The 70343-nt window shown below is 47.4% G+C and overlaps 4 protein-coding genes and 6 non-coding genes across 11 annotated transcripts in view; 5 read left to right on the plus strand and 5 right to left on the minus strand.

Moving 5' to 3' along the window:
* LOC141741423 (gallinacin-9-like) overlaps positions 1-49 on the minus strand; it is a 4104-nt gene extending 4055 nt beyond the window's left edge. For both annotated transcript variants that reach the window (XM_074582087.1, XM_074582088.1), the window contains exon 1: positions 1-49. This exon is cut by the window's left edge and continues 111 nt beyond it. The gene's annotated coding sequence lies outside the window, so the exon portion shown is untranslated.
* An 8277-nt stretch (positions 50-8326) lies between these two features.
* On the minus strand, positions 8327-8865 carry LOC141741424 (gallinacin-10-like). Its single transcript, XM_074582090.1, has 2 exons — positions 8711-8865; positions 8327-8463 (listed from the first exon to the last, which is right to left on the minus strand). Exons 1-2 carry the CDS (start codon positions 8766-8768, stop codon positions 8327-8329), a joined length of 195 nt encoding a protein of 64 aa, XP_074438191.1. The 5' UTR covers positions 8769-8865.
* A 13713-nt stretch (positions 8866-22578) lies between these two features.
* TRNAW-CCA (transfer RNA tryptophan (anticodon CCA)) lies at positions 22579-22650 on the minus strand. Its single transcript has one exon. It is a non-coding gene; the product is annotated as a tRNA-Trp (tRNA).
* A 3264-nt stretch (positions 22651-25914) lies between these two features.
* TRNAW-CCA (transfer RNA tryptophan (anticodon CCA)) lies at positions 25915-25986 on the plus strand. The gene has a single exon. It is a non-coding gene; the product is annotated as a tRNA-Trp (tRNA).
* Positions 25987-26953: 967 nt separating this feature from the next.
* Positions 26954-27026, plus strand: TRNAR-ACG (transfer RNA arginine (anticodon ACG)). Its single transcript has one exon. It is a non-coding gene; the product is annotated as a tRNA-Arg (tRNA).
* A 2448-nt stretch (positions 27027-29474) lies between these two features.
* TRNAH-GUG (transfer RNA histidin (anticodon GUG)) lies at positions 29475-29547 on the plus strand. The gene has a single exon. It is a non-coding gene; the product is annotated as a tRNA-His (tRNA).
* Positions 29548-31325: 1778 nt separating this feature from the next.
* On the minus strand, positions 31326-31398 carry TRNAR-ACG (transfer RNA arginine (anticodon ACG)). Its single transcript has one exon. It is a non-coding gene; the product is annotated as a tRNA-Arg (tRNA).
* Positions 31399-32366: 968 nt separating this feature from the next.
* TRNAW-CCA (transfer RNA tryptophan (anticodon CCA)) lies at positions 32367-32438 on the minus strand. The gene has a single exon. It is a non-coding gene; the product is annotated as a tRNA-Trp (tRNA).
* A 19108-nt stretch (positions 32439-51546) lies between these two features.
* LOC141740158 (gallinacin-12-like) lies at positions 51547-53614 on the plus strand. Its single transcript, XM_074578387.1, is given in 2 exon segments — positions 51547-51964; positions 53186-53614. Coding segments are annotated over 2 exon segments (282 nt in total). The 5' UTR covers positions 51547-51831; the 3' UTR covers positions 53335-53614.
* A 7323-nt stretch (positions 53615-60937) lies between these two features.
* On the plus strand, positions 60938-62659 carry LOC141741425 (gallinacin-13-like). The gene is made up of 2 exons (XM_074582091.1): positions 60938-61233; positions 62384-62659. Exons 1-2 carry the CDS (start codon positions 61173-61175, stop codon positions 62503-62505), a joined length of 183 nt encoding a protein of 60 aa, XP_074438192.1. The 5' UTR covers positions 60938-61172; the 3' UTR covers positions 62506-62659.
* Positions 62660-70343: the final 7684 nt, after the last annotated feature.

The following is a 70343-nucleotide window of genomic DNA, read 5'->3' on the forward strand; positions in this document are numbered from 1 at the left end:
GGACAGAAGCTGGTGTTCGAGACAGAAGACGGCTAGTCCCTGTGCTTATAAAGGCTCTGGGATGGAGCAGTGCAGATAGCTAAGGGGGCGGAGAAGCGGTTGTCTGAAGAACAGCGAGTTCATTGCCCTGTTACTGTGGAGACTGGTGATGTATGAAGATGTTGCAACCTAGCACATTAGAAGATGCTTGACCTGAGCAATGGCCAAACCAAGCTAGCTGACCTGAGCAGCCAAATCACTCTGCTCACATGCCCCATGTCAGCTGGTGGGTTGCACCCGGGGAGGAGACATAGGATTGGAGGAGAAGGGAGGTGGGTTCCTGTCATCTGCAATACTGCAAACCACGCAGAACTGCTAATGCCCCATGGCTTTTGGCCACGGTCTTGTGACAGGCTATCCTCCCTCAGCCACCGGGCACAATGAGCGTAGGAAAGTCAGGGAAGCTGGCTTCAAAGCTGTGTGAAACAAGGAGGCAAGAGACCGTCCTCCTTGTGTGCAGGAATGGATCAGACCTTCAGTCCTTGCTTGGATCAGAGCTGTAGGGCTGCAGCTGAGGGAGGCAGAGTAGGGGTGAAAGGGTTGTGGACATTCTCCTTCCTGGCTATGAAATCTGCAGACATGGGAGTAGCTCCTTCTCCCAGACTTTTTTCTAACATGGTTCAGAACTCAATTTCCCTCTGGGTCTTGTACTTGGAACTTGAGCCATGGATGTGTAGCAAATCTTGAAGAAAGTCATTAGATAGAAAGGACTGGACACCACTGTGCGTTGTGCCGCGCTGTCACAGGAGACTGCATCCCAATTCCCATTCAGCAATGAGCTAAGCTCTCTCCTGGAAACAGTGGGGTCATGTGTCTCACTGCTGCTACAGGCACTGCATTCCCTTACTCTGCTCTGACGGTGTGAACTGTCTTCCAACCTCTAGCCTTTGTGGAGAGTCTAAACCTACTCATTCTCTACCCAAAATGACCTCAGTTTAAGAACATTTTCCCTTGCTGCTAGACACCTCCCTGACATGATTATGAAGACAATCACATCTCTCTTTCTGATTTCTTAGATTCAACGTGCTAAATCTGCTTGTGTGTGATGTCTCCACATCTCTTAACACCTTGTAACCTGTCTTGTATCTCAAAAAAAAAAAATATTAAATTTTTACTTCATGCATGTGAAGGACCAGCCATATATAACATCTTGCAGAGCTTTGTAGAGCTTTGAGCAGCACTCTTAATACTTGTACTTGTCTCCAAGAAATGCCACTCCTGAGACACATAAACACTGCAAGTGTGGGGGTTTTTGCAAACGGTATAAACCAAGAATCATTAAAGAAATCAAGTCATAAGGGTGCTTAATTTTTTACTGCTTCAGTGAGAGCAGTAAACTGAAGCGACGGAGCGTAACAGCAGGAGGTGAGCCATGTCTGGATGCAGGGAACAGGGAGGTCTGTGTCTGATAAACTGGCTGCTACAAATTGAGTGTGAGGAATGAAGTCTGGGCTTCAGTTTGTGAAAAAACACATTATCTCACTCTGTCAGGACTAGTATTTCAGAAACAAGCAAAAATCTTCTTTACGGTGGAGGACAGATAAGGAGGTTGAGCAGGGACAAGAGGAGGCAGGTGGCAAAGAAGCCAAATTCTCTTCCTTGCTTCATGAATTGTTGTCTCTAATCAACAGGTTGGGAAACTATGCAATGCTGGCAGGACAGATAGACCTGGTAGCACTGCCATGGCCCCCTGAGGTCCAAGGGAAGGAGGAGCAGCCTCATATCTGTCTGCCTTATGTGATGGGCACAAGATCCAGGAGATGCTTGGGGGTATCAAGCCCACATCTCCCTCCCTTTGCACCTCCCTGACTGCCAGTGGTGGGTTGACCCAATAAGTGATTAAGTTCTTAGGAACGTGATGAGAAAACAGAGCTACAGACCTCTGCCAGGGAGCTGTGAGGACTGGGTTGGGCAGTGGCGGTCTAGGGAAAGGCCATGTATTTTCACACACGTTTTCCAGAGCAGTGGCTGAGGCAGAGACACAGGTTCTTAAGCAGGCTGGTGTCTCCACTGACCCCATCCATGGAGATGAGGGGTACACGAGGTGAAATCATTTACACCTCATTGTGTTCTGTACTGTGTTGCCTCTTTCTTTTGCTTCAGGCAGGGGATGAGGAAGGAATCTTCTGTCCTCTCTCCTGTTTTCCTTCTGAATGAGAGAAAAGAGGCTTTGAGGAGTCTGTCTTTTATGATAAAACGCCATCTGTGTGTGTGCTGGATTTTTTTTTTAAGCAAGCCACCGAGAACATTCACCAGCTCTCTGATTTCTGATCTTTGCACAAGGACAGAGACGCAACCCCACAACCCAAAACACCAGCTCCATTTCTGAAAACAGAGTGTGGCCAAAAAGAGAGTAAGAAAGGGGCAGTCTGTGATCATAAAACATGGCCAGCATTAGGCAAGCCATTAAGGGTGAAGCTGCTTGCAAAAATAACAGGATTTAATGGAGAAGGAAAATGTGCTTGTCTGCTCCTTGCATAATTCTCCCTCTGCCTGTCCCAGGAAGCACAAGGGGCAGGGGTGTTTGTTTTGGGGAGTGAAGCTGCTGAGCAAACCCTGCTGGGGTCGGCCCATGGCGTCACACGTTGTTCAATGTTCTTTGGAACCAAACAACGATGGGGAGAGGAAGGGGGAACAGCCCCATCCTCCTCACCTCCCTCCCCCAGCTCCGGCTGGAGAGCAGCAGCAATGTTTGTGTCAGGTCCAGGCTCCCTCCATGGAAAGAGAAAGACACCTGGGATGATAACAACCCCCTTGAAGGCTTCTTGGCACTGGGGAAAGGGAGCCTGGGCAAGGTGCCCCACTTCTTCCTTCTCCCTGAGCACCAGGAGAAGATGCGAACGGTCACCAGCATGCAGAGAAAGCAGTAGGGCTGTTACTGATGGGAAGCTGTTGATCTTGAGGTGTCTGTTAGAGTTAATACTTGACCTGGCAGCAAAGGAGTGGGTGGGGGATTTTGTATGGGACCTGTCCTTGCGAAGACACAGAAAGAGTAAATGCGACTCTTTGGCTCACTGTTCCTTCAGGGGGCTTGTTGGTTCGTTATTTGCCTTTTCAGCTCGGGAAATTGCCACTTGTTTTCTGGGCTGCTAGGCAAGGAAAGTCTTTGGACCTGAAGGAGAATCCCTGCTTTTAATTACAACTGATGGGCAGCTAATCTGGCAGAACAGAAGGGGAGAATTAATTTAGTGAAAATTTCCTATGGTCTAGGAGTAAACAAACAGGTGTCAGCAAGAAGTGGTGTTGAGTTCCCCTGTCCCAAAGTTAAACACAAGGAAAAAATGACGGTGAGAGGCACAGACCTTCACAGACACATGAAGATGACAGCGGGTGGAAGGTACCCAATGTTCGTTCCCCTTGATGGAACACTTGATAGCGGCTGCTCATGCATGAAACTAGGGAGGGAACTCCAGTCCCAGCAACTGAAGTGCCTGTCCAAGTGCAGCCATGGGACCATCTCCAATCTGTCTCCCTGCCATGGAAGAGAGCTGTGAGGGGAAGAAGTCACTGATCAGCAAATTTTTGGAAAGTCCATACCCCAATCACCATTTTGAAAATTGATCCATTCTTGAGCCGAGCAAGGAGGAGGTTTTCTGAGGTCCCGCATTAGCTTTGAAAGGTGTACATCAGTCAAGAGATTTCTTTTCTCCCATAGCTTGAGTTGCACCATCAAAGAGTTTGGTTCCAGCTGCCTTCCTGCCAGCCCTCCAAGGGGAAAAAAAACAATGGTAGGAGTGAAGTTCTCAATAGACATGACATGAGGAACTTCTTGGGAAGAACTCTTAGTGGTAAGCATGTGAGAGAAGCCAGGAAACTGTCATGAAAGAAGCAGGCCCATATAATGGCATCAACACAGGAGAGCTGTGTGAGCCATCCTGCACGAGGCCAACTCCAGGCTCCACTCAGGGAACATGGGGAGTGCAGAGGTGATATAGACTCAAGGGGCTCCACAGAAATTGGGCAAAAATAGGAGAATGAGCCCGAAGTTACCCATATGTGGCAGTGAGGGTGGCTGCTGGGGTGAAACAAAAGACCTTGATGGACATGAGGTGCAGCATTTAGACGGAAGTGGAAAAAATCCTCTTTGGAGTAATCCCTGTATGGCTTATATATTAGAGATGTGTTTTCTTGGGACAGGAGGGAAATCTGAGGCTCAGTCTGTCCTAAATTTATCCAGACAATGTCAGAGATGTTTTTCAGGAGAAACTTGAGGGATGGAGAACAGATCATCCATGCAGTAGGAAGCAGAACAGGACTAGGCTGTGGGCCGTGAGACGTGTTTGCTAAATGATTAGCGTGCTGTTTAAATGTTATCAAGATCTTTGGGATAGCTTAGGAGTGGGTCAGCTAGATGTTTCCTGAACAAATCCTGGGCATGGTTCAGGGGTTAGCATAGACCAGGAACAATTCTTGTACACATCTTCAATGCAACCATCTTATTTTGGACTCCAAGAGATCTGGTGAGTAGTCTTTCTTTTCACCAGAATACTGTCCCTAGACATTTTAGTTGCTGATATAAATGCAAGATTACTCCAGTCAGGCAGATTACTCGAGGGAGCTTCAAACATGGGTTAATGCTATATCCTCAGGCCTTTTCTGCCCAAGAAACCACAGAAGTAGGTGGAATATGTGGCCCTTGTGTGTCATTTAACACTTACAGAGTATGGTGCTGTTGTAGATGTCAATTCAGAAGAAAGTGATCTAACCTCATTTGACAGAACCAAAAACTGCAGAAGTCAAGAGATTTATTTTTTTCCTTGCTTTTAGTGGGGCAGTTAAGACAAGAAGAAAGAAATAAAATGCTGCACAACCTCTGGGTTAATTTGCCCTTTTTGATTTCTGCATTTCCTTTGTGGTTTTGATTTGGGTTCTTTTCAGACTCTAGATTGAAAAAAAAAAAGGAAAAAAGAATGGCTACAGTTGTGAGGAAGGAGCATCTCTTTTTCTTGCCTTGATACAGCTCCAAACTCAGATACATGGGGATCAATTAAATTACTTAAATACAGGCTCCAGTTGCCATGGGGAAAATAATATATTTTTTTTTCTAATGCATCTGGATGAAATCAGCCCTGTGTTGCCCAAACATCTTTTGAAATAGGTGTAGGAAATTGACTCCAAAAAACGGACTTCTTGCTTCCATGACTAGTCGTGATGGGACAAAAGAAATTGATTGTGCATCTGTAGCTATTGGAGGAAACAATGAAAAACACCTCGGTTTTGCATTATTAGTACTATCGAGCTCGTGGCTACACCAGTCCTGCTGGATGAAACAGGACATTTAATTGACTTTCATGACTGCTATTGAACACAGGTCTTATGTTTTCAAAAACAGTCTATATATCACCCCAAATCTTGTTTCTGAGTAGAGATAGTTCAGACACCATCAGACCCCCCCAGATAGTTCAGATTGTGTTTATGAAGTCAAATGAATATAAATATTTACATACATACATATGTATGTATGTAAATATATATATATAAAAAAAATTATATATGTATATAAAGGTTGCAATACTGGAGGTGTTTATTGATTGCCATTTTTTCATCCAATCACTCGCTATCAAGAGTTGCTTGTATTGTTCTTCACACTCAACTTTCAGTCTCGGCATCCTGAATACTTTAGTATCATCATCAAAACTGGTTGCTGTTTTAGCCATTCCCTTTTCCAAGTCACTTGGGAATATGTGAGACTGCACAGATTTACTAGTGTAAAAAGGTTGCATGACTCAATGAGCCTTGAGTCAAAGGCACAGAGAAAATTACTGTTAGTAAGAATAAAAGACCACAGTTCTTGGTTTGAGAAGACATTTATTTTTGTGTGTGAGTAAAATAATAATATATATATTGCTTCACATCCTCCAAGAGCTGCATGAACCAGAACTGATTGAACATCCAAACTTCCCTGTGAGGTAGGCTGGAATAGGTGGCCAAGGTGCCAAAGTGGCTTGTGTATTAAAAGCAAAAAAGGGAGTGACTTCAGCGAGGAAAAACCTGGATCTCCAGAAGCGGTGTGCTAACAGGACGTGCCTTCTGGAAGCTTCTTTCAATGCTCATTTGCAGGAGGGTTTAGATAGAGGAGGAATCCATCAAAATCACCTCCTCAAGGCAGTGGAAATGTTGCTGGTACAAGGACACTGATCCAGGAAAGCCTTATCTTCTTACTTCGCTGAAATCCTGTAAGGTTAAAAAGGGTCTTGTTATTTTGCTGAAGCGTAATCTAAACTCAGTCTCTAAAAACCTCAATACCTGCTAACTACTTTCAGAATAAATGTACAGGGTGGGTTCTGCCTGCAGGTTTAAAAAACTGTGTTTAGATGCCTCCGTGGAAGGGTTCCCATGTGTGCTGGGTGTCTGGGTCTGCAGACATCCAGTCTGCAAGAACTGTGGTCACTGGAAAACTCATTATATTACCAATAGTAATAACATTTTGATTCAGCTCACCCCAAAATAAAGACTGGGGATTTGATTTAGTTACTGAATCACACACGTCTCGTGCCATTTGAAGAGCTCTGGGGTATCTGCTTGGTCACCAGTCATCTTTTTTGAAAAGCAATGTTTTCCCATAGGTCATGAGCTATCTCAGACAGATATGTATATGTGGTTTAAATATTCCAAGGCATTTCAAATGCCTCTAAACATCTCATTTTAACTTGCTGAATTAAACCCTTTGTGTCTAATTTCAAAGATTTCTTTTCAAGCACCTCACAGGTTGAATCCCCAGCTGGAAGTACCTCAGAATACCATGTTGGTTTCAACTTCTTCTGCAGTATGGATCAACCCAGCTGAAAACCTAACTGCTCAATAGGAAGAGTTTTAAACCTAACATTAGCATCCGTCAATATCACGTATGGGTACACTCTTCTGAGAAAGAGTGTTTCTGTAGAAAAATTACACCTGGAACCAAATGTAAGAGGTCTTGTTCCTTTCCCAGCCCCAATTCTCCTTTGATCAGGCCTAACAGATGTTTATACAGAAACCAGATGTTGGAGATCTGCCATCTGCTCCTAACAGTCTACTTGCTATCAGTAGAAATTGCTTCCTAAAGAGAATGATCACTCACAGAGTCTGAGGGATCACATCATTCCTTTGTAAAATCATCTAATAATAGATTGCTTCTGTACCATTTACTTTCATGAATTCCTAAGTGGATGCTTCCTTAGCATCTTAATCTCCTGACAACAAACATGTCCTAATATTGGGATGACTGTGGTTTCCTGAAACCGCTGTCTGACTGAGGATCCCCAAGTGCTGAACAAATACTATGAAACTTCTTCCCTTGAGCCATCTCATCACATTTTCTTCAGTTCTGGGAACCTTTAAACCCTGGCAATGCTATAAATAACAGAACGAGGAGTTCTGAAAATTTCAGAAAATACAGATCTGAGCTCTCCCTTTGTTTTGAACCGGGTTCTGCCTGCTCTCATCAATGGCTGAGGATCTGACTGAACATCTGTTGCGATGAGTTGTCATCACACCTGTCCTTTTCCCCAAAGGACACAGGAACGTCTCCTAATTTGCTACTAGATTTAGTGTATGCGATAGACAGTTACTGCAGATGGCAATGATCAGCACATGGCAATCAGCTGAACAAAACTGTTGTAAGAATTAAATGGCCGAGGAGAATGTGTTATCGTAAACTGAAATGCATTCCCTCAAAGCATGTTCAAAACCTTAAGGAAAGAAAAAATCTTGCTATCAGGGAAACCCCAGACATTTTTAGAAAGTGGTCTCCAAAGTCAAAAGTGAAATGCACACCCAGCTGTCTGCAGTCACTAAGATATTCATTCTTCTTCACCTTTCTAAGAGCTGAACAGTGGTGGTGGAAGGAAGGAGATATGAGAAGAGAATGAGAAGCAGAATTCTGTGAACATATTTCCCCTTTAAAATTCAATTTTCTAGGTAATTTTGGAAATCGAAAAGAACAGAGGAAGGAATGACACGTTGTTTCCCCTGCTGGGTGAAAATACTGTGCGAAATATTTTTCTAATAATTTCTTGAAAAAACTTCTTTTTTTTCCCCGATCAAAAATTAAAATAAAGTGAAAAATAATGAATTCTGGGAAATTTAGACCCTCCTGAACTTTTACTCTCATACATAACTTCCATCAAATTGAATTGTCTCCTTAGACACAGATCTGTGCTGTACACATGTTCATCTTCCACCTGGACTTTCTCACAAACAACAGCCCTGCAAGCCCCGTGGAGTTGTGCATATTATTCAAAGAAACAATAGATAAAAGGGAAGGACAGAAGTGCCCTCCGAAGGGCGTCCTTCTGTCCTGCGGCACTTACTTTGAACAGCATTTCAGCAGCCCCCCGTGGCACGACCCTGAGACAGCAAAGGTGGGTGGGCATGCCCCGGCACGGCAGAAATTTCCATTGCTCCTGCACTCTGCGGTGTCAGCAAAAAGAGGATCTGCTGAACCTGTGGGAAGACATTAAATTGTCAATTTTCAGTCTAAAATTATGATGGGTAAATATGCAAGAATATGTGGCATTTTTAGGAAGGCAGCCGTCACGGGCACAGATATACTTGGTCCCATCCACTGCAATAGCACCATCCCAACAGCATCAAATTCTGCCTGTTAGTTGGTGGTTGTTTTTTTCCTCCCATGCACACACTTCTGCTTACAAGCCCTTTCTTTCTTTGTAGGATTTACTTTGCTTCTCACCTGGAGCAGCCTGGAAGAGGAGGAAGATGACAGCGAAGAGCAGGTACAGGATCCTCATGGTTGCTAGTCGGTTGTGGACTGCGTGCCCCTGAAGAGCGTCTGGAAGATCGACGAAGGATGCAATTTGTTTGAGGAAGAAGCTAGGAAAGGCAGCTGGTATTTATAGGGCACACGGGATTGTGCAAGTTTGATGGCTGAGTGCTTTGTCAATAAGTAACAGCAACCAACCTTCTGGAAAGCAGACTGGTTATCCCCCTTATCGTGGGCTGCAATGAAACACGCAGCGAACATGTTGCAATCCCCAAGGGTGAATTTCCACTGACCGTGCCAGACAGTTGTATAATGTGACCATCAGCCAAGCTCCGCCGAGCCACGCTGATTCCCCTGGTTCTTACAGACCAGTTTCCAACACAGGTGCGGGAATAGGTCAGGCAGAGGACTTGGGAGTCAGCCAGCACTGGAGTCTGTTCCCACTGTTGACCCTGGATCCATCACTCGCTGACAAGTCATGTAACCTTTTGTCTCCCATCTCCCCATCCCTGGCACCAGGTAGATGATGTCAAAGGCAGAGGAAAGCATTGGGAAACATGTGAGACAATGCAACTTTGCTTTGTCACTTTTTCAACAGGTTTCAGGACATCCTCACCCACTGCAGAGGGCTGACACAAAGCTTTTTCCCTCCTTTAATTCTCACATCCCATCTTGAGTGCTTTGCATTTTTACCAACTTTTGATGTCCCCTTTTGTTTCCCCTCATACTGCCCCAAAAGGTTGGGAAGAATGGTCTGATTCCATAAGAATCTCAGCCGACATAACACCTTGAAGTGCAACATCTTCTGGGGCTTCACTTCAGAACATGATCCCCATGGCTGTAAATTTTCCGAGAAGCATTGGTCAAGGGGATCAAAGCACTGAAGGTTCTTCACGACATTCTGGGCTTGTAGGTGTCAAATGGCTGCAAGAGCTTTGCACCCATGGGAATCCTCCCTTTGCCCAAATACCATCACACATAATAAACAGGTTAATCTCTGTCAAAATCCAGGCATTTCTGCAGTTCTAGCTCTGGCATTCTGGTTCAGTGATTTGCTTCCTTATTACCTCGTTTATTATATTTAACTCAGAGTTAATGGTATTTTTGTTCTAAGAATTATTCGTAGGATGAAAACATTACCAATGTTTATGCTTAATCTGCATACTAACGGGCAAGCTTAAGCAGCTGAGAAAGTAGCAACAAGGTGAGTTGAAGTGTGTATGCAGCGAATAGCAGTAAGATAAACACTGATTTCCCTCTTCCACTCATAAAATCTAATTAACCAGGAAATGTCAAGCACTCTAGAATGTCCTTTTTTGTACCCTTGCCTTGGAAATTATCTCCTTTTTTTTTGCCAGCATCTCTACAGCTTTCCCCATTTCTAGTGGAGAGGACAGTTGATTTGTCACTCCTCTCATCCTGGCCTGTATCAGCAATAGTGTGGCCAGCAGGACCAGGGCAGTGATCGTCCCCCTGTACTGGGCACTGGTGAGGCCCCAGCTCGAGTGCTGAGCCCAGTTTTGGGCCCCTCACCACAAAAAGACATTGAGGGGCTGGAGCGTGTCCAGAGAAGGGCAACGGAGCTGGTGAGGGGTCTGGAGCACAAGCCTTGTGAGGAGCGGCTGAGGGAGCTGGGGGTGTTCAGCCTGGAGAAGAGGAGGCTGAGGGGAGACCTTCTTGCTCTCTACAGCTCCCTGAAAGGAGGGGTTAGACAGGGGGGGTCGGGCTTTTCTCCCAAGTAACAGGTGATGGGACAAGAGGAAACGGCCTCAATTTGCCCCAGGGGAGGTTTAGGTTGGGTATTAGGAAAAATTTCTACATTGAAAGGGTTATCAAGCATTGGAACAGGCTGCCCAGGGAAGTGGTTGAGTCCCCATCCCTGGAGGTATTTAAAATACAGGTAGACGTGGTGATTAGAGATATGGTTTAGCGATGGTTTTTGTCAGCGTTGGGTTTGTGGTTGGACTAAATGATCTTAAATGTCTCTTCCAACCAAAACAATTCTATGATTCTTTTCTCTTTCAGTGAGTTGTCAGTGGGACACCCTTACAGAGAGACAGACACCTAACTTGAACAAGAACATGAAGAAACCAGGAAACAAACACCTTTTATTTTTATGGAGGAAGACCCATTGAAATATAAGTTTCCCCCATCTGTCTTTTGTTTAGATAAGACAACAGTGTTGTAATGTTTTGCAAATGAAAGCGTGTTTTTTGAGGACTAATTTATCCGTAAAAAAGTGCATGTTAGAGTAATGTTTTCCCCAAATACAGTCTGAATGTGTCACTAGGGAAGGTGGTGACTACTCTTTGCTATCACATGCAGTATTTGAACAAACTCTGCTCGCTTTCAGGGCTGTACTCTTTTCCACTGGTGGAACAGAATAAATCTGTTATCAGAGTCAAATTGTTTAAATTTCAGTGGTGCAAATTGCCATAGCATTCATAGATTTTGCTGAATAACCTTATTTCTTGCAGAAGGTAAGTAGCCCTCTAGGAAAGTGAGGAACGTTTCAATCCCTGCTAGCACAGGCAGCCTGAAAATGTCATTCAGAGCAATAGGAAAATTCCATGACTTTGACTCCTAGTAACAACAAAGACAGACAGGTGCAAGCTGCTTTCTCAAAACCGGGCCAAACTTGTATAAAACACCTGAGGAGCAGAGCAATTTGTGCAGTACAGTAGTGACCTGGGGCTGGAACATGTGCATGGAGCTGTGTCCCGTGGTAGCAGGGACAGGAAGGAGTCCTGGAGATCTCTGTTGAAACGTTAAGCTCCAGAAATGAGCTGGGAACTCAAAGTTGTAGGTACCTACCCCAAAGAAATTTTTCTAAGCAAATTGGTGTTGGGAGGAGTGCTGGAGATGGTACAGCAAAGGGCTACGAAGAAGATTAGGGGACTAGAACATCTCTCTTATGAAGAAAGGCTGAGGGATTTGGGTCTCTTCAGTCTGGAAAAAAGGCGACTGAGGAGGGATCTTATCAACGCTTATAAATACTGAAAGGGTGGGTGTCAGGAGGATGGGGCCAGGCTCTTCTCAGTGGTGCCCAGTGACAGGACAAGGGGTAACGGGAACAAACTTGAACATGGGAAGTTCCACTTAAACATGAGGAGGAACTTCTTTCCTGTGAGGGTGGCAGAGCCCTGGCACAGGCTGCCCAGAGAGGTGGGGGAGTCTCCGTCTCTGGAGACAATCAAAACCCACCTGGATGCGTTCCTGTGCCACCTGCTCTGGGTGACCCTGCTCTGGCAGAATGTTGGTCTAGATGATCTCCAGAGGTCCCTTCCAACCCCTACCATTCTGTGATTCTGTGATTCTTTGAGTGGCGCCAACCCTTGCAAACACCACCTTATCCTGATAAAGGAGTACCCAGTGACTGAGTAGATCTCTCGGTCTTCTGCAAGGTAGGTGTTTTTTTCCTCTTCTTCCCTTCTTGGTTGACAAACTGCCTCCCATAATAGTTCATAAAGAGCACCATGTCTCGTGTTGATTGCATTTTGCCTCAACATTTTCTCAAAGATGTTCTCTTAAGCACAACAGCTGATGGCTAATAAAGTTGGTTTTTAGAGTCTAAGGTCTATTATACTTTTGAAAATGGTTATTTATAATGGTGTACATGCATTTGGACAATTGTAGGACTTGATTTTGCCATTTTAACTATAAGTATTCCTTTAAAACCCCATAGGCACATGGTTATTTAGGAAAGCATATGCTTATGTGCCATTTAAACCGAGTTCATGTTAGCACATACTTCAGTATTCTCCTGGCTTTCTTATTATGGCACAAATCTTTGCAATACATGAAGAGTGATTTATGTTTGCAGTGCCTCGTCTTCCATTAGTCACCCATTAGTTGATTAATTATGATAATAATATGTTCTTCAATTTTGCCCTTTGACTGACGCTTCCAAGACTTTGCAAACAAGATAAAAGAATATAGACTGAAACCTTAAGTTCATTTTATCATCATCACCATGTACACACAGGGAAATTTGACCAAATGCATTTGGGTTTTCCTGCTTTTGTAGCTGGCTATTCTTCTTTTACACTTTTCTATGTAAGAAATCAACGCCAATCAAATTTACAACTCTCTCCTTTGCAGTGTAAGCAATGGGGTGTTTCTGTCCCTTAGCTGACTGCAGATGGCTGGTGGTAAGAGACATGGACTCTTTGCACCTCTGCCCAGGTAGCTATAGGTGAAGCTGGCATTCAACATGCTTCTCCGTTGCATCTTACATCTCTTGACACATAGGCATATCACTCAAAGTTCAGGGACGGAGGAGCTCAGATCAATCAATCTGCAAATCCATGTGTAGTCACGACCACTGCCACGTCCATTTATTAACATGCCAACCCACAGGATATCCTTTGGGACAGCCTTGCTAAGGGTACAATGAGGATGGGAACATGAGGGCTGATGTTGCTTCATTCATGGACCTATGTTAGTATAAATCCTCTAATACAGAATCATAGAATCTTCATGGTCGAAAAGGACCTTTGAGATCATCGAGTCCAACCATACACACACAAAGGCCACCCCTACAATCTCTGCCACTAGAGCATGCCCTGAAGTGCCAAATCTATACACTTTGCTCTTGTGTAAAATATTCCCACATGGGACTTGCCAGTAGAGAGCTTCATGGCACTTCACATGGTCTAAATGGGCGCACAAGGCTCAAAGCAAAGACCACCAGGCGCATTTTATCTCTGTTCTTCCATCAGTCCTCACTGTGCTTGTGATAACTAGAATGGTCCTCTATTAGAGAAACTTCTTAAACTTTTTAGAGGAAGTACAGCAGTTAAAGAATCTTGAGGTGTGAGAGACTTCCTAGCATCACTGAAAAGGCACAAACCTGAGGTGGGCAGAAGAGGAGGCTGCAGAGTCTCTGTGCATGTAAGCTTCAGGGATGCTGCAATGCTGAAGTCTGGGAACCTAGTCAATTATTATCTACCCTTGGCTGCTTTGATCTCAGTTGCGTGTGTCCTCATGTTGCAATCCGTACAGTGAGTCAACATCAAATAGACCTTTACATGACAACGCTGAAAATCAGCATAGCGAATGTAATGTTCTCTGCCCCTCTAAAGCCCACGCAAAAGGAAGATTCCTCTATAGAGATGTGGGTGAGAAGGAATAATAATCAGTGTTGGAGAAGAAGAGTAGGAGGCAGGATCTCCATTATGGTATGGAGAAAAGACTAGTACTTCTCTGTTTCTGCATGATGAGTTTGCCGATCTGTCACACGTCAATAATGCTGATGGACTGATGCTTTTCCTGGAAGGGATTAAGGAAAGTATCACATGAAATAGCACAGAAGCTTTAATTTTTAAGAATTGCTGTGCAGTTGATGACAAACTAAAACACCAGAAGTGTTTTTATTAGGCAGTGAGCAGTGTCTAAACACATCCCTCTGTGCAGCACCAAAATCATAGAATCATAGAATCGTAGAATCTTCATGGTTGGAAAGGACCTTTGAGATCATCGAGTCCAACCATACACACACACAAGAAAAACCCCTACAATCTCTGCCACTAGAGCATGCCCTGAAGTGCCACATCTAGATGTTTCTTAAATACCTCTAGGGATGGTGACTCAACCACCTCCCTGGGCAGGCTGTTCCAGTGCCTGACCACTCTTTCAGTAAAGTAATTCTTCCTCATATCTAACCTAAACCTCCCCTGCCGCAGCTTCAGACCATTTCCTCTGGTCCTGTCATTATTCACCTGGGAGAAGAGGCCAACCCCCACCTCTCTCCACCCTCCTTTCAGGGAGTTGTAGAGGGCAATGAGGTCTCCCCTCAGCCGCGTCTTCTCCAAGCTAAACATGCCCAGCTCCCTCAGCCTCTCCTCATATGCCCTGGTCTCCAGACCCCTCACCAGCCTGGTAGCTCTCAATGTCTACTCCTATGGTGTGTTGGGTGGGTTTCTGTTGATTTTGGCACCATCATCATCAAAAATAAAACCACTGGACATCCTTTGGCTCCTTTTGCAGCTAATGCTGCAGCCACAAGAACTGGAACCATATATATCAGACAAGTCAGCATGGCATTGACCTTCACCTGCGTATGCATGCTTGTTTCCATGTGTAATAGACAAGTCTGTTGTGTCTGCTACACCCAAAATCTTATTATAACCTATCGAGTTGCAGCTAATACAGTTAGTAGAGCCTGAAGAGTGATTCAGCTGACTTCTCTGTGTCTGTACAAACAGATTAAACACTGCCAGGACATGATCACTGAAACTTGATCATCCATAATATTAAATTGTTAGAACAGCCCTGGCAGTTTTGGCCCCTACTCACTCTCTGCCAAAAATTGCTGGGATGTTTCAATGATTAGGCCTGGCTAGGAACTATTGCAGGAGGCAGTCTGATGTGGTCACCTTGCTTTGGAGGCCAAGCCAGTTGCACAATATGGGTATGGTCACACCGTGCCATAGGACCTCAGGACCTAGGGAAAGGTGCTGTTACTAGTACAGAAGTATAGCTTTCCAGGCTGTATTTGCAACTAATTGTATTACACGTATTCATATTTGTCTGGTTTTGCACCAATTGCGAGTGAGCCTTTAACAAGGTGCTTGAGCAACTGTCCCCCTTCCCCCTCCTCGTAGCTCAGCTGTCTTGGATGCTCCTCTGCCTTGCTGCTAGCAATCTTTCCCGTGCTATAAACAATTTGGGGTTAAGACAACTTTCTTCTACACAGGTCGGTGTCCCGATTAAAGTTTGGAGTTGCACAGGGTTTCCTCACTGTGCCTGTCATGGTGATTAGTGACATCTAAAACCCACGTTGGAAGGCAAGCATTGCAGATCTCTACTTGAACAGATGACACACAGTCAGGGATAATATTAATAGAAAATGCATCACTAGCCTAACAAACCAAATATGTCCATGGAATTATAAAAGATGACTTGAATTGTAACCCTTTAAAGAACAAAGAAAACAAGCCACCTGGAGGACTCCCTTATAATAAATACATAATTATTTCAATTCACTTAGTTACTTAATTTCTAGCCCTCTGGAAAGCAGCTCACATCTTCTGAGGTCAATATCACAGGCAAAACCCAGTTATGTAAACCATGACGTAATCAAGTACATAATCAATTTCCAATGAACTAATCAGTGCATTGTGTAATACACACAGGGGCTGGAGGTGTATGCAGTATTTGCTTTCCACCACCCAGTGGGCTACGTCTGCTGGGGATGGGAAGAAAAGGGACAGAGCCTGGCTGGGGACGAAGAGCTCTTTCCTTGTGTCCTCATCACCAAAATTTTTTCCTCCCAATTTCTAGTTCAAGACAAGTTTCAGTAAATTTTCTTGCAGCAACTGTGCCCTTTTTGCATTGAAAGCACCTCGATATATGACTATACCGTTTCTTAGAGGCCAGGGAGATGACCTTAAGCTTCTCCTTAATATTTGCTGTCTCCATCCCTTAAATATCTCTTTGAGGATAAGGATGGATAAGCATCTATCAGGTGAGCCTCTGGAAGCATCATGTAGATCTGGTAAAGATTTAAAGAAGTGCTTTAAATAAAGAAGTACTTAAAGAAGTGCTGCAGGATATGGAAGATGAAAATCAGTGAGACACAAAGGCCAACAAGAGAACCCATCTCCGACCACCCTTCCCCTTCCCCACAAAAACTCTCAGTGTCACTCTGAGAACCGCCAAAGCTGACTTTTACTTTGGGTCTCAGAATTTAGGTTCCTTCCCTGTTGAGTTTCTTTATTTTTTTTTTTAACACAGTTTATAACTCCGTTAAGAAAGTGCCTCTCTCCTTATTTCATCTCCCCATCTCCCTATCCCCATTCATTTCCCCACCACTCTGGTCCCCATGCTGGGGGATGAAGCTTGATCCAATCTTAGCCGGAAAGAGGACTGATGCTGCAGCACCTGCAGAGGCCAACCTGTAAGAGTCCCTCGAAAGGAAAGGGAAACCATTAAGCTGTTAATTTTTGAACTCCCTTGTTCACAGACACACCTACAAGGCATAAGCCAATCTGATTTTCATCTGCTGAAGTTGGCAAAATGCTCAAGGCAGTTTGCAGGGACCCAACCCCACAGCAGCTGAGAGAGACACTTCCAGCCTTCTGCATAAAGGTCTCCACAGAACCACCCACGGCTAATAGCTCCCGCTCCCCCGTGCATGACTTTGCTGGGAAAACATGCCTGTAACGGCACCACCTCAACCTCCCCCTCCTCGGATGGGATTCCTCCTGGGTAATGAGCCAGACACTGCCAGGCAAATGACCTTTGGAAAGGCCAAGACTTGCTAGAAGCATTAGGGGCTGCATTTCTCAAGAGTCCTCTGCACAGTTTTCACGCCCACGTCTTTGCTGGGGGTGTAGAACACAGTTCCACCCACCCTTCACCTTCAACTCCAGCCCTTCAGAGGGGCACTGTGTTTGGTTTTGCAGGCATTGGTACAAAGAGCATGCATAAAGGTTTGGCTTTGTTAAGGAATTAGAAAAATACAGCAAAAGGTCTTTATCAATGCAAAAATGTGTCACCTCTTCACAAGAAAGCCCCATGGATCACTGCTTTTTAGGCAGGACCTGGAAGGCAGAGTCGTCTGGTCTGCCTAGTCAGATCATCTGAAGCTGATTGCGAATAGGTACATATTTGGCCTTAAAATCTGGGTTTTCTTTTCTGTCTACCTCTTTCCATTGGGTTGGGGCAAAAGGATAGGTGACAAACAGGGAAATTTTGGTCTGGCAAAAGTTATTCTGGTGTATCTTCCTGCATGTTGATGGAGTTTTGTGGTGGCTGAAAGTGGAGCCAGTCCAACAGTGGGTCAGATGGAGGTTGTCAGAGGAAGGACATGAAGGAGAGTGGTGTCAACGATGCAACTAAACATGACAGGGACCATTCCTAAGGCAACTAGGATGGTTGGCCACATCCATACTGTTAAACTCTTTCACCCTCCAGAACAAGGTGGCTGAATTAAAGCTATCTATTGGGAATGGTCCCTGGCCCATGCCAACCCCCAGCTGTGCCCAGGGATAGTTCGGGTCCTGTGACCAGGTTAGCTGGTATTACAGAGCCATGGTCCTGTACCTCTGCCCCTACTCTAGTTGGCTTGCCAACATGGACGTGATGCTGTCACAGGGAATTTTGTTATCATAGAATTATAGAATGGTTTGGGTTGGAAGGGACCTTAAAGATCATCTAGCTCCACCCCCCTGCCTTGGGCAGGGACACCTCCCACCAGACCAGGTTGCTCAAAGCCCCGTCCAGCCTGGGCTTGAACACCTGCAAGGATGTTCTCACAGGAGAGGGTAGATAAAGCCTTTTCCTCGCTCCTTCCCCTGCACTCACTCCTCTTGCCCCAAAACACTCATCAGTTATGCTGGTGTACTATTTGGAACAAAGCTGTTGCAATCACACCACAAATAAGTGAAATCTCTGGCTACTAATAGCAACTAATTGGCCCTTGTGATTACAACATTTCTTTATTTGATCAGCCATTTCACCAATATAAAAGATATAGGTGTTGTGTAGTGATTTAGTTGCAAGAACAGTTTTGAGTACGGGAATATGATTTAAAGCCTTAGAAGCATAAAAGAAGGAAGGAAGGAAGCAATCAAGCAAGCTGTGGGACCAAATCCCATTTGGGAGACATCTCCTGTTCTTACAGAATTGACAAAATCCAAGGGAAAAGTTCATGCAAAGGAAAGAAAATCTGACCTGAAATAATTCCAAACAAATATTCCGCTCTTGTGGATTCTTGTCTGATAATCCATCTCATACCACAACTGGTTTATGGTCTGATTTTAAAATACCAGTGTACTGTCTGAAAGCCCTTCTGTCTCCTGATTACAGCAAAAGATAACTATCAGCCACATGCTATCACCAAAATATACATTAAGAAGGAAATAATCCCCAGCAACTCTCTGCTGGGGCAATTTTGACCTCATGTTTTAACGTAAGAACAGAGCAATGCCTTAGCGGACCATCAATGTCTTGACCTTTTTGACCTTGCTGGTACCATCTGCCTTCACAGCCTTCCTGGCAGCAAGGTTGAGAACTTTGCTGCCTGCAAATGTCAAGATGTCTTTCCTGAGTTGTAACAGCCAGTCCAGTGTCATGGTCTGGGTTATTTTTCCCTAGATGCATTCCACTAGTCTACTTCTGCCATCTGTTTTCCCACTCACTCCATTTTATGAAGTTCCTTGCAATTGGCACAGCTTTTAAATACCTGAAATAAAATTGCAAAGCTGGGGATTTCACTCTTTATTCTTTTTACCATGCCGTTGTTGAAAATACTAACAAAACTTTGTCCCTACATGGAAGATTGTGGCACCCAATGGGTGACTGGCGGTCACAGCCCTGGCAGCGCCATCCTCTCTGCGCTAAGGCAGGGATGAGCCTTAGGTGTAAATAGGGGTAGGGATAAGAACCACAAGGGACAGGCTTGATCAGAGAAAACAAGAGACACAAAGTTTGGGATTTAGATCTTAATAGACTCCTCCATCACCCTCTTCATCAGTGATTCAGATATTGAGGGAAAAGGAGGCTAAAGACATTATTGGCACCAGTGCTTAGGGGTTAGCCTTCCTCCACAAACAGGAGGGTCTTTATTCTTAAAAAAGGTCCAGCAGAATAAAAATGAGCTTACCTTGATCACTAAAGGGGAGATGTGACCTTGTCCTCAGCTTAGACACTGAACCTTGAGTTAACAGGGTGGAGAGAAATGAAAATGAAACTTCAGCTTCCAGTGCAGTCAGGGGATCGTGATAGAAGTGAGCATAGCCCAGCGACACAAGAGTGGCACAAATGCTTAGACATCTGGATGTTATGACAGATGCTCAGGCAGCTGTAAAAAAGTCCTCATTGCCTGGCAATATATTTCAACTTTTTGTAATTGCTTTCACCAAACACAGAAAATCCAGAGTTGGACCCACCCTAGTGTCTGAGCAGGAGTCCCATATCTGGAAAGCTGGGCTTGTGCTCACAGGCTTCATGTCCTCCTCTGGTCAAGCTCATTGTATGTCAATATTTAGAGTAAACTGCTTTGTATAATGGGCCTCAATAGGATAGGTCAACATTTTCTGGATTTTCACTGGAAAATAAAGATTCTCAAAAATCTTTATTTCAAAAATTTCCTTGTTTATGCAAGATAGAGTGTTTTAAATAGAAAAATTCAAAGACCCGCAAGATTATTAAATAATTTGGTTATTAAATAACCTGTGACAACTTTCCTTGCATGGGAGACATCAAGTACTACTGCCTGGTAAACTTTCCCTTTGATTAAACCTCATCAGTAGACAGCTCTTGCCTATATTGTGACTCAAGTCATTCCTGCATTAAAAAAAAAAGACTTTAAAAAGTCTTAAAATTTCAGCCTGTTGAAGAGAGACAATAATTGTAAATCTCAGACATTTTTATGAAAAGTAAGAACTGTTCACATTGGCTGCAGTGAAAATAATACCTCTAACCAGAAGTATACCAGAATAATACTTCTTACCAGATACCAGTCCTCCAAGAGTGTGCTAGCACTCCCAGCAAAAGCATCTAGCAACCTGTACTACATGGGTTTTTTTGGGCTGTGGAAGATCTGCAAAAGGAAGTATCTGAGTTCCTTTCCATTCGGAGAAGTCAAAGGGACAGAAAATCACATTACAGAGACAGGAGTGGTGGCATAGATCTTCCTCCTGGTTCAGCACTCACGGCTCAGTGAATGAACTCAGCGCGTTCAGGGTTTGGCATGTAAAGATTCCAGCTGCAGTGTTTTCCCTATATCACACCTACATGCATTTTGTCCACAGTCAGGAGGCCCTTCCTCTTGCTTATTTGGTCTTTGGGAGAGCTAAGGTCGTAAAACAACAGTGAGGTAGCGACATCTGGAGGACAGCCAGCAACGAAATCCTCTGCTCACTCAACCCATCGGTGACACACCAGAAGTACTGGGACATGGGATAGGGGCCCATACGTCTACGTTCATCAGATAAGTCAGAAGGGGAGTCATGGAAAGACCTACACTTAGTGTTTTGGCACGGGGTTGGGGACAGTCAAAGCACCCTGAAGTGCCTTGCCCTCCTTGGTTCATCAGATTCTTCTGCCTTCTGTCTGTGGCTTTGATTCCCAGGCAGTGTTGGGCTTAGGGCATCCCCAGGGCTGTGATGTCCAGCTATGGGACAGTCTGAGCCCAGGGGTTGTCTATTTCCCCCTCTTTCTCCATCCCCTAAGACACTTGTTGCTGGTGTCAGGCAAGCTACGGGCAGAAAGGAGGTAGGGCTGGGTGGTCAGATAGGACAGACTATGTCCAGATAGATTAAGTCCCTTGCACTTTCAGGTCATCAGCATTGCCAAAGCTGACATGCAATCCCACCACCCATGAATCCATGGAAATGAACTTTTTGAGACACTCCATCTGCCAGATATTCTTAGCTGATCTTCCTCACTGCCTAAATAACATTTGGGTGGCTATGTGACCTTCTGAAGATGGTAATCCAGTACTATGTTCAGCTGTTGTCCAAAACATCAGGAACACACCTGACTTTGTTGGAGGTGTGAGCTCAAGGCTGCCGTGTTAGATGAGTCCCACACTTGTGTTGCTCTCATAGTCTTTTGGATCAATGTTGTCGTCTGTGTGCAGGATGCAGAACTGTGGGACTTTCTGCTAAATGCCTGATTCTGGCACAAGCATAGTTGCCTGGACCTGCTGTGGGAGGGTGCACCACTGGTGTGGGTACAGCTGGAGAAAGTAATTTTTTTTCTTTCCCCACTATTCTTTTCTTGCCTTTCTCATTGCTCCATTGTCTCTTTTCATTATGCCCCTCTTTATGTCTTTTAAAATTCACCTTTAAAATTCCCTTAAAAGAGTTCAAATACTTCTAATGAACTATAACTCATATAAAGTCATTCCCACAGCTTCAAGTCTCCTTTTTTTCTGGCTCTTCATCCTCTGCCCATCTCACCAAGAAATGCATGGGGGACCAGTAAGTAGAGAGTTAAAGATCCTGATGACTATTTCTGAAATCTTGGTTTCAGTTCCCTACAGCCGAGTGTTTCACCAGAATCAACAAAAAGACACCTACATAATGAAGCAAGTCCAGTGATAACCACCAAGGTGGTGGGGGACTTGGGTACTTGAGATGTGAGGAAAGGTGGAAAGAACTTGGTTTATTCAGCCTGAGGAAGAATATGCAAAGGGATCTTATCCCCACCTTCAACCACCTAACAGCAGGATATGGAGTAGATGGACCTAGATATTTCTCAGAGTGCACAGTGGTAAGATCATAGAATCATAGAATGTGTTGGGTTGGAAGGCACCTTTAAAGGTCATCTAGTCCAATCCCCCTGCAGTAAGCAGGGACATCTTTAACTAGATCAAGTTGCTCACAGCCTCATCAAGCCTAACCCTGAATGTCTCCAGGGATGGGGCCTCCACCACCTCTCTGGGCAACTTGTTCCAGTGCTCCAAGATGGGAGCTAAAAATCACAAATAGCAACAAAAGAATATGTTGCCACAAGGTGCCAGGCTTGCAAGGGCTGGTGCTGCAATTGATAATGCGCCCCATTATGGATCAGGAGACTGCCCGCTGGGTTTTTTGTAGAAGTCTTCCTCTGCAGTTAGATGCCCTTGCCTTTCTGGAAAGGGATTGGGACCAGAAGTGGTACCCAGATGTGGAGCCACAGCTGGGATGTACACTAATCCTGTTTCCTTTGTAGACATATGACAAGAGAAGGCTGAAGCTACCCAGTTTCCCAACACTGGTCCAGCAAGGAAAGACCACTCTACCATGGCTCATTTACTGCCCTTCACCAGGACTGTGGGGTAGGGGGTAGGAGGGCAAAAACAACTTGCTGATGAGATGTCCATATCCCAGTGAGATAGGACATCCTGACCCCGGTGTGATTTGAACACACAGCCTTCTGATCTGGAGTCAGACGCGCTACCATTGCGCCACGAGGTCACAGCTGGGAATTATTTTTCCCAAATGTCATCCTGGACTTTATGGACATGGACTGTTCTTTGAGGGAAGGGGGCTTTTCATTCATTGGACAGAGGAGTGGGAGCATCTTTGCCAGCTGCCCTGATAAGCCTGCAAGGAGGGCTCTAAATGAGGTACTTCAGAAGAGGAAGGCCTAAACAGGACCATTGCCCAGAGCAGCCCTACTGGGCCTCTCCCAGGAGAAACAGGCTCCTGAGAGTGGTGTCTCCAGAGGGGTAGCAGGGATGGTGACCACCGCCTCTCTGGGGAGAGAAGCACCACTCTCCTAGCAAATGCACTGCCACCACACCAAGCCCTGTGGCAAGAGGAAGCCTCACATCTTTTGTATGGCCTGTCTAGGGTCACTTTCCTCCCTACAGAAGAATGGAGGTGCTTGGAGTTCACCTGCCCCCACATATCCTGGACCCATGCTGCTGACTCTGCACCTCTGCCACATCTCTTCCTGGGCTTCGACCCTCCAGCCTGGTCACCATGCTGCAGGCAGGACATGGATGCCCTCTCCTCAAGGGGTGGTTCTGTCCTCTCCTCCTCCCGTAAGCCTTCTCTTGGGGAGATCAGATGCCCCTGGGGTGGTCCCTATGGAGAGGCTATGCAATGGCATTGCTATGCTATTGGCTATGCAATGAGCAAGCAAACTGCCTTAATTGTAGCTAGATAACTAAATCCGCTGCAGAGAATAAATGCATTTATTACACTATCATCTGTGCCGTTATTCATTTGGACGCTGCGGTTTTTATTTGCATTTATTCATCATTTTCTCATTTTTATATCCTTGTTTGTCAAGGATTTTCTGAAAGGGATCATTCCCTTAAGAAACGTCTAGATGTGGCACTTCAGGGCATGCTCTAGCGGCAGAGATTGGAGGTTGTTTGGTTGGACTCGATGACCTCAAAGGTCCTTTCCAACCATGAAGATTCTATGATTCTATGATTCTTAACAACAATAAATTCTCCTTCACATTGCAAATTTGTACACTTATATTAAATAGCATATTTTCTTTAAAAGTAAAGAGACATATTAGTAATGTCTCAGAGCTCTGACTCAAAGATTTTTAACATGAGCACTGGCGCAAGCAGGAATTGAGTTCAAAAACGTCAATCTGTGACACTAGGCAGCAGGTAGAGCAGTGGGGAACAATACGGGATGAAATGGAGGTGGAGCAAAGCGAAGGTGGGTTGAGCAGAAAAAAAACATGCTCTGAAAGAGAAAGGGAATGGGACAGATAGAGGTGCAGACACCCTGCCTCTATCCAGTCCTGCAGGAGGTCCAGGTGAAATGGGACATTCGTGAACAAGGTGTAACAACCACTGGTTTTGAGAAAAAAAAAAAAAAAGCCTGATGGACTTCTGATAGAAAAATGTCTTATTGATGGTAGAACACATGACAAAGCAAGGGAATAAGCCAGTACCAGGGCAATACCCAAAGGTGGTTACCCACCACTTCCAGAAGGCCACCAGGGCAGCCTGATTCCCACCACCTCCACCATGGTCAGGCTGTGGGCAGGATTAGGTAGAGTCAGGCAGGATTCAACCCTGCAGTCTCCTGCTGCGTTGTCCATTGCACTACTGGCCATATGGTGCCCCCACTATGTCCCTGCCCCAGCCAGCCTAGTATCCAGCAGACTTGCTCCAGCATGCTGGGGTGGGCATGGAGTTGGAGAGGAAGAAGGAAAGTTTCATCCCCTCTCTGACATCTTTGTCCATGACAACCTTATACTAACCACCCATGGAGAAAGAGCAGCCAGAGCTGGCAGTGAACCTTGCCTGCACTGTTGATGGACCTTGCCTCCACTGGTGAGATGTCTTCCTGCCCTTGCAGAAGGCCCAGCTCTCATTCCCAGTCACAACAGTCACATCATTGTGACATGGACAGTGGGATTGAGTGCACCCTCAGCAAGTTTGCCGGTGACACCAAGCTGCGTGGCACAGTCGACACACTGGAGGGAAGGGATGCCACCCAGAGTGACCCTGACAGGCCTGAGAGGTGGGCCTGTGAGAACCTCATGAAGTTCAACCAGGCCAAGTGCAAGGTCCTGCACCTGGGTCAGAGCAATCCAAGGCACAAATGCAGGTTGAACGGAGAATGGCTTGAGAACAGCCCTGAGCAGAAGGACTTGGGGGTGCTAGTGGATAAGAAGTTCAACATGAGCCGGCAATATGCACTTGCAGCCCAGAAAGCCAACCTCATCCTGGGCTGCACCAAAAGAAGCATGGCCAGCAGGTCGAGGGAGGTGATTCTGCCCCTCTACTCCACTCTGGTGAGACCCCACCTGGAGTACTGCATCCAGCTCTGGAACCCTCAGCACAAGAAGGACATGGACCTGTTGGAATGGGTCCAGCAGAGGGCCACAAAGATGATCAGAGGGCTGGAGCACCTCTGCTATGAGGACAGGCTGAGAGAGTTGGGGTTGTTCAGCCTAGAGAAGAGAAGGCTCTGAGGAGACCTTATAGTGTTCTTCCATTCCCTAAAGGGGGCCTACAGGAAAGACGGGGAGGGACTCTTTATCAGGGAGTGCAATGATAGGACACGGGGTAACGGCTTCAAACTGAAAGAGGGGAGATTCAGATTGGATATCAAGAAGAAATTCTTTACTGTAAGGGTGGTGAGGCACTGGAACAGGTTGCCCAGGGAAGTTGTCAATGCCCCATCCCTGGAGGTGTTCAAGGCCGGTCTGGATGAGGCTTTGAGCAGCCTGGTCTAGTGGGAGGTGTCCCTGCCCAGGGCAGGGGGGTTGGAACTGGATGATCTTTAAGGTCCCTTCCAACCTGAACCATTCTGTGATTCTGTGTAACAGGGTTCAGTTACTTACGTCAGGAGCTATAGTGTCCATCTGTGATGGGGCTGAGCCCATGGGCTGTCTGCTCTTAACACTGTCCACTACCACTTCTGCGTACGTACCCAAAGCTCACCTCAGGGTGTGCTAGTGGAGGGGTCCTGGTCCTGTGTCCTGCCCTGGGCCACCACTCACCCTCACAGCATCCCTGAGCCTGGCTCCTGCCCAAACTGACCCCACAGATCGCCCCATCCCACCCTCCAGTTCATCCTCCAGCCTGGACTCCTCTCTGCAGCCAGACCTTGGGCATCCTCTCCTCAGGTTGCCACTTCCCTTCCATAGCTACAGCCTTGCTGGAGGGTGCCTGGACACCTCTGGGGTGGTCCCCATGGAGAGGACATCCCCATCACCCAGGCCTGGGTCCGTGTCATGGAGCTGCATCCCTCCACCCTGGCCTCGTGGCGCAAGGGCAGCGCGTCTGACTCCAGATCAGAAGGTTGTGTGTTCAAATCACACCGGGGTCAACCTTGGGCCACCACTGGCCACCCTCTGTATTGCCCCTGCTTTTCTCGGGGGCTGCCCTGCCTGAGGGGTGGGGATCTGCAAGGCATTGGCCAGCTCAGCTGTAGAGCAGCACCTCAGGGAACAGCTGGTGGGGAAACACAATGCCCAGACCTTTCCTTTCACCCAGGCCATATGGCTCTCCTTGAGAGGCTATTGGTCATGACCAGAGTGGAGGGTAAACAGGGAGGTGTCTGCCACAGTTTTCCTCATCAAGAAGCTGAAGGAAGTGAAATCTTCCTCACGAAAGTGCAAGAAGATCCATAAGTGCATGCTCAGTCCCTCCTGAGGGACCTGGGCTTAGCCCCAGGCAGGCAATATTTGCCTGAGAGGGTAACACAAGGTGGTACAGTCAGACCAGGGAATTTCAGGAGCGGATCCAGGACAATTATTCAGTGTAGGATTATGGAGATAGGGACAGATTTCTGCTGAACAACGTGAGAAGTTTTATCAAAAAGATTCAGAAGGAGGATCTGGGGAGCTCTAATGTGGTCAGCTCACCTCAGAGCCCAGACGAAGACTATGGAATAATATACCCCTGAAAGTCATGCCCAAATGAAGGAAGGATGCGATGATGATTGGAAAGACGGATTTACCCAACCAGGCCACTCTTGGCCAGCATCATAGATTTCTTTGAGGAGATTACTTTCTTGGTGGTCAAGAGGACAACAAGGAACATCATTTATCTTGACGCGTCACTGTAGCAGGACACAGAGACAAAACACCCAAGCTGAATGCCACGGTAAAGCAAAGTGGCTGGACCAGGGGGCCGAGGGGGTTACGGTCAGCAGCTGGCAGTCCAGTTAACGTTCCTCACTGCTTCATGTTGCACTGGATGTTCTTTGGTGTCCTTGTGATGGGCACAGAGGATGTTCTACAGAACGAAGGACACGGGCAGGCTGACAGGGTCACAGGGATGGTGAGGGGCCAGGGCCAGTGGCGCAATGGACAACGCGCCTGACTACGGATCAGGAGATTGCAGGTTCGACTCCTGCCTGGCTCGACACTTTTAGCCTGGCAATGGCACCTCCTGCTCCCTCCGTGAGGGCCTTTCTTCTCCTGCCCATCGCCGGTGCCCCTGGGCCTTCTGCAGGGCAAAAGTGCTGGGCTGTCTTCTTGCCCTGCAGGATGGAAAAAGTTCCTCCAGACCTTATGGTGGAGCTGGACACTTTATCTCATCACTCTTCTCTGCTCACTACTTATGTCCCTCTACTCGCCCTGCTTGCTCATATTCTACACTGGGAATACTGCATGCAGCTTTGGAGCCCCCAGTATAAGGGCATTGAGCAACTGGAACAAGTCTAGTGGATGGCCATCAAAATGTCCTGGTGTTCTGACACTCACAGTATGAGGAGAAGCCATGGGAACTGGGTTGATTTGACCTTGGGAAGAGAAGGTTTTAATGAAGACCTGATAGCTACCTTCCAGTACCTATGAGGCAGTCATCAAGCCAGGCACTTCATAGCATTTTATGATAAAAGAATGGGAGACAATAGGTATAATTTGAAATGGGAGGTTCTGGCCAATTATGAAGGAAGAGTTATTTTCCTGAATTTTTTGTCATTGATGAAGGTAGGAAGGAGAGAGGGATAAAGGGAAGGAGTGAAGAAAGGAGGGGGCTGTAACCAAGGCATGGTAATAGAGGCTCAGCAGGTAAGTTTTCAGTTGGCGCAAAGAGGTCCCAGTGGGTTCCAGGGACAGTGACTGAGGCAGGGGAAACATCTCACCTGCCCCACAGGAGACTCAGCTGCAATGCCCAGCTTATAAGGGTTGGGTTCAGGCCTGGGTCTCCTGGGGGCTGTAGTGGGCAGCTCTGGGGTAGTCCCCATAGGGACCATGTCCCCACCACCCAGGCTGGGTCCATGCCTGGGGGCTGCATCCCTCCATATTGACCTGGTAGCACAAGGGCAGCATGTCTGACTCCAGATCAGGAGGTTGTCTGGTTGAATCACACCAGGGTAAGAGTTCCCCATTTCCGCAGGGTGCTGCTGGGGTGCTTTCTCCCAAGACTTTGCTTTTGAACTCTCTAAGGTTCGTGAGATCCTATCAGCCCGTTTCTCATGCCTCACAAGGCCCCTCTGAAGAGGAATCCTGCCCTCCAGCACACCAGCTTCTGCCCCCAATTTGATGCTGTCTAGAAACATGCTGTGTGCACCACATCCTATCATGCAGGTCATTAGTGAAGACATTTAAGTGTCAGTATCAGTATCAACACCTTCAAACTCCATTACTAATGAGACACTTGCTACATTTCCAACTGGTGATCCCAACACTGCATCTGGTGGTCCAGATACATTTTCACCCACCTTCTTAACCTCTCCTTCAGTCCATGTCTTTGCAATCTGGCTACAAGAAGACTCTGGGAGACCCTATTTAAAACCTCACCTAAGACAAGATAAACAAGTGTTTCTTTCCCAGGTTCCAGCAAGGTAGGCAGTTGGGTAGGTCAGGTAGGATCTTAGTAAGCCTATGGTGGCAGTTTGCGACTACTTTTGTGTCCTTCATGTGTCCATTTTGCTCAAGTGATTCCTGACTCGATCATCCTCGTCCATGAATAATCCACTGCCATAGGCTCTGTCAGAAGGCAAAGGGACATAAAGATGAGAGCAGACCTCATCAATAAAGATAGAAGCAGAGAAGGCATTGAGTACCTCAGCCTGCTCCATGTCTGTTGCTATTTTCCTCCCTCACTCAGAAGTGGTTCCACACTTTCTTTTAATTTTCTATTGCTGCCAGTGTGATTCTAAAAGCCATTTTGTTGACCTTTTACAGGACTACCAATTTCAACTCCAGCTGAGCTTTGGTTTTCCTGTGTCAGCAGCTAATTCTAACCATCAGATTGAAGGAATGATTATCACCCTGTTTGACATTTGTGGAACCACATCTGGAGTCTGTGTCCACTTTTGGGATCTCCAGGACAAGAAAGACATTTATGGACTGCATTAAGTCCCAGAGATGGTCATCCAGATGAGAAGGTGGTGGACTGCCTGATGAGGAGTGGCCTAGAGAGCTAGGTTTCTATAATACATAGAAGAAGAGGTCAAGGAAGGACTATAATCTTGTTTTATTCTATACGTGCCTGCAGAGGAATTGGAGTCAGGCTTTTCTTGTGGACATAGAGAATGGATCTCAACAAAACCAGATTTTGTCAAAGAAAATCTCTATTAGATGACAGGAAAAATATTTTACACATCAGAGGTCACACATTAGAACAGGGTCCCAGTGAGGTCTTGGATTTCCCACCGTTGGAGACATTCAAAGCTTGACACTAACAAAATGACCTAATGTGAAAGACTTCTGTGCTCTGAGCAGGGGATTAGATCACCTGCCTTCTGGGGATCTCACAAAATCTAATTTTTTCTATAATTCACTAAATCCTCTTGCACCCTCCCCTGCTCCCCTCTCAAAACCCATCCAGTGATGGGAAGCCCCCAGAGCTCCAGGAGGACAAGGGCCAGTGGTGCAATGGACAACATGCCTGACTGTGGATCAGGAGATTGCAGGTTCAACTCCTGCCTGACTCGGCCTAAAACTGCCTGGCTCTTGTGGAGGTGACAAGGGACAGCTGTCTTCATGAGGTCCTTCCTCTTCTGGGTTTTTGGTCCATCTTTCTGGCATCAGCAACACTGGAGCATTATTTTGCGACACCTCGCATCAAAGCTGTGAGCATGTCACCTGCTGTAAGAACCACCACTCCTCAATTCCTTTTTGATCTGGCCTGCTGATTTCCTGGACTGCTGAGCAGCACGATTGCTCCTGAGATCTCTGGGTGCGTGTTCTCCTCATAAGCCCTGTGCAGATCTTCTCTCTGTCTTCCTGGGCACCACTGAGTGAAAGCTACCTGAAGCTTCACTAGTAACCGTCAGTAAGGGGTAAGTGAAAAATGGTCTGGGATATTGGGCTTGAAGGGTTGTGGTCAGGGACTGGAAGTGCAAATGGTGGTTTATTGCTCCTAGTGCTCCTCAGGTGTCAATGCTGACGCTGACACTATTGAACATCTTTGTTGACATAGTAATGGGGTAGGATGAGTCCTGTGTGGGTTCATGGATGACACCAGTGGACAGGGAAGCAGCTAACGCTGGCAGGGACAGCTGTCATTCAGAGTGACTTGGGCAGGGTGAAGGAAGTTCAGCAAAGGCAAACAACACCCTGCAGCACTACAGACTGGGGGTGACTCTCAGAAAAGCAGCTGTGCCGAAAGGGGCATAGAGGGTCTTGGAGAACAGCAACTTGAACAAGAGTGAGCAGTGTGCCCTTGCACCCATGAAGGCCAACCATGTGCTGGGCTGTCCTACCAAGAACATAGCTACCAGCTCAATAAGAGGGATTATTGCCAAGCATCCGGCACTTCTGAGACCATCACTGGGGCACTGTGTCCAAAACTAACCTCCTTGATACAAACCAGACACTGACAACATGAAGTAACTCTACTTTTGTCCTTTTCCCTACTTTTCCATGCCTTTTTGAGCTTCTGCCCTAGTGAATGCTTTTTTAAAGCCCTCCTCAGGGAATTTGCAATTCTGCTGGAAGATGTAATTTTACCCTTTCTTGTCTGATATATCTTGTAGTCTCCTGAGCAATCCTAATTCCTAAAAGAAGGTTGCAAAGTCATAAAAGTGAGGAGTGTGGGATGCCCGGGTGCTGCATCCCTCCACCCTGACCTCATGGGCAGTGTGTTTGCATAGAATCATAGAATATCTCAAGTTGGAAGGGACCCATGAGGATCACCAAGTCCAACTCCCTGCTCCTCACAGGACTTCCTAAAATTAAACCATATGACTAAGAGCATTGTCCACATGCTTCTTGAATGCTGCATCTGCATGACAAGGTTGGGTGTCTGAATCACACTGAGGCCAGGCTTGGGACAGTCCTACACGCAGGTGGCCTGTCCATGCTTTGCGTGGGGCTCATCGATGTTGCATGCAAAACTTTACAAGGCATTGAAAAACATCAGCAAGACCAATGTGAGCCTCAAAGGTGGCTGGGGATGAGGGCACATGGTGTGCCAGAACAGCTTGGGTGCACTGGGTCTCTTCAGCCAGCAGTGTGGCAGTTCAGGAGGCATGTTCATCCTGCTGTGGGATTTGCTGTGGTGCCACTGGCTGTGGTGTGGGCACCGGCTCTGCCCCTTTTGCAGTGTCCAGCTCCACCATAAGGTTTGGAGGAACTATTTCCATCCTGCAGGGCAAGAAGACAGCCCAGCACTTTTGCCCTGCAGAAGGCCCAGGGGCACCGACGATGGGCAGGAGAAGAAAGGCCCTCACGGAGGGAGCAGGAGGTGCCATTGCCAGGCTAAAAGTGTCGAGCCAGGCAGGAGTCGAACCTGCAATCTCCTGATCCGTAGTCAGGCGCGTTGTCCATTGCGCCACTGGCCCTGGCCCCTCACCATCCCTGTGACCCTGTCAGCCTGCCCGTGTCCTTCGTTCTGTAGAACATCCTCTGTGCCCATCACAAGGACACCAAAGAACATCCAGTGCAACATGAAGCAGTGAGGAACGTTAACTGGACTGCCAGCTGCTGACCGTAACCCCCTCGGCCCCCTGGTCCAGCCACTTTGCTTTACCTTGGCATTCAGCTTGGGCGTTTTGTCTCTGTGTCCTGCTACAGTGACGCGTCAAGATAAATGATGTTCCTTGTTGTCCTCTTGACCACCAAGAAAGTAATCTCCTCAAAGAAATCTATGATGCTGGCCAAGAGTGGCCTGGTTTGGGTAAATCCGTCTTTCCAATCATCATCGCATCCCTCCTTCATTTGGGCATGACTTTCAGGGGTATATTATTCCATAGTCTTCGTCTGGGCTCTGAGGTGAGCTGACCACATTAGAGCTCCCCAGATCCTCCTTCTGAATCTTTTTGATAAAACTTCTCACGTTGTTCAGCAGAAATCTGTCCCTATCTCCATAATCCTACACTGAATAATTGTCCTGGATCCGCTCCTGAAATTCCCTGGTCTGACTGTACCACCTTGTGTTACCCTCTCAGGCAAATATTGCCTGCCTGGGGCTAAGCCCAGGTCCCTCAGGAGGGACTGTGCATGCACTTATGGATCTTCTTGCACTTTCGTGAGGAAGATTTCACTTCCTTCAGCTTCTTGATGAGGAAAACTGTGGCAGACACCTCCCTGTTTACCCTCCACTCTGGTCATGACCAATAGCCTCTCAAGGAGAGCCATATGGCCTGGGTGAAAGGAAAGGTCTGGGCATTGTGTTTCCCCACCAGCTGTTCCCTGAGGTGCTGCTCTACAGCTGAGCTGGCCAATGCCTTGCAGATCCCCACCCCTCAGGCAGGGCAGCCCCCGAGAAAAGCAGGGGCAATACAGAGGGTGGCCAGTGGTGGCCCAAGGTTGACCCCGGTGTGATTTGAACACACAACCTTCTGATCTGGAGTCAGACGCGCTGCCCTTGCGCCACGAGGCCAGGGTGGAGGGATGCAGCTCCATGACACAGACCCAGGCCTGGGTGATGGGGATGTCCTCTCCATGGGGACCACCCCAGAGGTGTCCAGGCACCCTCCAGCAAGGCTGTAGCTATGGAAGGGAAGTGGCAACCTGAGGAGAGGATGCCCAAGGTCTGGCTGCAGAGAGGAGTCCAGGCTGGAGGATGAACTGGAGGGTGGGATGGGGCGATCTGTGGGGTCAGTTTGGGCAGGAGCCAGGCTCAGGGATGCTGTGAGGGTGAGTGGTGGCCCAGGGCAGGACACAGGACCAGGTCCCCTCCACTAGCACAGCCTGAGGTGAGCTTTGGGTACGTACGCAGAAGTGGTAGTGGACAGTGTTAAGAGCAGACAGCCCATGGGCTCAGCCCTATCACAGATGGACACTATAGCTCCTGACGTAAGTAACTGAACCCTGTTACACAGAATCACAGAATGGTTCAGGTTGGAAGGGACCTTAAAGATCATCCAGTTCCAACCCCCCTGCCCTGGGCAGGGACACCTCCCACTAGACCAGGCTGCTCAAAGCCTCATCCAGACCGGCCTTGAACACCTCCAGGGATGGGGCATTGACAACTTCCCTGGGCAACCTGTTCCAGTGCCTCACCACCCTTACAGTAAAGAATTTCTTCTTGATATCCAATCTGAAACTCCCCTCTTTCAGTTTGAAGCCGTTACCCCGTGTCCTATCATTGCACTCCCTGATAAAGAGTCCCTCCCCGTCTTTCCTGTAGGCCCCCTTTAGGGAATGGAAGAACACTATAAGGTCTCCTCAGAGCCTTCTCTTCTCCAGGCTGAACAACCCCAACTCTCTCAGCCTGTCCTCATAGCAGAGGTGCTCCAGCCCTCTGATCATCTTTGTGGCCCTCTGCTGGACCCATTCCAACAGGTCCATGTCCTTCTTGTGCTGAGGGTTCCAGAGCTGGATGCAGTACTCCAGGTGGGGTCTCACCAGAGTGGAGTAGAGGGGCAGAATCACCTCCCTCGACCTGCTGGCCATGCTTCTTTTGGTGCAGCCCAGGATGAGGTTGGCTTTCTGGGCTGCAAGTGCATATTGCCGGCTCATGTTGAACTTCTTATCCACTAGCACCCCCAAGTCCTTCTGCTCAGGGCTGTTCTCAAGCCATTCTCCGTTCAACCTGCATTTGTGCCTTGGATGCTCTGACCCAGGTGCAGGACCTTGCACTTGGCCTGGTTGAACTTCATGAGGTTCTCACAGGCCCACCTCTCAGGCCTGTCAGGGTCACTCTGGGTGGCATCCCTTCCCTCCAGTGTGTCGACTGTGCCACGCAGCTTGGTGTCACCGGCAAACTTGCTGAGGGTGCACTCAATCCCACTGTCCATGTCACAGACAATGATGTGACTGTTGTGACTGGGAATGACAGCTGGGCCTTCTGCAAGGGCAGGAAGACATCTCACCAGTGGAGGCAAGGTCCATCAACAGTGCAGGCAAGGTTCACTGCCAGCTCTGGCTGCTCTTTCTCCATGGGTGGTTAGTATAAGGTTGTCATGGACAAAGATGTCAGAGAGGGGATGAAACTTTCCTTCTTCCTCTCCAACTCCATGCCCACCCCAGCATGCTGGAGGAAGTCTGCTGGATACTAGGCTGGCTGGGGCAGGGACATAGTGGGGGCACCATATGGCCAGTAGTGCAATGGACAATGCAGCAGGAGACTGCAGGGTTGAATCCTGCCTGACTCTACCTAATCCTGCCCACAGCCTGACCATGGTGGAGGTGGTGGGAATCAGGCTGCCCTGGTGGCCTTCTGGAAGTGGTGGGTAACCACCTTTGGGTATTGCCCTGGTACTGGCTTATTCCCTTGCTTTGTCATGTGTTCTACCATCAATAAGACATTTTTCTATCAGAAGTCCATCAGGCTTTTTTTTTTTTTTTCTCAAAACCAGTGGTTGTTACACCTTGTTCACGAATGTCCCATTTCACCTGGACCTCCTGCAGGACTGGATAGAGGCAGGGTGTCTGCACCTCTATCTGTCCCATTCCCTTTCTCTTTCAGAGCATGTTTTTTTTCTGCTCAACCCACCTTCGCTTTGCTCCACCTCCATTTCATCCCGTATTGTTCCCCACTGCTCTACCTGCTGCCTAGTGTCACAGATTGACGTTTTTGAACTCAATTCCTGCTTGCGCCAGTGCTCATGTTAAAAATCTTTGAGTCAGAGCTCTGAGACATTACTAATATGTCTCTTTACTTTTAAAGAAAATATGCTATTTAATATAAGTGTACAAATTTGCAATGTGAAGGAGAATTTATTGTTGTTAAGAATCATAGAATCATAGAATCTTCATGGTTGGAAAGGACCTTTGAGGTCATCGAGTCCAACCAAACAACCTCCAATCTCTGCCACTAGAGCATGCCCTGAAGTGCCACATCTAGACGTTTCTTAAGGGAATGATCCCTTTCAGAAAATCCTTGACAAACAAGGATATAAAAATGAGAAAATGATGAATAAATGCAAATAAAAACCGCAGCGTCCAAATGAATAACGGCACAGATGATAGTGTAATAAATGCATTTATTCTCTGCAGCGGATTTAGTTATCTAGCTACAATTAAGGCAGTTTGCTTGCTCATTGCATAGCCAATGAGCTACTTGTCCACCATATGTATACACTGTATACAAATACATGAGGTACACAATATTCATTTGGAGAGAAAAACCGCTGCTGAACTTTATTAGATTTCTATTTATGGATAATTGGTTGGGAGTAAGTCACAACAATCTCACCTGGGCTGGTGGTAGGATATATTTCTACATGGAAACATACTTGCAAAAAACCAAATCTCAGCAGAAGACGTTCTGAAATCCTTCATTTTCAAGCTTTTGAAAACGAGTTTTATTTTTAAAAGAAATAACTGGCATCATGTGGTTACTGATCTCCAACTGTACAAGTAGCATTGATTAGCAAGGCATGAAGTGCTAGGGAAAGGTCTCCTGGGGTGGGATGCAGCTTTAGACACCTGAATGTGTCTGCAAGGAAGATGCCTGCTTGTGCCCCAGGCAGCAGAGCTCCCATTGTTACTACAGTTGTGAAGATTTATAAAGTTATATAAAATTATATGAAGTTAGAAAAAGGTTAACTTTACAGTTATACACTTATCCTGAGTGTGGGCAACTCACTCCAGTCCCTAAAATTTGATGTCTGCAACCAAAACCCATCCCTGCTCTACAGACGTACTAATAACAGTCATATATTTACTCCGTGAATTATCAGTGCTGAAGATGGAGCAAATAAGCAGGCACCCACCTTTCCATCTGAGAAAACCTCGCCCACAGGAAGGGCTTTGCTGTCCCTTCCTCCGCCAGCATGTCCTCCCGCAAGAGGGAGCCATGAACCAGCTCATGAGCTCCACAAGGCAAAGCCAGGCTGGAAATGCATTTTGCTCCGTGAAGAGCTCTCCATCCCTAGGCCAGGCTGGAAATTCAGCTTGTTTCCTCCCTGGAAATGCGGGGAGACCTCATAGCAGCCTTCCAGTCCCTAAAAGGGGCTACAGGAAAGATGGGGAGGGACTGCAGATCAGGGAGTGTAATGACAGGACAAGGGGTAACGGTTTTAAACTGAAAGGGGGGAGATTCAGATTAGATACTAGGAAGAAATTCTTGACTGTGAGGGTGGTGAGGCACTGGAACAGGTTGCCCAGAGAAGCTGTGTCTGCCCAGTCCCTGGAGGTGTTCAAGGCCAGGCTGGATGAGGCTTTGAGCAGCCTGGTCTAGTGGGAGGTGTCCCTGCCCCCTGGGCAGGGGGTTGGATCTAGATGATCTTTAAAGTCCCTTCCAACCCGAACCATTCTATGATTCTGTGATTCTATGATTCTTTCTCCACAGCCTATATTTATTTTTTTTCTATTCGGTCCCACTGGTCTCAGTTAGACTTTCCTCCCCATCAGCCCACAGTTTTCTAAAGTGCAGCTTCACCTGCAGCCTGCTTCCCATTGACCACCTCGCGGTGGCACCTCTCCTCATCTGTCCCACTCTGGTACTTGCTTAATTTCCAACTGCATGACATAACGAAGAGATTCAGCTGCCTAAATTCAGATATCTAGTGTTGTGTTATGGGATACGCTGCCCGGTCTCTGTTCGTCCCTTCAGAAACATCTGAGTATCCCACAGACCTCTGGCCCATGAAGATATCTTGGATGTTCCAGGACATCTGTCATGATATTATGTCCAGACAACTGAATCCTGCCTGACGGTGGGTGTCAGCTCAAAGATTTGGACATTTAAAATAGGTGTCTCCACGCAGGGGTGTATTTGTATGTTAGATGGATGATACACTACTAGGGCCATAAAGTGTCTTGAAGAGATGCAGGAGGTATTTCTGGATGCTTGGCTTTGCTGTGTGTTCATTTTTAATTTTTAAGCAGAATATACTGATGTCTGTATGATAGCAGTTTGAAAGAATACCGAAATTTCTCAGCAGACCACCCATTTTCCCTCCAATATCCCTTTCCAACCTGTCACGATGTTATAACTAAGGTCAGGTTTTCAGCTAGTTTGAGGAGCACTGCACCCCAACTGCAATCAAGTTGTGCTGATTTACATTGCCATAGCACAAATCTGTACTAGTGCTTGGGGGAAGCAGATGTTTCCCATAATTTTAGTATCTCAGATTAATTCAGAGCTAGACCAGGCCCATTGACTGAAAACTTCAAAATAAAAGAGAAATCCTCCCTTCTCACGCATACTGCCTTCCTCACGGTCTCAAATGGATGTGGGTCCTGGGAAAAGTTTCATAATATTCTGAATCTCCTGAAAGGAGAGAACAAACATTTTGCACAATGGCAGAAGCTTGTCCCTCGTTGCTGTCTGCCACACAGATGGTTCTACATCTTCTTCAGCATCTCCCTGCTCCAGGACATGTAGCTACAATGATTTCACCCAACAGACACTTCTCAGGAGCCATCACAGTGATTTCAAAGTGAGAACTGCCTAGTGGAGATGTCTATGGCTGTCAGACCCATGGCTGAGGAGCTTGCTGCAACGCTGGGAGTCTCTCCTATGGCCAGACCCTCTGCAACTATAGGAGAAGTCAATCCATTGGGCCACCTGGTTTTCATCCCGTACTGATGTGTTCTGCATGCTTCCCCACTGATTGCAGCAGGGAAGCAAGCGTCTTCTGGAAATACCTGTAAATACCTACTCATCGCTTCCCACGCTCCCATCAGAAGAGACAACCCTGCTGGTGGGTTTGATATCCATACAATGTACTTTTCAGGCTATGGCTTTTGTTAAATTAGCTAAAGTAACTGGATAAGGTGAGTAGGGACTCTACTATATGGATAGTCTATATTGGCAGGGAAGGCTGGATTAGCAAGATCTACTCCACAGGCAGAAAGATCACTAAAGGGTTTATCTCTGTTCCCCAGATGAAAGAGAAGCAACCATCTTCCAAAGAGTGTTTATCCCACCTGCCTCAGACACATACCTCAGGGCACAGTTGAAGTCTCCTCTGGAAGTCTTTGTATCTCCATTGACTCCAAGAAGAAGAATTCCAAGAACTAGAAGATGATGTTAGATTAGATAGCAGGAATGAGTTTCATCCCACCTCTTTGGGAGGTTGGCAGTACAGATCCCTTCATCTGAAATTATCTTCTGCATTTCCTTCATAGTCAATGAAGAGAAGCAAGCACTGGATGAGTCTGACAGAATATCACACTGTAGAAAGGACGCTGAGTACATGACTGGCTCCAGTACAAGGCTTTAAACTGTAGACATCTCAAGTGAGGTGAGGGGAACCACACTTATAATTTGCATGTATCTAATGTGAGAATTACTCCCCCAAAAGCCACAAAACAGAAGATCCCAAATCATGGGTGATTCATCTTAATAATGCTAATGACTAAAATAGTGATTAAAACAACCCTGTCCAGAATTCTGCAGTTGTTTGCATTTTCATACCCTGCATGGAAAAGCATGAAAAAGTCTCCAGCAGTCTTTACCAGCCTGCTGGTAAACTGGATGAACTGGGAACAGGCCTTTGCCGTGACCATTGTAACACGGAGCATGAGGAAGCTATTGACTGTACGGAGGATTGGTGACTTTCTCCAGCCCCAGCTGTAGGTCAGCTGCAGAACTGGTCATTGGGCAGGAGACAGAGCTTTCCCCTTGTTAAAGTATTTCTTCTGTGATCTATATAAAATGTCTGTCTTACCTGGAATAACCTGGGAGGGGAGGAGGAGAATAAACAAGAGTAAATTGGGTGGCTGACACACCAGAAGGCTGTGCCGCCAGCAAGATCTGGACAGGCTGGAGAGCTGGGTGGAGAGAAACCTTATGAAATTCAATAAGGGCAAGTGTAGGGTGCTGCACCTGGGGAGGAATAACCCCACGCACCAGTACAGGCTGGGGGCTGACCTGCTGGAGAGCAGCTCAGCTGAAAGAGGCCTGGGAGTCCTGGTGGACAACAGGATGACCATGAGCCAGCAATGTGCCCTCGTGGCCAAGAAGGCCAATGGCATCCTGGGGTGCATCAAGAAGAGCGTGGCCAGCAGGTGGAGGGAGGTCATCCTTCCCCTCTGCTCTGCCCTGGTGAGGCGCACCTGGACTACTGGGTTCAGATCTGGGCTCCCCGCTTCAAGAAGGACAGGAAACGGCTGGAGAGGGAACAGCAAAGGGCTACCAAGATGATGAGGGGACTGGAACATCTCTCTTATGAAGAAAGGCTGAGGGAATTGGGTCTCTTCAGTCTGGAAAAAAGACGGCTGAGGGGGGATCTTATCAACACTTGTAAATACTTAAAGGGTGGGTGTCAGGAGGATGGGGCCAGGCTCTTCTCAGTGGTGCCTGGGGACAGGACAAGGGGTAACGGGCACAAACTTGAACACAGGAAGTTCCACCTAAACACGAGGAGGAACTTCTTTCCTTTGAGGGTGTCAAGAGCCCTGGCACAGGCTGCCCAGAGAGGTGGTGGAGTATCCGTCTCTGGAGACATTCCAACCCCACCTGGACGCGTTCCTGTGCCACCTGCTCTGGGTGAACCTGCTCTGGCAAGGGGTTGGACTAGATGATCTCCAGAGGTCCCTTCCAACCCCTACCATTCTGTGATTCTTTGAAATGGAATGCAGAGGCACCAAGGTAGAATGAGATTGCAATTCTTTTCTAGGTGGTGACAGAGTTCCAGTGATTACAGGCCTTCTGGGAGCAAGAAGGTCTGGAAACAGGGTTTTTGCTTTAAAGTATATAGTGCAACCCTTGGCCAAAATTGCTAGTGAACAGCTCTGTGCATCATTTTGCCTGAACAATCACAGGACATCTCCAAGTCAGAAGAGGTGATCCAACCTGCCCCAAGGAACAGGGACTCTGGAGGGAAACCCCTTACCAAAGTGAATTTCACTCCAATTCCAAAAGCTTTTTCCTGAGATAAAACAGAGAAGTTTTGGATGCCCCATCCCTGGAGGGGTTCAAGGCCAGGTTGAATGGGGCTTGGAGCAACCTGGTCTAGTGGGAGGTGGTCCTGCCCAGGGCAGGGGGGTTGGAACTAGATGATCTTTAAGGTCCCTTCCAACCCAAACCATTCTATGATTCTATGATTCTATGATAATTTGAAGGGAATCATGTTCATATAAATGCTTACAGCCTGATGGTGAGAACATTGTCAGTGCAATGGCTGGAAATTATAAGGAAGGATTTTGAATGTAAGATTATTGTACAAGTACTCCTCCTCTACCAGGTTACTGCCACACTTGAGGTGTTGTATTGGTCCTTCACTTCCCATGAAAAAAAGAAGGCAAACATTTCCAGTCCATCATTAAACAGAAATGGTCCACTTTTTGCGATTTTTAAAGTAACTTCACAGAATTAAGAATCTGGGTTCCTTCTCCAGTCTGCCAAAGTACAATGTCGGATCCTGTCTGAGAGCTGAGGTATTCCCCTTGGCTTCAGTGGGAACCTGAGCCAACCGAAGTTTTCTTGTCAAGGTCTTTGTTTCATCCGTTTCCCTGGAGTGCCTGAAAATGGATATAAACAGCTCTCCTGCCGCATGGCTGTCCAGGAGACTCCATGGCGCCTGCAAATTTGGAATGAAAAGCTAGCAAAGAAACCAGAAAGGCAGAGAACAATGCACTTGGACTGAGGGGAAGGTTTATATTGTTGATATCAAGGCCACTGGGTCAGAACAACATCAATAAATATCACATACAGAAACAGGCTCCAGCAAGTGACACTAGTTTCTTCTGCTCTGAAGGAGAACGTGAGCTGTCAGCTCCCATTTCAGTATGAATGTTTGTAGCACAATTCAAATACTGTAAGGACAGATCCATGTGGAAACTGTATCATGAATCTCACTTGCCCTCTGCTCTTCGTACGCCCACAAAACTGAGGGTGCTGCTTGTGACATCTGCAAACTCTGATAATCTGCTTGATGAGGCTCTGAGCAATCTGATCTAGTTAAAGATGTCCCTGCTCACTGCAGGGGGGTTGGACTAGATGACCTTTAAAGGTCCCTTCCAACCCAACACATTCTATGATTCTATGATTGTGTAGACCCTGGTCTATGTCCTGCGATGCAACACTGGTTCCCAAGAGAAAGCAATAAGGAGTAATGGGCATCCCATCCATAGACACAGCAAATAAATCTGTTTTGTTCTGTGAAAGGTGCTTTGAAGGAAAAAAGAAAAAAAAAAAAAAGTCCTTTTTTGTTAGACTGTCCTTGAAAAGCCAAAAAAGTGACAAAGCATTTCCTCAGGACTCCCTGCGGCGGGGAGTGGACAAATACTCGTTTCTAGTTTATGGGCATCCCTAAAGCATTTGATCCTGTTAAGGAGAACAGCATGAGCACTCCGGGGCTGAACAATGGCTTCAAGCAATAGGTGCAGGAACCCACAGTGCTGATCACTGCTAAGACAGCAAGATCTTACTTTTTCATTAGAAAAACGGCCAGTTTAATAATACAGTATGTTCTGTGGAAATGAAGTCCTGGCAGTCCGAGCACAAACCAATACAGTTAATTCCAGACTGCTGTAACACCTGGTTCTTGGGGTAAGGCCCTAGCATTTGAGGAATTGAGGCGTGGGAGAGCCATGGGACTGATTCAGCCCTGGGGAGACTTCCTGGCAAATTCCACACACTTTTACTTACACGCATTATGAAACCAAATGAGCTCCCTATAGAAGTGCACGTTGATGGATTCAGACTGACAGATGTGTTTTCTGTAAGATAACAACCCATTCAAACTGAAACCATGTGAGAAGAACCTTAATTAATCTGCACAGCTTTTCTTAATAACCTGGTAGTTTGTCTCTGAGGTGCAAGTTCTTCTGACTTCTCCAGATTTTCTGCGTGACATAAGAGTGGAGACAGGAAATGACCCGTGGTCTGTGCTGGCTTGACCTGAATGAGTTAAGTAACCATCTGGATATTTTCCAAGGTGTTTGAAAACAAAATGATCAAGTGCAGCATCCTGGCGACATAGTTCCTAGCCACTGACAAGATCTGTACTTTCAGCTGCAGCCTGGAGATCAGGGTCCAATCATAGAATCATAGAATCTGCCACACAGTCCCCTCATGCTTAGAGAACCCACCTGCAAAATGAAAGATCTGGGGTAGGATTATGGTCTCCAGAGATCAATAGCTTGATGTAGGCACCTGTGTGAGATGGCCTAGTGTATCTGAGACATCATCTCAAGGAGGCAGATGGGACAGAGACCCTGTTGGACAGCTGAGGCCTTCTAGATGGGCAGTGGAGCCTGGCAGGGTACCATGGCCCACCTCAAACAGCGCTGTGCTGCCATATGCAGATGTCTCAGTGGAGCTTGGTGGATCTGGAGTGGGTCTGGAGACCTATTCAGCAGCTCACATGTGCACCTCACAGTAAAGGTGAGCTGAATTGACTGTGCTAACTGCCCTGCCTTGCTCTTCCCAGCAGGCTTCATCTGCCTAAACATAGGGATTTGACGCTGTTAGTGAACCCTTGGCTATCCTGGGGTACTCAAGTCATTTGCACAGGGTGAGGAGGTATGGTATTGGTCAAGCCTCATACCCAAGGGTGCCTAAAACACCACTAGATGACTGCCTTGTGGCCACAGAAATCCCCTACCCACTGTTGAAAACTGGAGCTCAGACACCTAGATTATATTGGGACGCCTATGACTAGATGGCTGAAGCCCACCCCTGTTTTCTGGGCCATGCCCTCCACTTCATAGAATCATAGAATAGTTCGGGTTAGAAGGGACCTTAAAGATCATCTAGTTCCACCCCCCTGCCATGGGCAGGGACACGTCCCACCAGACCAGGTTTCTCAAAGCCCCGTCCAACCTGGCCTTGAACACCTCCAGGAATGGGGCATCCACAGCTTCTCTGGGCAGTCTGTTCCAATGCACTTCTATAATGCAGAAGGAACAGCAGGAGACATCATGAGAGGCTTGTTTCAGAAGAGCCTGTTGGCGAAGGCAACGTCAAAAACTAGCAGCAGAAAGTTTTGGATCTAAGCTGCCATGTTCCTGAGAACTACCTCAGGCCATCCTAGAGTAGACTCAGAATCCTTTCTTAGTTAAGAAATAATAGTTTGATGCTTGTATGAAGTTTGCAACAATTTGGCCATGAATTTTTGAGGGCATCCACAAACTGTTTGCAGATATTGGTTACGTCTATTAAATAATTCTGGAGACAGAACCGCAAGTGGAATGTTTCCACTGGAGACGCTGACTGTTCCTCATCTGTTTTCTATATACAAAAGAGAGTTTGGTTCTTTCTGTTGCCTGGATAAAATTAAGGCAGCACCACTTCATGGAGGGATTTCCAAAGACCCAGCTCTTATTTACTTTGTGTCTTACGCCTGCCCAGCACAGCATTTCAATATGAACGGAAATGTCCACGTTCAGTGAAATAATGTGCTTTTTTTTTTTTTTCCCAATGGCAATTTCATAGCAGTAACTTGGAAAAGTCCCGGTTCACTTCAGCCCAAATCAAACCTCTTTCTGTTTTCCAGCTTGGTGCGTCACTCAGAAGCTCAGCTCTGCATGCAACACAGGCTGTAGATTACTTGCAGACAAGCTGACCACAAACCCGTTGATCTGATAACATTTTGTGCCTATCCATTCTCATCAGAGTACAAAATGTTTTCTATGTGTAGGCAGCAGGACTTGGGACGTCTTGGACACTTTCCGGTGTGGTCTAAGAGGAAGCTGCAGACGTTACTGCCATGTAAATGAGTGTCTGATTGGAAGCTGAGTCTATAACAAATGCAGATCCTGTAAGAAACAACCAGGAATATTCTATGTTCCCAAAGAATAAAGAAAGGAAAAAAGAGGTGTGTTAATAGCTTCGAAGGTATCTCTGCTAATTAGCTCAGGCTCATTCACGATTCTTCAATAAAGGGATTTTTCTTCTATTTTTGACATTGAGTACATGAGTTCCCTGTTTTCCTTCTGGAGTCTTTCCTTCTGCATCTTCTCACACCGTTAGATGCAATAACTTGGTTTAAGGGGGAAAATTCCAATTTTATCCCCTGCAGATATAACAAATTAAGACATGTTGTTCTGACAATGTGCCAGATTTCTGTATCTCACACAAAGGAGGAGGATTCATATTTTATTAAGATTGTATTTTATTTTGTTAACTTATTAAGCTTCTGCTGTAACTCATATTTGTCATAACGACTGAGAAAAAACCATATACATATCATTCATGAGATATTCCCAGTTTGTCTGAAGACAATTTTGATTAATATATAAGATTAAGACTTTGGAAAAAAATATCTTCTACACGTGACCTTACCAGAAGTTTCAATGTAGTTTCTCAGGTAAGTATCTCAAAAGGGAAAAAACCTAAACCAGTTGGGTATCTAAATCCAGATGGATTCACATACATGAAACTAGATATCCAAGCATGAAAATTAGGGAAAATTAGGAAAATTCTTTATGCTGTTGTATGTGGTATAAAAAAAAAATAATCATACACCTGCTGGAGTAGGGACAGTACCCCAGGTCTCCTGGCTTGCACAGGGAGTGGTCTAGAGAGCAGAGTGATGTTTTGGGACAGGATTCCCTGCTTTATTTCGTATTAAACTTTTTGATCATTGCATCACAAAGCAGGACCTTACAAAAATTCCATAACCTTCTCTTATTTTATTTTCTTTTTACTACAAAATGTCCACAACCAGAAGATGACAATTAAGAAAAACTTTTAGGAATTGACCCGGTTGCTGACACATAGAGACTACAGCCATTTGAGAGGTCCTGTGACATTAGAAATGTCAATGTCTGCCTGGGGCTGGCAGATATCATTCAGGAGCTATGGGGGATCTGCACCCTCATGGAGCAGCAGCTGGAGGCCAGATGGGATCCCTGAGGCATCTTTAATGACAATAGATGCCCTTAGCTCTGGACTTGGCCAGCTAAATATGAGTATCTATGGTGCAGGTTTCTGCATGTGTGTTGGCTCCTAAGGTCCCACTCTAGCTAAAGATGTGATTTGAGTCCTACAACCACTAATTAAACACCTCATTCCCATGCAGCCACATCCACTGTAGAGGCTTACATCTCAGTATCTGAGTCTAGTGCTGACCACCACTGTTGACCATATGTGACTCTCCAGTGCCATTTAAAATAAGTTAGGCCATACACATGGCCATCTGTTTGCCCCTCTAGTCATATGCAGGTTGTCTGAGAGGTCCTGTGTCTTACTGGGTAGTCCCATGAGATTCTTGGGATACCCTAGGGCAGCCCGCAGGAATTAGACCTGTATATTTGGGCGACTAAATTGAGTCGATAATATCAACCAACTAATATTTCCAGAAAGAAAATTGGTTGTTTAGTTGGTTCAAATTTTATTTTTCAGTTAGGGAAATGATGCAAAAAATCATTTATTTGCATTGATGAATGGAGACTGCAAACACTGCAACAGCACCTTGGACCTTCTTCTATACTCATCACCATCAACAGTCTTCTGGCATTCTCAGGCACTTTCTCTCTCACCAAAGCAACGGCTAATTTTCTGTGGGTCATCCATTACCAACCACCTTCTTTGAATTTAACAAGTAATGAAGCTCTCTGGGTGGGTTGGTATTGAGAAGGAACCTTCCCGGTGGCTAGGTAGGGAGGTATAGTTACCTCTCCGCTTGCTTTTGTGACCCTCTGGCATTGTTCAGGTTTAGCCGTGCGCAGCGGTCAAGCTGTACTCATTGCCTTCCACATTCACCACTGCCAAGGTCCTCCGGACAGGCAGCTCTGTTCCCATAGCCCTATAAATGCCAGAATGCTCCCTCCTTCCCTGCTCAAAGGTTCTGGCATTGTGGCCCTGTCTCCACGCTGCAGCTGAGACCTTCCACCATGAAGCTCTTCTCCTGCCTCATGGCTCTTCTCCTGTTCCTCCTCGAGGCTGTTCCAGGTAAGGGGCAAGACCCACACTGGGGTCTGCCTGTGTAGGAGGTACAATTAGCTTGTGCAGTGGTGCAGACTGTACTCCTCCATGCTCTTCAGCTCCTTTCATTAGAGCCGTTCCCTATTTCTCAGTTTAGAAGCAGAAGTGAAAAATGAACCTATGGTGACCAAATGCCAAACCAGAACCTCCCCACAGAAGCCACTACTAGGTGTTGGCTCTGTAGGACTCTTTGAAGTCTCTTTCTTCCACTTTGTGGGACTACTGGAAGATGGTACCATGGAAATCATCTGCCTCTTCCTACCCCAGGATCATAAATTGTCTCCTTTGCATACAGCAAAAGAGCGGCAGAGGTGTTCCTTTGTATTACTCAAATTGAACTACGTCGGAGAAGTTTACTTAAGCTCTCTGAATATTCTGGTTCCTCTTCCTGAGCCCTTCTGCTGCACTGACTCATTCACTCATTGTGCTTTTAGCCTTGCTTTTCTTCACGCTTAATGAAACTCGCCACCTTGGAGTAAGTCTTTCAGAGAAAGAAGGAACTGGGCAAACCTCTTGTCCTTGTTAACTGGGGCAGATCCCAGCTTTTGATTTTCTTTTTAAGTCATAGACACATCTCAGGGTCTACGAGCACCATGCTGTCCCCTGCCTGACCAGACTGCAGCATTGCAGTCCCAGAACTTAGAAGCATCTAAAGGCTGGCCAGCCCTAACTACTTCGACATATATGCCCAGGATATGTTCAGAAATTTGCCATCAACAATTACATTTTTAGTCTAGTTGTACAAAGACCTTCCTTAGAGTCCTGTGAGGTTTCATGAGGTTTCTCAAAACTTTTGGAAATGCTGCCTTGGGCTTTGGGCGTATTTGTATCAGACCCCTAATTGGGATTCATGGGGTTTCAGCAGGAAGAAGACCATGAGAAACAGACTGATCGTGCAGCACAGCTGGGAATCCCATTCTTCCTTGTAGGTCTCGGCTTGCCCAAAGACACCTTACGTTGTGTTGGATACCATGGTTTCTGCTTCCATTCAAAATCCTGCCCAGAACCATTTGCCGCGTTTGGAACTTGCTCTCGGCGTCAGAAAACCTGCTGCATAGGTATGTGTGGAAACACTATCCAGGCAGGCAACGTTTGGAGAGGAAGCAAAACACATTCTTACTCTCTTTGTCTCCAAATGGCCCAAACCATCTCCTCCCACCTGCAAAGATGGAGCTGTCTGTTCCTCCATAACATCAGCGTGGAGCACAGGAACAGAATTGCCTTTTTGGCCTGGTCAAATATCACGTAGACCAACGTCCCATCTCCAACAGAACAGATGCCCAGGGAAATAAAATAAAAATTGTGGCCCACACGGAGTCCTCCTTGCTTGATATATCTGTTGGTGGACTGCTGACCGCATCCACACTGCTATGTTTAATAGGTGCCAGATGACCTCTTCCCTGTTAATTGATCTAATCCATTCTGAACTTGCTTATTTTTGGAGTTCCTCAATAGTCAACATGTAAAATTGAGTCAATACATGCTTTATAGACAACTGTGTTAACCAGACCTAAGGTTCATCTGATCCACGTCCTACATCTGTCCATGGCCAGAAGTGGATGTTTCTATACAGTTACTCTCTATGGGTAAAATTACTATTAATGAACACCACAAGCATATAATTACACTTCCTTATATATTCTCCTGGCTTTCATGAATTTGCAGCTCAGGACTTTTAGATTTAGGCACCTTTGTCTTTAAAAGTCCTTACTGGATTTTTCCACCTTACATTTGGAGTTCCTTCTGTTTGTTTTTTTCAAACCTTTTCCCTCATAATTTTATTCAGTACCACCTACTTCTGTACTGCCGATGAAATGGAGTCATTCTGTAACCACTTTCTTCATATCTTTACAATATCCATCCTTCGGTTGTTTCTTTTCCAAGTTGGTGGGTCACAAATTCCTCTTTTTACAGAAGTCCTCCGATGACACCCACAGTCCTTTTTTGTGTCTTTGCTTTTGGAGAGAAAGTAACCAGAACTTCATGACCCTTTCCATGTATGAGTTGGTTCGCATGGTGGTGTAATATTTTCTGTTTTGACTTAAAATCCTTTTCATTGCAGACACGACATCAAACTTCCATACTTGTCAAGACGAGGGGGGTCATTGTGTACCTCCAGAAATCAAATGTCTGCAAGAACAAGTGGGACTTTGCCCTCACAGAGAATGGAAGTGCTGCACAGAACTGTAATTGCAGAAAAACACATAAATGCATGGACAAGAAAACAATTTTTCTTCCTAGTGTTGTATAGAAGATGTCTGGTTTCATTAACATGTGAAGTGTATAATTAACTAGAGGTGAAATGTTTCTTTATATAACAAGGGCAATAAATACTAAATAAACAGGTCTAACAGTCATATATGTATGGAGAGAGGCAGAATGTCTCTCCATTACACCCACACACAGAAATCCACAGAAACTTTCCTGTAACAATCTTGGAATCCACATTCCCTCGTAATCCAAATTACAGCTCCCTCCTTTTTCTGTCTTTCTTTCTCTCTTCGTTCCTTCCTTTCCTTCTTAATAGAAGGAAAGACAACGTGATAGAAAAAAGGGCTGTCCAACTAGCATGGTCAGGGCATGCCTACACTATTCAACTCCCATTCTCCAAAGCAGGATTCCAGTCAACTGCTCTTCCTTGCTTCCCAATTTCTACCAATATACTGTACCCACTTCAGCACAGGTGCCATGTACGGGAAGTCTTCATGCAAGATATTCTGGGCAAATCTACCTAAAACCGTCTGTTTAAAACTATTTTATGCAGTTTGGGCTTCCCTTTGTGGTAAGTTTGAGTTTATTAACTACAGAAGTTTCATTCAAAATGTAGGCAAAAAAAGTGTTTGCTTCTGAGCATCATCTCCATGTGCTCAGCAGCTCCCAGTCACGACAGCTGGCTTTCTGATTTCTCCAGTTGAAGGCTGAGTAGCTGGACATCTCGTAGATGAACATGAGGAGGGGTGGCATTCATCTCCTAGCATCTAAAAATGACCCTTGGAGCATAAGCGTTAGCACCTTCCTTGGATGGAAGGATTTCAAACCTTCCCCATACAGGACAGAAAGCCCCTTGAGGCAGCAAGCTTCCATCATCCTGTTTCTCAGCACCTGAAGTATCCTTTACTCTGGTCTGAACTAATGCAAATGGCTCATTTGTGTCTCCACCACACACTCCAGAAAGGTCATTCTCTAAATCAGTGTGTTAACCATCATCCTAGTCATCCTAAGCTGCTCCTCTGGTCTACAGAGAGGAACAGATCCACTGGCAATGTCATTACACTCATCCCTCACTGACCACAAAGTGAATCCATTCTTAATCAGCCAGCATTTGGACAGGTGAGATGACCTTGGTCTAACACTTTTTTCCTTCATTTTAAAGATGTGTAAAATTATATTGACCTTTGCCAACGGGAAAACTTTATTTCCATTGCAGCATCACCTCTCCATGTGACAGTCTAGGTAACCAACCAAGAGCTTAACACGATTGGAACAAAATGATCTTTAAGGTCCCTTCCAACCCAAAACATTCTATGATTCTATGTCCTGCCCCTTCTATGCAAGCTCTTGTCCCATCATTCAGCCACAAAAGATGTCCGGATGTGCACCCTCTTTAGATTACAAAAGACCCTCCAAGCTCTCTTTGCAAGGCTGACCTGAGCCACACTGTCATGCGCCACAGGGAAGAAAGCTCTTTAAGTTCCAGGGTTGTTTCACTTCCTTACATCCCTAGTGAATGGACCAGGATGTGAGGCAGCATGCGAAGGGTCCTGACCTACCACACACCTTCCAGTCTCAGAGACAGCAAGGAGCAGCAAGCAGTCCTACCACATGTGTCCAGCTCTAGAACCCTCAGCACAAGAAGGACATGGACCTGTTGGAGCAGGGCCAGAGGAGGGCCACAAGGATGATCAGAGGGCTGGAGCCCCTCTGCTACGAAGACAGGATGAGAGAGTTGGGGTTGTTCAGCCTGGAGAAGAGAAGGCTCCGGGTAGACCTTATAGCAGCCTTCCAGTACCTGAAGGGGGCCTACAGGAAAGCTGGGGAGGGGCTGTTTGCAAGGGCATGTAGTGATGGGATGGGGGGCAATGGTTTTAAACTAGAGCAGGGAAGTTTTAGATTGGACATTAGGAAGAAGTTCTTTACAGTGAGGGTGGTGAGACACTGGCCCAGGTTGCCCAGAGAGGTGGTGGAGGCCCCATCCCTGGAGACATTCACGGCCAGGCCGAATGAGGCTCTGAGCAACCTGATCTAGTTGAAGATGTCCCTGCTCACTGCAGGGGGTTGGACTAGATGGCCTTTAAAGGTCCCTTCCAACCCAACACATTCTATGATTCTATGTTCAAGAGAAAGTACATCTCACCCTCACAACAGGGAGATGAGGATACAGCACACAGTGACATGTGGGACAAGCCAAGCTTTGTCATCAGTTATAAGGCACGAAGAGGATGAGGAGAGGGGAGCAATGGTGCTTGGGAGGGGACTAGAGGGAAAAATCAAACCCGCACCCCTCTGTTGGAGTGGAAATGCGCTGAGAAAGCAACACATCAAAAAAAAAATAGCCTGGGCAGAGGAGGTGAAAAAATTCAGTCCTTTGCAAAACCTGAGCAGGCTCATCTAGAAATTATTATCAGAGTGCAGCAGGCTGCTGACTCTGTTGTTCCCCCAAGATCAGTATCTCTCTAGCACAAAATGGTCCACAGATTCAAGCCCTTTTGCCAGACCTGCTTTGCAGGTTTGCCCACCACATAGCCCAGAGGGGCAAGTCCAAACACTACAATGTGCAAACAGTTGTGTAAAGGTCCCAGACCGGCTCCTTGCTGTAGACCCAAGGAAACAATCCCACTCATAAGGGACTTGCTCTCACTCCAAGTTAGTGGTTGGACCTATTTCTGGTCCAACAGGTGACCATGGAGTAATGGGGTAATAAGTGGATGAGGAAAATTAGGGGTTGTCCAGCACTTGACTGCCCTGGAACAGGACTGGTCAGTCTTTGAACAAGATTTTTTAACCCACCTGAGCCTAGAGAAAGAAAAAAAAATTGTCTTTTGCCCTTCTTGGGTTTAAGGCCAGACTCAGTTGCCCACAGCTGGGCATTGATGTTACTTGAGATGACTTAGGGTATCATGCCAGGTTTCCAGAGTGTCTTGTCTGCCACTGTCACTCATGCAAAAATCCCCAATACCTAAGGGTACATAAATCAAGCTTTTCATGCCTTCTGATCCAGGACAGCAAACTTTGACTCTATCAAGTGCCTTTGATCTACATTTTCTTTGGGAGAAGGGAATTTTTAACCACGATCTTTCAACTATCCAGTCTAGGATGTATTCACAGAAGCAGTTATATTAGCACAGCTGAAGGGACAGCAAACAGCAGGACCAGGCAGGGGCAGCAGCCAGGCGAGGGTAGCTGGAACATCACAAGCTGATTTGACATCAAGAGCTGCATATCTATCACATAATTCCCACCAAGTGGTGCATTGCTGAGCTTAACCGGCTACCTCCTCCACCAGTGCTGTGTGCTCATCACGCTCAGGAATGAAGCCTCCCAAATTCCTCGCAAGCCAAAGCTGGAATAGCCTCTTTGGCAGGAAAAAAAAATCACGCCCAGGTTTCAGCCGGAGAAAATATTTGCATGAGCTCAGATCGAAAATGAATCACTCCTAGACTGCACCGTTCTCCTCCTTGCAGCTCCTTGGGAGTCTTTCCTTGCAGGTTGCCACCTTCCCACCCATCAGCTCCCTGGGGACTTTGGTGGCTGCAGGTGAAGGGCAGAGGATCTCCCCGAGGCTCTTTTTCCACCGACCTGCCTGCAACTGGCAATTTACCAGTCCAAAATGCCAACTCCTGGGGAGAGGCATCGGGGAAGAAGATAACCAGCGAATGTGAAGCCAGTCAACATTGCTTGGAGCCGCAGCGCTGGGTCAGAACGACACGGAGGGTTTCTCAGCAGCAAATGTCACTCCCGAGACTGGAATATAATTAACTCCTGCCTATTCCCTCCCTCTTCCCGGATGCCATCCAGCATGCCAGCTGCACGCAGAGGCTTCTGCAAATTCTCACGCTGAGCCCTGTGACTTTCCAGCAGGACCAAAGCAATGGGGATCCTTTGGTTCATTTTAATCCTCATCTCCCTCACCAGTCACGGTAAGAACAGGAAGGCCGAGGGTGGTAAACAGAGGTGTCTGAGCACAGGAGTAATCTTTCCTTACTGTGTAATCAAATCAAAATGTAACAGGTACTGAGGGGGAAAAGCGCCTTCAGGTTTCTGGATGAGATAGTGAGTGAGATACTTTGGCAAAATGCATGATTTAATCCCTTGGGGTAACGCAAAAATGAGCTGAGAAGAAGCTGTGAAAACAGGGCACCTCCTTGGCTTTCTAGGAGCAGACAGGTTGGAGAAGCCCTAGAGGAGATGTCCTGTGCTCTGGGAAAATATTTCTGCCTTTTCTCAGGCTGCAGCTGCCTCCTTGGTGGGGTGAGAACAACCGCTTTGACCTCCCGTGCACACTCGTTGCCAACGTCCTGAACAAACAAACCCGTGATAAAATGCTCCTTGAGTGAGGTTGGCTCTGCAACTTGTTTTTTTTTTAACAGATGTCCGAAGCTGTCCTTTGGGGCAGGGATCGCGGGTGTGCTCTTTGCAGCTGTGCACGCCCAGGCTCTGTGCACACTCACGGTGCTGGCTTGGCTGGCAGGGCACATGGTGCCAGAGGGGATTTTGGGCTGCATCCCCAGCAGCGTGGGCAGCAGGGCGAGGGGGGGATTCTGCCCCTCTGCTGCGCTCGGGGGAGACCCCCCTGCAGTGCTGCCTCCAGCGCTGGGGCCTCGGCACAGGAGAGACACGGAGCTGTTGGAGCGGGGCCAGAGGAGGCCCCGGAGATGCTGGGAGGGCTGGAGCCCCTCTGCTGGGAGGACAGGCTGAGAGAGCTGGGGGGGTTCAGCCTGGAGAGGAGAAGGCTCCGCGGAGACCTTCCAGCCCCTTTCAGTATCTGAAGGGGGCCTACAAGAAAGCTGGAGAGGGACTTTTTACAAGGACATGTAGTGATAGGATGACAGGAATGGCTTCAAACTGGAAGATGGGGGATTTAGATTGGATGTCAGGAAGAAATTTTTCACTGTGAGGCTCATAAGACCCTGTCCCAGGTTGCCCAGAGAAGCTGTGGCTGCCCCATCCCTGGAGGGGTTCAAGGCCAGGTTGGACGGGGCTTGGAGCAACCTGGGCTGGTGGGAGGTGTCCCTGCCCAGGGCAGGGAGGTTGGAACTAGGTGATCTTTAAAGGTCCCTTCCAACCCAAACCATTCTGTGATTCTATGATTTTACCCACTCCGTGCATTTTACCCACCAACTTGTTGCTTCTTTGTACAGGAGACACTCATGGACCAGATAGCTGTAACCATGAAGGGGGCTTGTGCCGAATTGGAAACTGTGTTTCTGGTGAATATCTGGCCAGCTACTGCTTTGAACCCATCATTCTCTGTTGCAAAAGCTTGTCACCCACCACCACAAAGAGCTGAAGATTTCCAAAGGAGGAACATGCAGCACGTGAAGAGCTGCAGGCTCCACTATGAAGGAATGGTCTGCTGTTGGGAAGGAGATGTTGTGCCTTTCTGTGACTTGCTCTCCTGGGAGAACATGGCTGTGGATTGACCAGTGGACTTCTCAACATGTTGCTTTTTGCTTTCACTGTGACTTTCTAGGAAACACTGTGACAAGGAGAAACTGGGGCCACCCAGACTGTGCATTGCCCCTTTTGGCATCTGGTTGTTACCTGTCACGCACAGGTGAGAAATTGCTTTTCCCCTTGCCTGAAAGCAATAAACCTGAAGTTTAACAGAACAGCAAGTGCCCGTCTGTGACTCCTGCTGATGCTCAGCAAAGCTGCTGGTGGTGGGATGCACTCTCTCCCACCGACCAGGAGTGAACATAGCTGCCCACACCTTCCCAGCAGAGCAGCGTGGCTCCGTCTCTTTACTTCCCTCCCCAGAGAAAGCAGCTGCAATGGGGGCAGCCTTTTTCCATCACTTTTGGTGCAAAAGCTACCCGGTTTGACATAAAGGCAAGTGTGGTCTGTGTTTCTCAGGCACCGCCCCCACATCTACTCTTCCCTTCTGGGCTGTGCCAGGTTCTTACAGGTTCTGGGAAGGGCTGGTCAGAGAAATAAGGCACAGAAAAGGAGTAGGGATTCCCCACATGTATACAGGCCCCTTTGCCCATGGGTTCACAGTAGGAATGTGCTGTCCATCAGCCACCGCCTAGACCAGAAAATGGAAAACCCAGCAAGGTCGTACCAGGTTCATCCCTCTTCCACAATGCAGCGAGACCAAGAAAAAGCCCAGTCTTATTACAGAATCACAGAACGGTTTGGGTTGGAAGGGACCTTCAAGATCATCCAGTTCCAACCCCCTGCCCTGGGCAGGGACACCTCCCACCAGCCCTGGCTGCTCCAAGCCCCGTCCAACCTGGCCTTGAACCCCTCCAGGGATGGGGCAGCCACAGCTTCTCTGGGCAACCTGGGCCAGGGGCTCACCACCCTCACACCAAAGAATTTCTTCACAATATCTCATCTCAATCTCCCCTCCTTCAGTTTGGGGAAGATTGCTTGTTTTAAACATGGTGGGGAATGGATCTGAAAGTTGTGTACCATTGCCCTTGACAGGCTTCTCTCCTCATCCACAGACCACGTTTCTGGTGCTCCCCCTTTCCTCTGTAATCACCCAGCAATACTCCCAAAGCAATTATCCTGTTTGCACCTAACAGCTTTCCACCTATGAGCTGCATCAGTCTAAATCCACTAGCTGTCCAGATCCGCTCTCAGCCCTTCTGTGTTTTTTCAGCATGAAATTTTGACACTCCCCTGCCTCTGTCAGTTAGCTCTCGGTCTCCCTTTCCAGGTAAAATATTTCTTTCTGGGTCAATCATTTATGTGAAAGCAAGAAAACAATGATGTAATGAGAGAGCTATGCCAATTAGCCGAGGCAGGGTGGTCGGAGCCAGGGAAAAGTCCTCCCTGGGAGATGAAATTCTTGTTGTGATGAATCAAACAGGAACATTCCCATTGACCTCACCAGGGTCAGGACCCATCGCCAGAGGTCCAACAATTAATTCATCCATTCTCCATTCTCCCCTTAGCAGCCCAGCTATTCTCCTCGGGTCATCATAACACAGTCCGGGACACCAACACACACAGGGAGACACCAGTGCTCCCCTGGAGATCCCCTGCACTTGGATGAGCCATCAGGAGAGCCGGATTACCCAGAGACGGCTGTCAGCTTGGGAACTGCTGCTGGAAACAGAGACGGGGCTGAATCCGGAGCCAAATTCTTTCCCAGATCCAGCCCGCCTCTCCGACGCATGCTGATGTATGAGTACAGCACAGGCAGGCTTTTTTCCAAATCAAACAGTTTATTTCTTGCATTTGTCCACAAAATTCATGATTTGTGCCTCTTATGTGGGGGACGCTCGGCCACCATGTTTATAGCCCGGTTTCCTAAGAAAACGGAACATATGGGCTCATGCAGCTCACCCTGTACATCTCCCTGCCAGCTGCTGGGCCTTCTGCCCCCTATACATTTTTGACCTGTTGGCCAGCCAAATTTCAACCTGGGAAGGTGGAAAAACTCAGGCAGTTTATAGGCAACATTGTCCCTCTGGCAGTAACGTAATACATGATGCTGCTGAAAGGCAAGGTCCCACTCTCCCTTGCTTGCTGATCTGGCTGGGAATAAGCCTAAAAATACCCCAAAACACAACCCAACAAAAAAGGAAAGCACAAAATTCCATCATGATTTCTGCCTGATGAATAAGATGAACTGACTTCCCTTCTAGCTGCCTGGTCTGACACAGAGGGAGGAGAGAAAAAGCACCGAGGACATGGTGGAGAGTGGAGAACAGCACCCTCCAGTCCATGAACCCTTCACAACTGTTTCTTGACGTATTTTTTTGACCCATTAACTCGCCTGGAGCAGAGCACCCCGCCACCAGCACAGCTCTTGAGGAGCTGCTTAAACAGCAGTATGAGATACTTTGGTATAAGGGTGTGATGGGGAATACTGCTCAAATTAATCACCCCCAGGTTGGTGTACCCCATAACCCTCTGAAGAAGGTAGCACTAAACTCCTCTGGCTAAGTGACTGTGTCCATCCCCTCAGCACCGAGATGTTCACCTGTGTGTTTTCATTCACCATGAGACTTCACTCCTACAGGACTCAAACACCATTTTCCAGCCCTTTATATCCAAAAGACAAAAAGTACTCACTGTTTGAGGCCCTCAGTAAAAGTTGCCCCCAGTGTGACCCTTTGCCAGAGGACTTCCACCCGTGACCAGCAGTCCTGCCCAACTGGGACTGTTTCCCAGAGTGCAGACCCACGTGTAGTAAGTGGAGTTCATCTGAATCCAACCTTTTACCTGCAGTATTCCATGGAGGACAAGAAGGGACAGTCGGGCAAGCTAAGGGGGAAACCAGAAGAGCAGAAGAAACGAGAAAGTGAAGTCTACCGTCCCTTAAGAGATGCAGGCTGGTGAGAATTTAAATCAGGCTAGTGGTCCACTCTGAAAAAACAGTAAGCTTTTGCCCTCATGGGAGAAGGCCATATGAGGAAAAAGATTTTTGTGGGAAAGGTTTAGTTGAGCCTGTAGCTCCAGCTACCTGTACCTGACAGAGCTCAGAAGGCTACAAAATAGGGGTTCTTCAGTATTACCCTAGCAGACCCATACCAGCTCCTAAGGGAGACCCAGAAACCATCCAGACACCTTGGGAGGTATATATGGGGACTCTGCAGCCATACGGACAGCCAGGGTAGAGCCCTACCCTCATGCCCAGTCTGTCATCCAGCACAAGCCTCATGAATAACTGGAGATATTAGTTCATTAAAGCATGGCATGAACATCCTCCTCGCTGGAATTTGTTTGCGGTTCCCAGGCAACAGGCCAGTGTTTGTTTGGCAGAGAGAGACAGACGGAGATGAGATCCTCTGCTTCCGCCCTAAAAATGTCATTGTAACAGAGCTGCGTAACCAGGAGCACAATGGTAGGCAGATAGGCTCCTGCTTGGGGAAGGTGGGATCTCATAGCCTTGTGCAAGCTCCTTAGATCCAGATTGTTCCTTACAGCCCCAGCCATCCCATGGAAACCAGCACAACCACCTGCATGCTGGGCTCTCCATTCACCCCCATGCAGGAGAAAGGGGGTCGTATTCAGCCCACTGACATGGCTGCTCCTCCACCTCCTGTGGAGTGAAAGACATCACCACCCTACCACAGCCCAGCTCCGGGGACATGCTAGGAAGATAAAATGGGTCTAATTCAGAGGCTGTATCTACACAAGTAATCAAGTCACGTGAGGCTGAGGCTCAGACACTAGCAGATACCCAGATATCAGCAAATTAGCACTTTGCCAAACTGTTCCTTGGCACAGTTTGGAGGTGGGTATATGCCAGGGACAATCTGTAATAGACGTCTGGATGTGGCCATGTAGCTGGTGGGGAGAGCTTAGCTGTGCAGACACAAGGTATGCTGTGTCCATTTGATGTGGGTCAAAAAACAGCATTTTGAAAAAATAAAAAAGAGGGAGAAAGGAGGAATTCGCAGATTCAGACCACATAAAACGAAGTCTTTTTCCACTAGGACAGCAAGTAATCTACAGCAGGCTTTGAGTCCAGGAGCATAATGAGTTTCACGGGTGGAGTCTCCGGCCCTGGAGACTTTCAAAACCCACCTGCTCTGGGTGATCCTGCTTTGGCAGGGGGGTTGGACTAGATGATCTCCAGAGATCCCTTCCAACCCCTACCATTCTGTGATTCTGTGAGTGGACCATGGTGCAGGAGAAGGCTGGCATGAAGTCTAGCTGCCAATGAAACCAGCATGGTGTGCTTCACACACCAGGTACTAGATGCCTTTTAGATATCCAGCGTATTGGCCCTGACCTCCAGCTGCCACAGCAGAAAGGCGCATAGATCTGGCATCACACCTACCAGTCCAGTGTCTCGGGTACCCCAGAACATCCCAAATGCTAACAGATGCCTGCTTAGGTGACTGACATGAGAGCTAGATCTCCACGAATTTCAGTGAGCACTTGGACATCTCATGAGCCTGAAGATCTCCATGTTTTAAGGGATATGCATGACCCACCAGATGCCTGTAGACCTGAAGACACATAGGGTTTTGGGATTATCCACAAACATCTTTCCTGGGCTCATGGGGGACCTGGAGAGCAGGCAGGAGGCACGACAGAGCTTTCTGGACAGAGGTGAGTCCAGAAGCATCTCTATCAAAGCACGACTGGCAATGGGTGGTTTAGGGGGGATATGGCAGAAGTCTAAAGGATCAGGAAAGTCTGCTGAAACGTGCTGAGGGGTCTGACTGTTCACGGTCTCATCATGCACAAGAACTATTGGGAAACTGGTGGGAGACACATTTAAAACAAACCAAAAAAATTTTCCTTTGTATAACCAATTGCAGACCTATGAAACTCCCTGTTGAAGGATATTGCCATGCACAACTTCTCTCCCCATCCCAGAAAATAGCCTGAGAGCGGGAGAAAATTTGAGATAAATACCACAAATGGGCTTATTCTAATTTAGGCCTCCCCATATGGCTGCTGTTATAGGCAGGAGGTGGATGGTCCCATGAGCTGGTCCATAACGAAAACCTGCCCACAGCCATGGAGGTTTTCTGGTCCAGAGCTGAGCCAGAACTGGCAATTTCTTCCGAAGCTGAACTGCAAGGCAGTATCAGCACTTGCTTGGCTTGAGTTTGGTAGACAGCCACTGGTGAGATGGGGAGGTGGAGGCAGCAGGGCAAACTGGTAAGGGGCACCAGGAGCCTTTCACATCACCGAAAGATTTGCCCCTATTATCACCTGCAGTGCTGTAGGTGTAAATTTATCCCAGGCTCCATTTTATAAATCAGGCTGCTTAGGTTCTGGATCAAAAGCAGATGAAGTCAGTGGAGACGGCCCTCCCATTTGGGGCCATGGGGTGGATGCGGATTGACTTGACCCTTCCCCAGCCTCAAAACCACTGAGATGGCCAAAAGCTAATTTCTGTGCCACGTGTTGCTGAGCACAGATCAGCCTTTGTGCACAGTGGGGTCTGAGAAAAAAAACATCTGGCGGCAAGTTGGGAAGCAGGGAAGGGCGGGAGGCTGATGGACCAGCCCCAGTAGGCTCACCAGAGGCTGAGGCCAACAAAGCGTAGGGACCATGCTGGAGGGAGCAAGCCCATTTGCTGTCAGAGCAATTGCCCAGGGGACAGAGACTTCCTGTCCTGGATTTCTGGGGGAAATCTGGTGTATGTTGATATTGTCTGGTTTTGTCTCTTTTTCCCAAGGCATGTTCTGCAACTCAACCCATGCACCACGGCTGCAGAGCGGGGGCGTGTGGTGGTGTGAGGGACTCATCCTGACCACCTTTGTGCCTGCTCCTGTGGAGCCTGCAGCATTCAAACAGCTCCAGACACAGACCATCCGCTGAGATGGTGCTGCTCCCACTGAGGGAGAGCAGCTGAGCTAGAGATAAAAGATGGCCTTTAGCCATCCATCATTGGGAACACCATGGCCATGTGGTGCTCTGGCTCCGTGCTAAACCTCCTGTCTAGAGTGCATCAAGCCGCCTGCACACACGTGTTCAGGCACATCAGGTCACATACCCAGAGCAGGACGCTCGTATGAGCATCCGCACGCTCCTCCCTGCTCAGCTCAAGAGCTGCAGTCTCATTTCTGCTCGATAAACCGTGCCCCAGCCCCGTTGCACCATCTCTCACATTGGAGATATCCATCCTCAGAAGCACACGGGATGGGTTATGGTCTCCCACCAACTGCACCAAGCAGTACCGCCAGATATCTAAACTAGAGCAGGGCAGGTTTAGATTAGACATTAGGAAGAAGTTCTTTACAGTGAGGGTGGTGAGACACTTGCCCAGGTTGCCCAGAGAGGTGGTGGAGGCCCCATTCCTGGAGACATTCAAGGCCAGGCTTGATGAGGCTCTGAGAAATCTGATCTAGTTGAAGATGTCCCTGCTTACTGCAGGGGGGTTGGACGAGATGGCCTTTAAAGGTCCCTTCCAACCCAACACATTCTATGATTCTATGATATGCAAAGCACCAACACTTCCAGAGAGGCTCTACACACATCCTTGCAACCGTTCCTTCCGCAGATGGGGTCACAAACACATTTTCTTTACCCAGGTTACGTGTGGCCAGTTTGCACGACACCCTGTTTGAATGCTCGGTGTCCTGTGATCCAGAGTCCAGCTGGTGAAGGACCCCACTTATCTGCACTGTTTGATGAAGGTGATCCTTGTTCTTCAGTGTAAAACCAAAGGCCGTCGGTTTTACATTTTCCAGCACTACTTGGCACCCAGCCTGCAAATAAAAAGCCATCAAGGTGACTTATAAAGGGAAAAGGGAAGACTTGGTGATGCCCCCAGCCGCGTTGTTGCTGTAAAAAGAAACCTTTATAGAGTTTCTATTTCCTCTTCCTCTGTTTGTTGTTGGTTGGAGGCGATTTCTGCTCGTTATTTGCTTTATGTTGTTTTCCCAAGTTGAAACTCAGGTCCCACCTCTACTGATTTCCTGGAATGGACCTGGAGAACTAGTACAAATGAGAGGTCCTGCCAGCATTCCTGGGAGAGTTGTAACACACAAGCTTTCCTAATGCTCCTGCTCCTGATAATCACAGGGAGCTATCCCAGCTTTCCCATTTAATAAGTACATAAATGAATAAGATGCTAAATTGCCATTTTTCTTGGCAGTTGTAAACAAAACCTTGGCAAACAGTCTCTTTGCAGCCTAGAAGTTGGGAAATACAAACAGACCTTTGATTTTTAAGGATCCCATGATTTTCAAGCCAATTTTGTGTGCTGGGGACTGCTGAGGAGGAGGATACTCTGGATTTTTTCACGCTTGACTGTGTCCATGCTAAACACAGAGACTGGGAGCTGGAAATAAAAAAAAAAAATAATCTTTGATACTGCAAACACTTGGACGGCATTTTAACATCACATGCTCGAGCCTACAAACACAAGAAGAGCCAGTTTGGGTCAGCCCCAACGTCCTGTCTCCAGCAGCAAGCAGTAGCAGACTCCCCAGTGCTCAGTGCAATTTGTTGACAAAACCCTGCCTTTCTTTTTTCTTTTTTTATTTTTTTTTTTCCTGCTAACGTGGTGTGTTCGAGAGCAGGAACATCCAGGTGCAACTATTTGCTGTCATGTTGAAATGCATCTGAGATTGACAAAGTTCCCCGCACTCCAGGAGCGTTACATAACCCCTGGGCACTATAAATTCAGGATTCCCCGCTTCTACACCTCTTCTCGGCCCTTCACTCCTCCTCGTGGTGAACCCCCACTCACGTTCAGCTATGCGGATGCTCCAGCTGCTCTTTGCAGTCATTGTCATCCTCCTCCTCCAGGACGTTCCCGGTAAGGACAAAATACTTATGGGGGGTTCTGCAGGACTGTGGAGAGAGAAAAGTCGGGTTCCTACCTCAAGGTAGGGAAGAACAAGACAGGACCCTCAAGTCAAACCAAGTGAAGTCAAGGCTGACCTGACTCTTGCTTCCAAAGAACCAATTTCTTCTGAAATGGTCTCCATGAATTTCCTGAATGCAGGTGTCTCTGGTTCGTAGACTGTGCGACCCCTCCTCTCCATTCCCTCAAAAGCCACCCAGAAAAGCTGAGCCTGAGACAGGAGCCTGAGATCTGCTCCTGACCAGCCTCATCCTCCACAAAACAAGGAGAACCCCATGAAATCAAAAAAGCAGCTTCCAGGGGAAAAAGTTGGTGGGGAAGACTGCTGGTTTGGGTTTTTTTTTGTCTGTCTGTTTTCTTCTGGGATCCTGTTTAACAGAAAAATCTTCCTTGGCTGGGCTTTTTCACTGGTTTCTTGTATATATATGTTAGGAACAAGGTCACTATGGCGTTAGTAGGGCTATGACTTTCACAGAAAACAAACCTGATAACCAAGAAGAGGAGATTTACTTGCTTAGCCTGTTTATGCTCTCTTTTATTTAACTGAAGTCCTAAGGATAAAGGGAGGGGAGAGAAGGGCTTGCCCACTCCACTGATGGTGGATACCCCTCAGTGTATCCCTCCAGAAATCCTGAACTTGGTGTTTCTACTGCGTGTAAAGAGAAGCAGCACATACCTTTTTTATCAAAACAGGAAGATTTAAAACAAACAAACCCAAAACCCCAAAACATCAAGAAACCATCAATCACAAAAACAAACAAAAAAACAACTAAACAAACAAACCAGTAGATGAAACACCTGTTACAAAAATACACTTTTCTAACTTTTGAGGTTGCCCAAGGGATCCACCTCACCTGGCTCATCTAACCTAACTTGGCCAACCCAAAGCTTGCCGTCTCACCTAGGCTGGTCGTTAAGAGATTCCCAATGCTTGCTGGATGGAGATGCTCCTCCCAGGCACATCTGACCTTCACCACAAAGCCAACTGAATTTCCCCGTTGCCAAGTACAAGCATTTAATTTCTCAGCCAGTGACACCAGCAGGGCTCCAGGTGGGTTTCCAAGTCCCTTAAGAAGGTCTCCCATCCCCTTTTCCCCTGCAGCAAGAGGCCTTTCAGACAGCCAGCAGTGCAGAAGCAACCACGGCCACTGCCGGAGGCTTTGCTTCCACATGGAGCGCTGGGAAGGGACCTGCAGCAGCGGCCGCCTGCGCTGCTGCCGATGAGAGTGGCCATGCTGGGACGGACCCCGGAACCCCAGGGAGACCAGCCCAGCAACCCTGCAACTACAACTGTACGTAGGATCTGCTCTTGGACACCTCCACGCCCACACCCTCAACTTGGGTTGTCCATCACCAGTAAACCTGTTGGTTTTATATATCCTTCTGAGTCCAGAGTGCAGCTGTTGTTTCCTCTGAGATCGACCTGCCTAACGCTTAGGTTTTGATGCACTTGTCCACATTCAGAGCCACTTGAGATGTACTGGGGTACCCAAAACATCTGCACAAGGCTGTCAGATGTGGCACAAGACCAAGGGGACACCTGTGCCCTTCCAGGGGGGCAGCAAGAGAGGGATCTACTGGGCTTGTTCAAGTGGTTATGAAGCCTCTGCTATAACCCCTGCCTCTATCTCTGTCTCTGTCACAGCCTTTATCAACCTCTACCTCTTGCTCCATCCATCTACAGAAGAGACCAAGGCACGATCCGTCCTCTTCAAGAGGATGGATCCAAGACAGAGGTACGATTTTCCTTCTAGGAGGGCTTCTTCCTCCTCCATAACAACAAGAAGGGGAACCTGGGTGGATGGCTCAGGTTATCCACCCCTGAGACAAGGTAAAGGTGGGTGAGATGGAGAAATCCCACTCCCATGGCAAGGGGAAGGGAAAGGGGAAAGAAAGGGAAGGGGAAGGCAAGGCAAGGCAAAGGAAAATGTTTTGGGAGGTGAAAGAGAATAAACTCTTGTATTTCACACCATATCCCAACATCACAAGAAGGGCATCACCGCCTCGTTTCCTGTATCTGCTGATCTACTGGGTGGAATTACAAGTGGTAATGGGCCAAGGCCATGTTCTTTTACAGCAACAACTCACCAGGGAGTAAATGTTGTTGACTGTGGTGCTAAGACGGAAGGGGAATTTCCCACCATGCTGTGCTCTTGTGCAGGACCCCAGGAGCAGGTCCTCACCTAGGAAAGGAGGTGAGGTAGTGTAAGCAAGAATACGATGTCTTGGAGGTGTGAGGAGAGAGTGAGCATGACAGGATGTGAAAGTGTCCTCAAGAGAAAAGCTGGAAGGTTCACCTCTGAAAAACACCCATCATGGTATCTGAGACATGTAAGCAAGGGAATGGCCAAAACTGCCACCCAAAAGCTTCCTTGGACAGCAAAACCTCCAGCTACACACCTGACTTTAACCTAAACCCACTCCACTATCTACACCAGAGCGACCAGTCTTGTCCTGGAGGAAAGAGAAGGAAACCAGCAAAACTAGTGACTCAAATGTGTCAGTTGGCACCCAGTGGGGATGTGTCCCATCTCTGTCTGGACTCTGAGCAGGGATTCCCCCACTCCTCCTACCACCATGGATTAAACCAGTGAGGGACTGGGTTTCTGTGCACTTCCAGGCTGGGGATACCCGTGTCCTTGCTCCTCTCTCTCTGCAGGCTGCAAACATGGAGGCAATGCCTTCATGCAGTGCTATCTCCCGGATGGTTGTCCTCTCCATTGAGTGACAGTCCGGCTCCTCAGGGGCCTCAGAAAGCTCAGCCAGAGGTTAGCAGCCACTCCGGCTCACATGAGCCATCAGTCCCATCGAGCAGATAAGGCTCCCCTTGATAACAAGACCTGCCAGAAATGAGCCTCCAGTTTTTCCACCTTTTTGAAGTCTGACCGGTGAAGTTTTGCAGAACTTTGTCTTTTTGCCAAAATAACCAACTTCCAGTTCCAACCTTCATCTTCCCTCCTTTTCCCCCACCTCCTCCCCCTCCACCTTCCCTCTTCCTTCTCTCTTCTCCATGCACACGCCTCTCAGTGGGGCCGATAGGGATGCTGGGGGGGGACGGGGGACAAGGGGGTGATGTCATCTGTTTTTGGCCACTGCCAGAAGAGGCAAGGGTTAGACGTGTCTGCCTCTAACCTGCCTGGCGCCGGGAGCAACTGGGAGCCTTCGTTTCACAGCCGCCTCTGCGCCTTATCAGGGGCAGGATGACATCTCCGGGACGGGCTGCCGGGAGTTGGAAGGGAAAGGAGGTGGGGAGCCCCTGAATGTGAGCCTTGTGAGAAGCCTGCACGCCTGGGTGTGCGCATGGATGTGTGTGTGTGTGTGTGCTCGTTGGCAGGAGCTGCAGAGGGAAATTTCTCCCAGCAGGATGGAGCCGGCTATCAGCCGCTGCGGAGGAGAAGAAAGCGCCTCTGTGCCACCGCTCAGCCGGAGTAAAGGGCAATGCTGTCGCCCAGCTTTGTTCCTGCTAAGTCCTGGGAGAGTTCAACCTCTCACGTCCCAGGCAGGCAACCTGGAAAATCCTGTGTGACCACCTGGAAAGGGTTAAAAGATTCCCCTTGCCATCAAAGGCAGAGGGAGGGAGGTGAATCCATCTGCCCCTTACCCAAAGCTTGGGGTTGGGAGTGATCTCTAGCAAGGCTGGCTACAAATTTCCGTGGAAATGATATTGAGATGGAGCATTGATCCTCACCTAAATGTTTTTGGCAATTTTTCCCCAACTTCAAATGGAAAACCTTAATGCTCCATAAAACAGCAATAATCCCTAATGCCACCCCGTCTTTTCTTTTCTCCCTCCAGAAAAGTGGTTTAATCAGAAAAGAATTAAATATTTTTGGCTAAACCTACAAACAAACTGTGCTTCCAATCTCCTACAGCACAGCCCTTGGGAGGGAAAAGCCTTGTGGGACATGGGAGCTGCAGCCCAAGGAGAGAAACACTTCCCTACAGCAGTGGTCTTTTAATATTTTTATTTTATTTTATATTATTTATTAACGGTACAAAGAATATTTTCTTCTACCACTCCTATGGATTGACTTGCTTGAAGACAGGAATGACAGCCCCTAAGGCACAGGGCAGTAATATAAACACTGAGTGGTTCTCTTTCTATCTGGAAAATTCATAAAATGCTTGGAAAAACAAGATTTTCTGTAAAAATCGTTCTCACTTGTAATTACAGTGAGAAAATAGACTCTGGAAAACTAGGAGTGCTGTAAAATCAGGGTCACCTTCAGGAAGTCTTTCACACCTAAACCCTGTTTCAGAAGAGCCCCTCTCATCTCAGGCAGAGCCAAGCCTTTGCCTTGGGTAAGTGATTTGAACATCCACAAAGCAAAGATCTCCATCTCCTTGGCCTCCACAGCTCCCTTGAGAGCTGGAGAAACCAGCTCTGTGCAGCAAGAAGTTATGTCTTACAAGGGTTTTCTTATCTCTGTGGATGGCAAAGGGAGCACAAGGTGACCCGCCACCATGGAGACACTTCTGTCGGTCAAATGAACCTCTGCCAGCACTTGGCACTTTTTTCACATGAACAAATTGATGTCCTGTTTGTTCACCCCTACAAGGGGACTAAGAAAAGACACAGCCACCGGGACTGCCCCGTGCTGACCTCAGCTGTCCACGTCAGAATGAAAGCCTGGCAGTTGCTCAGCCCTAATGTCTCAGAGGCTGTGTAATAAAGTACATTTTTTTCTAGGCGTAAATAAATGACTTCACCCTCCTGGCAAGGTGCTCTGGGCTCTTTCGGCAGCCCCATGCGGAAGAACAGCAGTGCTGGAGCAACGCAGCCCCCCTCTCCCCAAGGAGGGAGTGCTGGCCGGTGGGGATGTTCCAAAACAAACACCGTGGCGAGCAGCTGCCGAGCTGCTCCCCATCATGCCGGCAAAGCCACCTGCAGCCAAAAGTTTGTGGCTCTTGGTTTGAAGATGCCCCAGGGATGAGACGTGGTGCTGAATTTGGGGAAAAGCTTTGCATTCCAGATAAAGGGGGATAAAGGGCCCCTTTCCCCTCTCCATCCTCCTCCCCAGGGCCACCGCTTGCAGGACCCGACCCCAAGCCCTGCAAGCATTCAGCCCTTCCTCCAGGACCAGGTCCCCGCGCCTGGGACAGACACGAAAGCTGTCAGGAGGCTTTATTGTCCAGAACTTCGTGCCACTATCAGCAACTCCCACGCACTGGAAGTGAGATATGTGTGACAACATTTTTTCCATTGGTGAGCTTATCATTGCTGAGAAGAGGGGAAGGGGCTGGGGATGGTGATGGGGAGGGTGGGGGAAGGAGGGAAGGTGTATTGTCATGAAAGCCCACCCACTCCATCCTTCACCCACCCCATGCTCCCCTACTCTATGAAAGAAAGAGATGAAAAATGGGGTTTTGGAAGAATGTGTTGGCAAAGCAGTTGTGTCAGACGTACAGGCTCCTGGACTAGTAGAGACAATCCTACATTCCTTGGGTAAGATCCGAACACACTCTTCCTGAAAACATGTCTCTTAATTCATATGGGTGTACATACAAACGGAGAGACCTTCTGCAAGGATGTTGGCTGGGCTAGCAAGACCCCAAGGGGTATGACCCCTCCTTGGTGTCAGACTGATCCTTCCCAGAACTGGGGGAAGGACACTCCAGCCAGCAGGAAAAATATTAATACAGTAAAAAAATCAGCTGTATCAGACACGGACAGAGCAACAGGGACCCAGTCACTGTGGCTGCAGTTGACAACTGAGGGTTGCATCTTGCTGGGTTTTTGCAATGGTCACTTTTATCAAGCCCTGGGAAGGCAAGGTCTTGGCCCACAACCCTGTTTTGCAGAGCAGAACCTGAAACCTGGCTTTCTAGGTCTTTATCGGGAGAAGACAGGGGCAGCAGAAGTAAGGCATGGCTCTTCAAGCCTGGCAGTCCATCCCCAGCCTGAAGGACCTGATTCCATGGTCCTGGGGCACCAGAAAACAGTGAAGTTTGTGCAGCTACAGGAGCTATGGGGAGTAAACCAAACCTGCAGCTGGACGATGGGAAGGCTTTAGGGAACTACGAGACTTGGTGAATCTTCTAATAGAGGTCTGGAGTTGGCACTTGCAATGGCAACGCGTCTCACGTCTGCAGGACAAGGAGCTGAGGATACAGGTGTGATTTTAGGGGGTCTCTACATTTGCTCTGGAAATCACCAGATTTATTCCAGGGTAGGCAAGTTCAAGCATACCACAAGTTTGCCATTAGCCCCTTTCCTCCCAAGCTTTGGATTTATGCAGCTCTTTGAAGCACCCACCTCAAATAAAACATGGTTCCTGGGATGAAAAAAAAAAAAGGTAAAATAATCTCTCCTAACAAGCTGAGAGTTTATTTTCAGCTTTTTACAAGGAAAACCCAAGACAACACTACCCTGGTTTTGCTTCAAGGAGAGAAATTTGGCAATGTTATCTCGGGACCATGGGGAGGTAATTGCCCAAAGGAGCCATCTCTGAAGGCAGAGGTGAAGCTGAGCTGGCATGTGAGCAAGTTTATCTCCCCAAGGAGGAAAGTTATGGATTTGCCCATTAAGTGCATTACGGACTCTCCAGGCTGGTGTTTCCAAGGATTGGGCTGGATGACAATACAATCTTTCAACGTATGGTCCACAGTCAAGGGGCAGCCCTTATCTGTGCACCAGACATCTCTTGACACTGAGCACATGGGAGAGAAAATGCATGGAAGTTCATGGCAGGGGGAAAAATGTGCGTGTTTTGTCTGCTCAATGATGTCCTTACTTCTGGTAGCTGGTGTGGAGAGGTGGCGGCTGTGCTTCTGTGATCGATGGGAGGTTTAACCTTCAGCATTGTCACTTCCAGGCTGTCTGTTCCTTGGGGAGCTGCTATCTGCTGGGAGAGGATGGTCTTCAAGCACAGTTCATTAGCAGAGTCCCCTGGGAGGTGACTGGACGTGGTGGGTTAAGCACAGGCTGGAAAAGGGTCTTTTACATTTAGTGACACAATGGGGGATGAGCCAAGGTCCTGCTGAGTGTAGGCAGAAGCAATTTTGGCTCAAGCTAATCCAGCTGTCAGCCCCCACAACGGCCCTGTCACTCACCAGAGTCACGTGGTGAAAGCCTTCAAAATGCCTTCAGAGACAGGAAGAATCATCCCACCAGCCATTGCCAGTCCCCAAGCCTCCACCCGGACCATCCTGACATAAAACTGAACCTCAAAATATGTGTGGAGACCTTCTGTGACTTAAGCATGGGACAGAGACAAATGGTTTTCTCATGAACAAGTCTGTCTGCAGCAGTAACGCTCTCATGAGGGCAGTGGTCATCCTTAGGCCAATAAATAAGGTTTGTGAAGGAAGGTGGTGTCATAAGGCCAATAAATATCATCCTGTGGAGTGAGGAAGGAGAAGGTGCCTTGGTTTTTTGGACATTCTCTTATCTGTACCTAAGCACAATGTATCCATGTCCATGCTGTGAAGCTCTTGAGAACAGAAGACTTTTCCCAGATTACCCTTTCACCATCCAGGCAACTGAAAGGCTGAAGAGTTTCCCCCAAGCACCCAGAAGGTCTTCCAAACCTGGCTATCCAGCAGATAAGGAGTCCAGCTGGACTGCAGGGGTGACAGCCTAGCAGAGGACAGAAGCACCTCCAGTTCTTTTCTTGCCCCACTGCTACTTGCCCATCTCTTTGGTGTTCTCTGTCTTCACAGCTTGTAGGTCACCCAAGTGGGAAGAATCTGCTCTGGAAGGGTGCTATCTGCACCAGGGAAGGAAGGTGAGCTAATGGTATTCGCAGTAAGGTCCCTCTGGGGACCCTCTGACTGCTGGGGTCATGGGCTTAATAACATAGGTGAAGCATGGACCAAGGCACAATGGCACAAGAAACTTGGAACCAGACAGGAATATGTTGGTCAAGTGTCAGAGGACAGACCGCCACATGCCATCAGGAACAGAACGAAGCCAGTTCTCGTGTATAGCAAAAGAGCAATCCTGGTTTCCTTGAAAAGACTGTATTTTTCAACCTGCCGTGCTCATGTGTCTATGTGAGCTGTCCCCAAGAGTCACATCACCTGAGCTCTTCTCCCTGTGCCTGGGACTGTCCTTTGAGCTCAGGATGTATCAGCAAACAACTGGAGGGCACCAAAAGTGATGGAGGAGGGACTCAGAAGACCTTTCCTCTCTCCTTTCCTTTTCCCCACAGGGCAGCGAGTACACAGATAATCTTGTTTTGAAGGACGTGGTGAAGGTCCTCCTTTAGCTGGGAAAACCTGATGTAACAGATGGTAAAGCCAAGGCATCCATGCACCACAAAGGCTTTTGGGAACCCATTCTTGTGGGCCCATCCTGGGTTGGATCAGGCAACCACCCAGCAAGAGGTTATGAGGCTGCAGACCCAATCCTGCACCATGCAAAATGACCACGAGCAAATCCAAATCCAGGGTTCCCTCTTCCCTCTATAAGAAGGGGTGATGCAGAGATGTGCATGCTTGCGTCATTGCTTTGCCAAAATCACACAGGGCATCACTGGCTGACCCCAGTAATACATTTCTGGAAGGAGAGATCTCCCAAATTAACATTCAACCATGCACTGATTGCCTAGTGAAATAATTTGCATGAGTCGTGGTGGGGTACAGAGGGGAGGAGCAGGCAAACCCCAATGGTTTGTCCTCCTTGAGAAATCCCAGAACTAAAGCAGATCTTCTTCTTTAGCCCTGCCATCGATCAAGACACACAGCAAAACAACTGCCAACAATGACTACTTTCAAGGAGGTCTGGATGAGTGCATGCACCAGTCCAGAAATATCCCTGGTGCCAGATGCTCCTCCCAGACAGTGACAGAAATGCTGAATCAAAAATCAGTTGGGGTTTTTGTTCTGGGCTGAGTCTGCCTGAGCCAGCATCCTGGTAAACAGGAGGTCAGTAAAGGCTTGCTGTGGGAAACAACCTTATTTGAGGTTTGGCATTTGTTCAGCTCCAGGATAGAGTTTTTCCTACAGCATGTGACCAGGCACGTGGACAGCCAGTATCCACTCCTGCCTCTGAGCGTCTTTGTAAGCTTTCCTGCCTCGGTTTACCCATCTTACAGATGGGAGCAAGGACAACTCTCTCT

The sequence above is a fragment of the Larus michahellis genome, chromosome 3 (genome assembly GCF_964199755.1).
Source record: "Larus michahellis chromosome 3, bLarMic1.1, whole genome shotgun sequence".
Taxonomy (NCBI): domain Eukaryota; kingdom Metazoa; phylum Chordata; class Aves; order Charadriiformes; family Laridae; genus Larus; species Larus michahellis.

Excerpts from the sequence above, each read along its gene's own strand:
- LOC141741424 (XM_074582090.1), bottom strand. The coding sequence starts at position 8,768 with ATGAGGATCCTGTACCTGCTCTTCGCTGTCATCTTCCTCCTCTTCCAG. Across the intron at positions 8,464-8,710 it reads CCTCTTCCAGGCTGCTCCAG|GTTCAGCAGATCCTCTTTTT; the intron begins GTGAGAAGCAAA and ends GTCTTCCCACAG.
- LOC141741425 (XM_074582091.1), top strand. The coding sequence starts at position 61,173 with ATGCGGATGCTCCAGCTGCTCTTTGCAGTCATTGTCATCCTCCTCCTC. Across the intron at positions 61,234-62,383 it reads CCTCCTCCAGGACGTTCCCG|CAAGAGGCCTTTCAGACAGC; the intron begins GTAAGGACAAAA and ends TTTCCCCTGCAG.